Here is a 72,089-nt window from a genome sequence, read left to right as displayed (position 1 = left end):
CAATGAATAAACACCACATAAAGCCAAGAACCAAATGATACTAATCAAACTAGAATCTAGAGACTCACAGACAACATAACACCTAGACCAAGGACATCTAGGACCAGAGAAGCGTACAGATAAAGATATCAACTGCTAATAATCCAAATATTTCTACCACAATGCGGACAACATAACAGAAGTGTAACAACATCTAAGACCAAGACCATAAAAGATAGATCTTGAAAGTTGGTAGCAGTTTCTAAGACAATGCAGATAGCATAACAACATTGCTATGACTTATAAGGACAAGACCACAAAAGATAAGTCGTAACTGATAAAAGATCAACAAATGTCTGATGCAATGTGGACAACACTTCGGCAATGTGACAACTTCTAAGACCAATATCACCGAGACAGATAACTCTGACAACTGAAGAGTCAAGGAAACTCTAACACTAAACAGATAGAATTTCGGTAGCGTGATGATGCCGAAAAACCAATATCAAAGAGATAACTGATAGCTAAAGAGTCAAGGAAACTCTAACACTAAACGGACAGAATCTGGTAGCGTGACAACATCTAAAACCAAAATCAAAGAGATAACTGACGACTGAAAGATCAAGTAGTTTTTAAGGCAACGCGGAAATCATAACAACAATGTAATGACGTCTAAGACTGGGATCATAAAAGAGGGGTGTAAACTGCCGATAGATCAAGAAATGTATAAAGTAATGCGAACAACATAATGACAATAAAAATGACGTCTAAGATTGGGATCACAAAAGATAGACTCTAACTGATGGGGAAACATAAGATTGTAAATCAATGAAATAAAAATCTGACAGCCTAACGAGACTAGCTAACAAATCGTGACAAGATAAAAGCCAACTCGCTATAATAGGCCACAAGCCCGCTAAAACGAGACGCAAACCCGCTATAACAAGATGCAAATCTGCTAGAACAAGATGGGCAAGACTGAAAAATGCTTGGACAACATAACGACACCAAAAATGTAAACTCGTTGTTTCAGGGCGAACCCGTTGGAGCAACACAATAGACAATATAAAAAGTGAACCCGCTAGAACAAGACTTCAAAACAACAAGACGCGAACCCACTAGAACAAGATGCAAACCTACTAGAACAAAGAGCAAACCTATTGGTTTGAGATGCAAACCTGCTAGTTGAGAAAATGACAGTGACTGCGCTAAGTATGTCAATTCTGGCTCAAAGTTGACAGCATTCCCGCTAACACAAGACTGCAAACCCATTGGAATAGACCATAGACCCACTAGAACTGACTTCAAACCTGCTAGACTGATATTTTGACAAAAGACTTGACACCTAACACATAAAGCATGAAGATCTTACCATAAAACAAATTAAATTAGTTAAGTACAGCCCTATGGATAGTCAAATGACAGTATGTGTTAAATCTCCTTGCCCAGAATACCACATCCAACTGGATAAATAGAAGTTTGACAGCACTGGCTCCACCCTCGGCACACACTTCTCGGGCATGCCAAGCTTTGAATTCCTGGGTAATCACTTCCCAGTGAATTTTCTATCTCGAATTGGGGGTACATGACGATTTTCTTTGGTATGCGCGTATCACAACACCTGAGTCACACACAAAAGGATTTTTAGATACTAAAGAACAGTTGGCTCATAGTGGGGGAACTTTCAAGGTGAATCAGGTAGTCATACATGTGGTGGCTAGCGCATTTAAGAGATATCCCCGTAGAACACGGATTTGACGCATCTACCACACAAGCACCAAGGGATTTTGACTTTCATTAAGTCCACAAAGGTATTTGCATGATGATACTGAGGGAAACCATCAGTATTAGATAACATTACTAGTTGATTCATAACTTTCACTAAAATCACAAATATTTCTATAGCAGATCGAAAGAAAGTACCGCTTGGGTCGTTCTCCCCTCACCCGACCTTATAGGCTACTCAGGGGGACAAGCCCTCCTACTTGGAAAGTAAAATCGAGCATCGCTAACACTTTTCTCTTACGCGTACGACCAAGAGAGCCAGAGGGAGAGGATAGTGTGTATTAGTAGTAGGACCACTCTATAGATGCACAAGACACAAAAGACATGGGGTTCATTCCTTTACTTGAATTGAAATGTACCTAATTACTTAAAAGACACAACATGTCCATTCCCTTAATGGATTTGAAGTGTGCCTAATTGTGCAATAAGACACAAAATAGAGAAGGAAATGAAACAAATGAAATGAGCAAATTTGTTCCGACGAAACCCCACTTTCTTTAGCGGTCCTACATGCAAAATGTTAGTGTTTAAGCGCTTAGGGGTCTTCTTATAGTTCGAAATGCTGAAAAAATGTTAGTAAAACCATCCAACAACACACAAATTAGTTGATTACTACTAAAATAGCATTCTGAAAAATCATATAAATGATAATTAGTGATCTTGCTACTATGTGGCGCAAACCCATTGTTTGAGGCACAAACTCGTGGTTTCGAGGTGCAAACCCGCTGGTTGTCTAAAGCGTGTTCCTATTGTCTGTCTAAAACGCTAACACACAAGTTAGCTGATTGGTACCAAAAATAACATTCGGGAAAATCATGTAAATGATAATTAGCGATCTCGCTATTGTGTGGCGCAAACCCATTGGTGCAAGATAGCGATCTTGCTAGTTCAGGGCGCGAACCCGCTGTTTCACAGACAAAAGCCAATTATCATTTATAAAAACCCGAAACTTAAAGAAAATTTTACCTTTTTTGTACAAAAGTGATGATGGCGATCCCACGGTCATATGAAAATGATATTAGCGAAACTACGGTTTTAGGGCGCAAACCCGCAGTTCCAGGGGTCGAACCCGTTGTTTCGTGAGATTGCAGGATTGAGAAAATAGACTTCCACCTAGATGGAAATTAGCTTGTAGATCTACTTTTTTGCCTACAAGTGCTCAATATCTGCAATAAATGTACTCAAACAAAAAAAAATGTTAAATGACCTGTGAAGTGGGTCCCACCGGGCATGATAGAAATGTGTGAGGGAAAAATGTGCTTGCGAATACAAAGGAGTAAAAGATAATATAATTAACCAAAACAAGCCATTAAACTCAACACTTCAAGATCAAAATGATAAAACAAAAACAAAAACACAAATGACAAGCAATGCAAACCAATATCCTCGCTTTGATTCAATTATTCTAGGATTTGATGTGCACTCATAACGTCAACGGATGTTCGATTATTCTCCATGGATTTGATGAAGATGATAATGCAAATGATAATGGATGCGTGAGTGTGAGTAGTGATTTCAGCAGAGTAACGATGCGTTGAATGAAAGTGGATTTGAGAGGATTTGCAAAGGAAATGGAGGGTTTATATAGAAGATGAGAGGAAGGAGAGGGGGTGTAAAGAGGAGACACTTGTCCTCCAAAAAAGGACAAGTGGATCAACAAGATGGAAGAGGAATGACATGTGTCCATGAGGACACATGTCTATTTTGGGCAAAGCCACCCAAAAAATAGGATATTTTCCCCAAAAATGGGGAAAAGAGGTTAGGATGTGCACATATGGAGGTTAGGAGGGATAGGATAGGGTTGGTTGGGAGGTTTGGAGGATGACTAGGTTGGGGGAGGTTAAGATAGATAGGGTTGGTTGGAGCCCTAGGGTTAATACAAGGGTTAGATTAGGTGGGGGGTTAATTAATTAATTAGAAGAAAAGGAATTGGGGATTAATTAAATAGGAATTAATTAATTGGAAGACACACACACATATATTGTTGGAATCAAGGAACACTGAGGGGGGGGTGAATCAGTGTTCTACCGGTAAATGAATTTTCAAACTTATTCTCGGACCACCGAAAGCAAATGCAAGAAAGTAAAATGCAGAAACACAAGATAATCAACCATAAAATCATAACACCAGGATTTTTACGTGGAAACCCGGAAAGGGAAAAACCACGGTGGGATTGGAACCCACAATATTCATATACTGTGATTAGGAGTGGGTGAACTCACAAAGCTGGTTCCCACTTTTTAGTACATCATGATTTTTGCTGAAATCATATAGTTTTTAGAAAATATAATTATTTAAGCTTTAAGAGGTCCCATTTGAAGTAATTAATTGAAGAGAGTTAGATAAAAGGCTCTTAGATCAAAAATTCTTGGATAGAACCTCTCTACTTCTAAATCATACTTGCAATGGAGTCTCCTTTGCATCTATCAAATGCTGATAAAAAACCAAATTTACATTAGCTTTTGCGGGGTCAAACGAATTCATTTAGAAGTTTTGTTTTCTTAAGGATTTAGTCCTTATTATAAGCTTTCCAAATAGTATAATTTTTAATATATTTAATTTCATTAATATATTTTTTTATTTATTTTTATGAATGTAGGTTTTTCACCGAACATGAACTTCTTTGTTCAATGCATTGGGAAAAATAGTAAACTAATTAAAAAAAAATCTGAAAAATATCTATGCACAAGATATATATAGAACTGAATTTTGATATATATAGAACAAGATATGTGTTCAAACGTACACCTATATCTAAATTATAATTAGTCGAACTTCAAAACTTAATAAAATAAAAAATATTCAACATATCACTATCAAACCAACTGCATGACTTGGGTATTGATGTTACAAACCAAAATTTAAAAGAGATAAGTTTTTATCATTTATAGAAAAAAAGTTATACGTTTCGGGATGCACATCACTCTTAAAAAATGTTGTTTATTGTAAAAAACTACTTTTGAGGGAGATGGAAAAATCAATAAAAATTTATTCAAAAAAATTTGAAAAAAAATAAATTTAGAATCTACAAAAATAATGTTACAAATCACTAGTTTACATCATCTTCAAATTCTTAACGGTTTAAAAGTTATAGGTGTCGAAAAGTGAAGGTTTTTTGCAAAATATTCATCTAAGTGTCAAAGCTGGTCAAAAAGTGGGAACCGGTATTGTGAGTTCACCCGAGTACATAAATTTACAAAAGGGGAATGCATATGCATTCAGGCACACTGCCTAGAACCAAAGGTTTAATTACAATATGGAAGTCTCGCTGACTTACAAATCATTGCCATGATAACAACAATTTTTGAACTCCACAAATAGCATCAAACAATGCCTGGATGAGTTTCGGTTAAGTGCAAAAAGTCTGACTGTAACACCTCTGCAACTCTGCTTTATTTTGCTTCTCAGTCAGCTACCAGATCAAGAATGCGCACGTGAAACTGCCCCAAAAAGGTTTCTCGATCACTACTCACTCATACCATCATAAAAAAGATCTACATCGGTCATATATATCTGCAATTACAAAATAAAACATTCATCAAGTCGGCCATCCATAATATGCAATGTAAAGTGTAACTGGGTGTCGGCTTAGACCGGATCTCTAAAACATATGTGGATCAACCAAATAATGTCTAAATGATTTCTACATGTCGGACCTATCATCCCATGCACAATTCTTACTACCACAATCACCGCAAAGATTTCGGACCAAAAGTGCTCTGCTTATCCTGAAATACTGGTGATAGATTACAAGACCATTTCCTCTACCTGTTACCAAAATCCATAACTACCAGATAGAATTTCCAAGGAGAGTTGCCATCAATGACAACCCTAATCCATTATCTATGCAATGGTATCCACCGAATGAGTGTCAATTGCCAACAATCTCCCCCTTTGGCATTGATGGCAACACTCATGAAAAATGACTAAGTGTCAATCTGTATACCGGATCAAAATTTCTAAGTCTCCCCCGTAGACCAAAAACCCAAAAACTTGTATCAACCAAAAACTTGTATCATTCTTTGTACATTTTCCACTCTACTCTCCCCCTTTGACATCAATGCCAAAGTTGGGGTGTTGCCCAAAAACTTATATACAAGGGTATATACTGGATATTCTATACATACTTGAAGATATCTACAAAAATGGTCTTCAAAAATCCTAAGTAGGTATCCCACCCATTCTTCAAGTTGTCCAAAACAGTAATGAAAGCACTGAAAACATAAGCATATATCTCCACATCTTTCAACTCAGTCGGAACTGGTTGTGCCATTGTCTTCATGCAATCAACTTTGTTGCTCAGCATGGTGTCCATCCGGGGAGCAATAAGGTTCCGGAGCTCAGAAACCCGCCTTAGAATACTGTCTTTTTTAATTTAAGGCTCGATATTTGATCAATTAGAGCCATTACTTGATCTTCTATGTTGTTGGTAAGGGTTGCATTGGAATTAAACGACTGAGATATACTATCAAGCTTGCCCTGGCAAACACTGATCTGCTTGTCTATATTTGATGTGAATTTGGGCAATATAAGGCATGACTTGTATATCTTTCCTCCTTCACTCAATACCTCGGAGATTGTTTGCAGTCCTTTTTTCAATCTAACTCTATCATCTTCAATCATCTTCCAGAATGTCTACATACGCACCTCCTTGAATCTGTCTAATACTTTCTTGGTGGTTGCCTTTTCCAATGACTCAAAATTAGTACTGATATTGTTGATTAATTGTATCAGTCTGTCGGAGGGGTTAGAATTTGGATCTAATTGTAGTTTTGGTACCACCTTTTGTAAAACACCTACAGTCATCTCAATCAGCTTTTTTTCCTCAGTCTTCGATTTAACCAAGTCTTGACTAGCTTGAGCCTGGACTGCTGCAACAAGCCTCAGCCTTTCAATTGGAGACATTTGCCCAATGTCAAGAGGTCTATCAAAATTAATGGAGATTTGTGGAAGGATCCTTTTTCCTTTGTCCTTCGGTGTGTCAATTGCCATGATTACCGGGACATCATCAGTTTTCTGCTTTCCCTTATTGACCTCTTTACCCTTATCCCGTACCTTGTCCTTCTCCGATTCACCTTCACCTGTATCCTTTTCCAGTTCCCGCTCAATATGAACTTTTTCTTTATCCTCTTCTTTTTCTTCAACCTATGCACCGGTGTCACCACTTGGTGCAGTGTCAACTTTTGGTGTCTCCTGGGCCTCCTCAACTTTCCCTTCCACCATCTCCGAGTGGTCAACCGAAGGGTTTTGATTGTCCTTTGCATCAAGGGTTGTATTAGCCTGGTCTTCTAGATGAGAGGTGTCTTCCTTATGAGATTCATCATACTTGGGGTTGATTGGAACCTGATTGATCTTTAAGAACTTTTTCCATATCTCTTCTATTTCTTTTCTGACTTCCTCAACCCTGCCAACCATAAGCCTGTTTATCCTGTTTTTGCTTTTGAATTCCTTCTTGTTGGCTAGCTCCATGAGTCTATCAACTTCTTCTTGAGAGATTTAAGCACTGATATTGATCAATTCAAGCTCTTTCATTTCTTTATCTAATCGGCTTGTTGTTAGCCTTCTAGCATCAAGATTGTTATACAAATCTTCTGGAATACTGCGTTCTAACTCAATTAAAGATTTGTTGAAGTTATGCAAATACATCACAACAACATCCTCAATTTTCCTTTGATCATTCTCAACAAGATAATCATAGTATGCCCTAATATTCTTGAGATTACCATCATTAACAATTTCATCAGTTAGTTCGTTTGCAGTCGATTTGGGAATGATGGTATTTTTACCTTTTATCTTGTCGGATTCAAGATCTTTATCAAGCTCTGTCCTTATCCTTCTTCCTCTTTTAGGCCTACCGGTTAGAGAGGGTTTTGATTTTATTTTCTTGCTTGGCTGAGAACCACTAGACTATGGTTTCCTAATCACTTAGACAAATTCTCCTTTCTTCTTTGCTTTCTTGGCTTCCTCATCTAACTCAGTCTCAGTTGCAACAGGAGATACAACTACATAAGTTCTTTTTGGCTTATGATTTTGCTTCAACACTCCTTTTCTAAATGAGCTTTGAGCTATTGATGACTTCACCGAAGTAAGAGAAGACTTAGTCTCCTTAGGATTTGACTTAGAGGGAATCGATTCAGTCTTAGGCTTCTTGGATTCCATCTGAGCTTTCTTCTCCTTAGCTTTCTTGATAGCTTCTTTGGTAAAACCCATCTGTTCAGCCACTGCCTCTGCCATTTTTGTTACCTTTCTTTTCCTTTCGGGCTGAGTGAACTTCTTGTGCAATTCCATATCTTTTTCCTTGAATGTGTCGAATTTTGGTTCTTGAGGGTCAATCGGTTTGCTCAAAAGATGTTGAGCATAGCTTTCAAGAGTTTGAGCATCAACCTCATAACCCATTGGCATTATCCATATTGTTTTTGGTTCTATAACCTCCATATGACACTGGTCTTTGTCTACCATGAAACAAACAGTATCTGCATATTTGTCCACCTCTTCTTTAGGGATCCTTTCCCTATTTTCCATTCTGCCTTGGAAGGTTTTGAAGAAACTCCACAAGGCAGTTGTCTGATTCTCTTTGTTTCCTAATCTTTGCAAACCTTGTTTGATCTGAGTGGCTACTAGTAAGTCATATGCCCATTGGACCCTGCCTGTCCTGGGGATTTCATTCATGAAGTATAGTGCTAGACAGACAATCAATGAACCAAATTTGAAAACATTCTTCTTGTCTGTTTTGATTTTCTTCAGATTTCTCATGAGCTCTTCAAGAAGAATTATGCACAAGTCATATTGCATATCCTCTTTCACCATCTGATAGGCTGCATATATCGCAGTACCGGAGACCGAATTCAATCTGCTAGACTGATAAACTTTATACCGAATAATCATCGATGCAAAGTTAACATCATACTCTAAGATATCATCAATTGTCATTGATCTGTTGTCAAATTGAGCACCAGTTAGTTTTGTGACGGTTGGGTTCGTTACCTTCCTCAAATTAGGTTTTCCACCGGTTTGGTGCAGACATGTGATTGCATGAATGGCCTACTTGGTTATATTGTAGGGTTTGTCCAGCCATATGAATTCATCGTGGACACGACTCAAAACATATCTTACCCATTCATCCTCGTCAAACGTCGAAAAATGAATGAACTGTGTGAAATCCTTCTTCTATAACTGTTCATATTCTGGTTTGGGGTTTCCTACTTCATCCATTATGTGACTAGTATATAGGGTTAAGATATCATTACTTCTGATTTCCTCTATTGTGCAGTGAATGTATGCCCTAACATCATCAACGTGCAAAAATCCATATGAAACAGATGAAAAATCACCATTGGGATCGTCCTCAAAAGACTTAAATGGATGTCTTTTGAATTGGGGCCTTGCTCGCTCAGAAATTTCTACTACCAAAGGATTATCAATAGAAGAAGATGCCATTTCAAGAAATTTAGGGTTCAAAGGATGAACACGCTTTGATAAATACCTTTTTCTTCTATTGGATGTGACGCTCTCCTAAATGGCACAAGGTTAGTGAATGATCAACAACACAAAGAAACACGAAAACGTTAGATTGTCAGTGTTTGTCAATCAAAAACTAATCTAAAAAGGCATACCAAGAGAGATGCTAAAAACAAGCTAATATATCTAACTAAAGTAGCAAAGATAACTAGGCATCTCCAAATGCCTCTTAGCATGGTTTTAGTTCCTTCCTCCCTTGTTCCTCTCCTCTCCAAGTTCCAAAATAGTGTAGCTCTCAGAGCTTTTTGCACTATGGATGCTTATGGAGGATTGAGATTGTAGTATTGAGCTTTGAATGTGAAATAAAAAGCTAATGCTATGCTATTGATGCTAAACTGATATATTTTAACCAAAATAATAAGATATTAGATGATTATGCTAAAAATGCTCTCTAAAATGTCTATAGCTTAGATGTATACAAGTTTTCAGGATCTGGATTATGAAGGAATGAGCTCTATTTATAGGGAAAATGGAGCAATGGATGGTTGAGATTGAAAGATTCAATCAAGGGTTGAGTTTGAAAGTTGGGGATCCATGTGCACAATTGGCACCAATGAAATGGTGACAAGTGTCAATATAGGGTTGGGTTGAGAAAAGGAGATGGAGGCATTAAAGGCCTGAGAAGACCTCATGGTTATCTAAAGGCCAAGGGTCAAGTCTAAATTAAGCTTACCCACTGGATTAAGAGTTAATCCAAGGATAAACCTTTGTGCAAATGTTTAAGAGATAATCATGGTCAAAGCATTAATGGCCTGATGAGACCCTTGGGTTGGATAGAGGTTGAGTCAAAACAAATGTTTTACCCATGTGGGAAGGTTTGAATTAACCATTAATGGTTATTGGAGACTTTGGGGATTAAGTGGTTGAAGGTTGAAAGCCTTTAAAGGTTATCAAAGACTTTGAGCCATTTAGTGGTTGAAGACTTGAAGCCTTTAATGGTTATCAAAGACTTTGAGGTTTTGAGAAGTGACTTCCCTTTGCTTAGGGATGTGACAAAGTTTAGATGATGGATTAGGCTAATTAGGAAGGGTTTAGAAGAATCTAGAAGGGGATTAGATTTTGCAAGTGGATTTGGTGGGTGAGGGAAAATAGGATTTTATTAAAATAAAAATTCATTTATTCCAATAAATGTGTGCAAGTTGCATTTGTAGGAAAATGCAAGTGGGGTGGGGATAATGATTTAAATAAATGTTTTATTTAATTTATTTAAAAGAGGAAAAGGGGATTTTAATTAAATAAATAAATTTTATTTATTTAATTGATTGTGAATTTGATTTAATGAATTAATTAAAATAAATTGAATAATTTATTTAATTAATGGAAGAATGTTTGGGGATGAATTAAATATTAATTTAATTAATTTGATGGCTAGTGGATTTTTAATCAAATAAATAGCGAATATTTATTTAATTAAGCTAGACAGATTTATGTGACTACAGGATGCACAAGAACTTTTTGTTGGATCACCTCAAGCCTTCTGATCGCCTTGAAATATAGTTCGCCTCGCTCTGTAGCTTCAACTCTTCGCTCGCAATGTGAGAAATGATTCACTTTTTGCCCTTTTTTAACTTTGCAAACCCTAAGTTTAAGTTGAAATAAATGCAATTGTAAAGCTAAACTGGATGTCCTGTTCAACATAATCCATTCCACCGGATTCCAAGATCAGTATGATGAATTCTGGATAATCATCTCCAAGCATCTGCAATCAACCTTGATCGATCATAGATCTCTTTAGTGGATTCTGTAAGATTTTGCATGAATATGCCACCCCCTAAGGCCAAATGCCTTAGTTACCGGATGAAGATCCTGCACCAGATTCAAGTGCAGATCCACTAGTTGCCTTGGATTCATCTTTTCTAATCCACATCTTCTCATGTTTGTTCCTGATCTCTTCTACCTTTGCCTTGCCATTTTCATCAGCTTTGTTCTTGTCCACCAGAGCATTCTTGTTCATATTCTTGCTTCTGCAATACTTTGCAAGGTGATTGATTTTGTTGCATGCACGACAAACAACATTTCTCTGCATAGGTCTAAAATTCATCTAATTTGGTCTCATCCTGCATTGGTTAGAAATGTGTCCAAACATCCCACAAGCATAACATCTCTTGTTCTGAAAATTCTTCATTACTGCTTTGCACATGTTTGACTCGTGTCAGCCTACTTCTGCATTGATTTGCCATATGACCAGATTTATTGCAAGTAAAACATCTACCATTGAATTTATAGGCATTAGGTTGTCTTACCAAAGGATTCTTTCTCTTCTGATGATTAGGCTCAACTTTGCTCTGTCCAGAACTAGAGGGTTCTCCTTTTTCATATCCAAGTCCTCTCATGTCTTTTCCATGTCTCTAACTATCCAACATCTCATCCAGCCTTGCCAAGCTAGCATTAAATTTGTCTTTGTATTCATTTGCAGTAGCAAGTTCATCTCTTAGGACAACAATCTATCTTTCAAGTTCTTGACCATTATTCCTTGATTGTGTCAACTCAAGCTTCAACTGATCATTTTCATAAGTAAGCTTGAAGCATGCATTTGACTTGTCTTTCAATGATTGAGTCAAAATTTCTTCATTCTTCTTCCGATCTTGAATCTTGTTAGTCAGCTTTATCACAATGGATTGCATCTTATTCTTCAATATATCATTCTCTCTAGCAAGCTTATCACATTCGTCAGCTTTGTCCTAATTTTTCATGCTTTGTTCTTCTTTCTCCTTCAGCTTATCCATCAACACTTTCCTTTTGTTTCTTGAAGTGTTGACTTGATCCTTCAAATCATTAATGGAGTTTTTAACTGCATTCAATTTTCTCTTTAAGGAACTTATTTCATTTCTTGCTGCATCAAGATCCTCAAGTGCCAAACAAAGTTGTCTCTGCAAATCAGAGTCCATTGATTCAATCTCTCAGACCTTCCTCAAGCGGCTAGGCTTACTTAGAGGAACTAGGCTCTCTGATACCAATTGTTGGAATCAAGGAACACTGAGAGGGGGGGTGAATCAATGTTCTATCGCTAAATGTATTTTCAAACTTATTCTCAGACCACCGGAAGCAAATGCAAGAAAGTAAACTACAAAAACACAATATAATCAAACATAAAATCATAAAACTAGGATTTTTACGTGGAAACCTGGAAAGGGAAAAACCACGTTGGGATTGGAACCCACAATATTCATATACTGTAATTAGGAGTACATACATATTACAAAAGGGGAATGCACATGCATTCATGCACATTGCCTAGAACCAAATGTTCAATTACAATATGGAAGTCTCACTGACTTACAAATCATTTACAATGATAACAATAATTTTTGAACTCCGAAAATATCATCAAACAATGCCTGGATGAGTTCTGGTTAAGTGCAAAAAGTCTGATTGTAACACCTCTACAACTCTGCTCTAGTATGCTTCTCAATCAGCTACCAGATCAAAAATGCACACGTGAAATTGCGCCAAAAAGGTTTCTCGATCACTACTCACTCATACAATTATCAAAAAGATCTTCTACATCGGTCATATATATCTGCAATCACAAAATAAAACATTCATCAAGTCGGCCATCCATAATATGCAATGTAACATGTAATTGGGTGTCGGCTTAGACCGGATCTCTAAAACATATGAAGCTCAACCAAATAATGTCTAAATGATTTCTACATGTCGGCCCTATCATCCCATGCATGATTCTGACCACCGCAATCACCACAAAGATTCTAGACCAAAAGTGTTGTGCTTATCCTGAAATATCGGTGACAGATTACCAAACCATTTCCTCTACCAGTTACCAAAATTCATAACTACCGGATAGAATTTCCAAGGAGAGTTGCCATCAATGACAACCCTACTCCATTATCCATGCAATGGTATCCACTAGATGAGTGTCAATTGCCAACACACACACACACACACACACACATGTATATATGTATACACACACACATATATATGTATATATACATATGTGTACACACATATATACATATACACACACAAATATATATATATATATATATATATATAGAGAGAGAGAGAGAGAGAGAGAGAGAGAGAGAGAGAGAGAGAGAGAGAGAGATGTGTGTGTGTATACATATGTACACACACATGCACGCGCATATATATGTATGTAGATACATATGCACACACACACACACATACACCCCTTTTTCATATATATATATATTTATCTATGAATTTGACAGTATAAACATCCATAGGCATATAAATATAATTTCGTATTCAACTAGTTTTTTTTTTTGAATTTTAAATTTAATGAAAACCAGTGAAAAAATATATAACTAAATATACTGCCAGTGGACAAAAGTGAATAAAAATGACTAAATAAATGATAAATTAACAACAATTAATGAATAAATTAGTGGCTAAATATACTACCAAATTGATCAATCAAAACAACCAATAAATGACTAAAAATGGTTTAGTCATAAATTTGGTCACATTATAAATGACCAACAATAAACTACTAATGGTCACGTGACCAAGATTAGTCATTTAGTTTTTTTGGTCATTTATTTCTGTTTTTGTACTAGTCTAAAAAAGCCTGTTCTTGAATAGAGTCCATCAGATCTTCCCTACTATCCAACGAAACTTGAGAGCCTCCAAACTTAGCTTGAGAGAGGGGAGTATTAAAGTCTCCAATTACAATCCATTTCTCCTCCTTCTGAAGATCTTTGAAATTAGCTAACGGGTTCCAAAACTTTCTCCTAGCCACTTTATTATTAGGAGCATAGATTTTAGAAATGATCCAAGTAAAGCCATCCCTTAAATGGGTGAATTTCGTAGCTAAGTGATTAGAATTCTTCCAAATGGGCTCTCCTGAAATAATTTTCTTATTCTAAAATGTAGTAATACCCCTAAATTCCCCTTGTGCATTACAACAGTGCAAACCATTATCTTTAAAACCAAGATTGTTCAAATTCAAAAGCTTATCCTTCTACATTTTAGTCTCTTGTATGAGTAGAATATAAAGTTTGTGATCTCTAACAAGAATAGACAAAATTTCATGTTTGTGAGGGTTATTTAACCCTCTAATATTCTAGGATATGAACTTCATCTTTTATTGGGTGCGGTCTGCAAGCCTATATCTTGTAGAGTTTTTTGGACTCCATCAACAATATCTTGAAAATTGTCCTATTCTCTGGTCCATTTTAGAGGTTTCCTCCCTGATCCTCTCGATCCTTCACAATCAGCTTTATATTTGTTTATAGTGTTCACACTCCTAGAGGGACGTCTACCACCCCTATTTCTCATGTTAACTTCAATAAAAGGAGCTTCGTCATCAAACTTAGACTCTTTTAAGATATAATTATCTTTCAAATCAATTGACTCCTTTCTTTTAGGAGAATCATCATTTTAAATAATAACATTCTTACCAATAAATGTAAACAACTGGTTACAATCCGCCTAGGCCTCTACTGATGGAATAAGGCTAGGGCCTTGGGGCATTAGGAGCACTTGATCTTCATGTACATTGATAGAGATAACCAGATCATTTCGCCCTCTATTCTCATTGTTATCGAGCCTTCTAACTCATGTTCAAAATCCCCCTTCATCATAGAGTCATCATCGGTAACAAAATTTGATGATCCATCCTTTGCATCTTTCTTACTTTCCATAATATGAATAGTATCTATGGTAGAGGGAACAACACTTTCTTGGAAAGAAATCGAAGAATCCACCTTGTTGACAATCTCCGATACATCTCTTTCAGCCATTTGGTTACCTTCCTTATTGTTATCCTTCAATTTGTTGTGTCTAAAACCATTCTTTCCACCCGAGTAATTGAATTGTCCACCTTAAGCTCACCTTTGGAGGTTTCACCATCCTTAACACTAGGATCTTTATCCTATACCATCTTGAGAAGATTGACCCATTATCTACTTATCTTTATTACCATCCAGAGAGGTTTGTCTTGATTTTTCCTTCCACACTTTCCTCATCTTTTGGGGAGCCTTAGAGGAGCAATTTTTTGCCCAATGACCAGACTTTTTGCAAACAAAACATACAAAAAACATGGTTTGAAACTCTACAGGTTGTTGACAAACACCAAATTTAGAGTTGATTTCAATGTTTGAGGGTAGATTCGTTTCTTGAAGAATACTAACACAGATTTGAGTGAACACAAGTCATTTCCCGAAGGTTGTCATTTCATCTATAGAAAGGAGCCCCCTAAAAGAGTTTGCAATACCTTTGAAGACTTCTTCATTCCGAAACTCTAATGGAAGCCTCAATAGTTGCACCCAAACAAGAAAAACATTGAGAACAAACTCATTAAGATCCAGGCCAAGCTCTCATTTTTTAAGGGCTAAGGAAGCTTTCCAAATAACCTAGAGACCCCAACACAAAACAACTTTTAAATCCTCATCACAAGTAAAGGAGAAAGAAAAAAATCCTTTAGGGATAGCCAAAATATCCACCTACCCTTTGATTCTCCACTCTGTTCTTATAAATGATTGCACAACCTCAATATTCAAGCGCGACCCCATAAATTTGCCCATCAGAGAAAGAGGCATTAGAGAAACAAAATGATCAATAATAGAGTCTTGAACATAAATGACAAACTTATTCTTATCTGGCTTTGAGAGATCAACAATGGGGGATGGATTAGGGTTAGGTTTAACCCCAAACAAAGCGGCCCAACGTTTCTTGCTTTTCGACCTAGAGTCTAACAAACACCTAAAACCAAGACCGTTTGCCCCCACTCCCCCACAAAGAGATCAAAGTCCTTGCCACTAGTCCCAACATCCCGCCCATCCACTAGATCACCATCATCTTCTCCAGACATAGCGACTGACACACCTGTCGCTTCTCCTCCTCTTGAGGATCCAACGACCCTGTGATTGGAACCACCAACTCGAGCATAATTCAAATCTACTATTCCCACATTTGCTCCTCCACTCACGTGCTCCATTTAAAATGAATCTCGTTGACAATAAGTTTATGTTTATGCATCTCAATGTTGGCCTCGTGGTAAATGTTATTGAATTTGTAAATTCTGTCAATTTATCCAATAAAACCAAACATTTTATTAAAATATTTAATAATACCCAATTTGAGGTATTCTTCTTTCTAATTGCATTTAGAATAACTTGTGAATCACCTTCTATGTGTAGCCTTGTTCTTCCTAGTCTTGAGCACAAGTAGAGACCTAGAGGTAAGACACATGCCTCAACCACATTATTTGTTCCTTCTGAGAGTGTCTTGGCATCCAAGGTTACAACCTTCCCAATATGATTTCTAATTATGCAACTAGCACTTGACACTATTGGATTCCCTCTAGCCGCACCATCAAAGTTCAAACTTCATCCAATTTCTATCCGATAAAACCTACCATACAATCACTCTAAGATTATGTAAAGAATGAGCCGTAACTTTTCAATAAACTAAAGTTCTTTTTAATAATATTATTGCAAAATCTATTTCCAATGTAATACTATTTCTAACACAATTTTACTCCAAACAAAAATAAAAAATAAAAATTGTGTTTGGACAAAAAATTATATAATTAAAAGAAATAGTGTTATGTATATTTAATAATTTTGATTTTGATTTTTTATTTAATAAGGGACAAAAATCAACGAACAGAATCATCCGAACGAATTAGAAAGCTACATGTGTTGTAACTTTACCTCCCATCCTAGTTTAAACTCGGCTCAACTCTGATCAAGGGCGTTGAAATTGAGCAATTCACGACAATGGCTAGGAGATGAAGATGGGCAAGGGTCCCACGTTTACCTCCTACGCGGTTCAATTACTTTCATACCTGCCAAACTCGCTCCCGAACCTCGCGCTCCCGTGACGTTTTAGTCCCTAGGAAATTTCGATGTGGCACAACTAAACTATTGCTTTGAAGAATTCCGTCTTGTCACTTCTTTGGACATTTCAAAACCCCTTTGCGATCATCGGTGGCAATATAGGATGTAACCCAGTTCAATTTACTTGCTCTAAATTCAACGGGTGTTTTCAGATTCAGAATTGGGGCATTCTAGCAGCAGAAATGTTTTCTCCGATACATGGTTTTCACAGAATTTGAAACGGTCTAGATACGTTGGAGAGATTCGTGGGCTTCAAAGATTTTGGGCAGTAAATTTTTTTTGGGAAAGGAAAAACAGAATCAATTGATATTTGATCCAACAGAGAAATAAGGGAATTCAATAGATATTGATCCAACAGGTAGTGAAGAGATAGAATCCAGGGAAGTGCTGTTGTAGAGTGGGCGAAAAAAACAGTCGGAATGGGGGATCATCTGGTGTTGTATGTGGATCGTCTAATAACGCCTTCCTCATTCGAAATTCCGAATGAAAATGTTAAACTGTCATCCCCACCGGGCTCTGTGAAAGATGGGCTTATGAGCCCTCAAGATGAGAATGATGAAGGGGCTCCGTTGATTCCAGGTGGGTCTTCTTCACACACCGAATACGAGATATTTGGTGGTACATCTGAAGGCGGGGTTCTTGGGGTTAAGCTTAATGCTGAGTGCAGAATATGTCAAGAAGAAGACGAGGAGAAGAATATGGAGGCCCCTTGTGCCTGCAGTGGCAGTTTGAAGGTACGCTGTTTTGTCATTTTGTTTTGGGTTTTTTTTTCCTCATATTTTTCTTCAAATAGGTTATCAGAGATCTACGACCACTTTGTAATGATTTGTGCACGGTTACACTTGTATTTTGTGTCCGTCAGTCTGGATGACAATAAAAATGGTTCACATTTGAATTTAGCCCATACTATAAATCTGGCACTCGCTGTTAGATAGTCTCCGTTCGATTAACCTGATTGCTGTTAAAACACAACCCCTTGATTTACATCTATTTAGATTATATAAATACATACATATATGTATACATACATACATATGCATGTGCACACATGTATATGTATATCACTATTGCACTACAACACCTTCAAATTTTTTTATTTTATCACCTTCCATAGGTTTGAGACTAGGATTTGAATCTGTATCCTTTCATGATGTTATGCATGGTGTTTTTGGATCGGCAAGGATTGGTTTGCTTTTTGTGTTTGGTCACGAGGTTGAAACATGAGAGTACATAATTTGAATTAATTAAGATGAGTGGAATGAAATCCCCATGAGCTTCCGCAAGGGTTTCTCATATGCAAAATTGGCATCTGGTTTGTTTGTGATCTAAATGTGTGTGCTTGGATTTTTGAGGGCATTCCATATTTTGCTCTATGTGATATTTTTTTGTGGGGTATTTATAGTATGTCTATTTTGCATTTGTTTTTGTTGGGTCTTTGTATCTGGGTACATTAGATTCCTTAATTCAAAGAAACTAGGCATGAATAGTTGTAGTATATTTGGAGTCCCATAGTTACGCAGAGACGCAGGGATACTAGTGTACAGGGATGTCAATCAAACTATTGTATATGAGCAAATGAATAAGGAGACAGCTGTATTATATATAAATGTAGTCACCAAAAATTGTGGGTATGGGGACAGGTATGTAGCCTATGTTCCTATGGAGTTTCCTAGCAATTATGAATTGGTATAATTATTTCCTATTATACTGTCTGGTACATGGTTGCGACAGAGTTGTAAGTTGGTCATTGCTGTAGCAAGTTTCACAGGGCTGGTTGTTTGAACTGGTTCATATTCTAACAATTTCATTCTATCACCTTCCATGGGGTTGATAATAGGAGTTGAACCTCTGGCTATTTCCTCTTTTATTAGAACTCTTGGTAGGAAAAGCTTATACGGATAGTGATCCTAGTACAGGTAAATTACTAAATTGTTATTGTTCAATTTACCATAGAGATTTTCTCACGAGTTTGAAACTGAATGATTCACAATTCAAATCATATAAGGAGTGTGGAAAAAAAATCCTATGAGCTTCTACATGCGGATCTCATATAGAAATTTGCCTTCTGGTTTGGCTGTACTTATAAAGCCACATTTAACTTTACTCTGTATGACTGTATATGCAAGTCCCATTGAATCTTGGATTTTCATATTTAGGTCTGTTTACATTTTTTGGTTGGGTCTCCATATCTTGTTTTATCCGCATTTGTTTTGTTTGGTCTTTGTATTTGGGTATGTTAGACTCCCTTATTCAATGAAATTAATTTTGTGCAGTTGTAGTATATTTCCAATGTTAGTGTTTGGTACGTGGTTGGGATAGAGTTGTAAGTTGGTCAATGCTGGGTTAGGTGTTGCAGGGAGGAAGGTTGTGCGAACTGGTTCTTATTACAACGAGTTTTAGGCTCATAAGTTGTGTAGAATTGTTTTGAGTTGAAGAGTTACGCTTTGTAATGCAGGAATGTTTATGTTTTAAAGGGTCTTCATATTGAGGATTATATACTTATTTTCGTTTTATTTTCTTTGTGGCTTCACAGGAAAGCTGGTAGAATCTGTAAGGAATGTAAGTTAAATGAAGCAGAGGATGAAATAGATTTTCACTTCAATTGTTTGTCATATGGTGATATTAGGAACATTTACACACATTTGCAACCATAACCCAGTACCAAAAATCTTAAATCAAGACAATCAAACAGAACTTAGAAAACTCATTTTAACAATGGATCCTCATAGTAACAATTATTGTTCAAGTAGATTGAAACAACCCTAGCTGTTATCACAGAGAGATCTGAAGTAATCTAATCTGGGTACTTAGAAGATGCCTAGGCAGGGTCCTAAAAAACAGATACAGAAATATCATGCAGTAACCCCTTTTTTTGTTTTTTTATTTGACTTTTGAATGCACACATACAAAAGAGGTAACGACAAATCTACTTTCTGAAATCTGCCAATGTGCTAGCAGATCACCAGTAACTCATCATGTCATGCTCTCACTACTGCTGCGATTTGACAATGATAGTTGGTGAAGGTTTATGTCCCCAGAACTTCCTGTAGAATGTACCTGTGGGTTTTCATCTAGGCACCAATTGTTGAAGACTTGAAGCTGCATCACTCTCAGAGTAAAGTTCTTTGTTTTTTGGTTTCAAAAAATAATTTCTCTTTCTTTCCAGCCCTGCCTATATTCTCTAACTCCCATGATCCTGAGGTTATGGCAATCGATTCCTCAAGTTCAAATCCTAGCGGTGGAGAATTTGTGCTCTTGAAAGAGAAAATATAGGTCACAGGTTCAAATCCTGCAGGGGGTAAGGTATGTACACCTCATTTGCAGTACAGTTAGGTGCCTCCTGCAAGAAGTACGGGGTAGTCCCATATTACTATAAGCCATCTGTAGACCCAAAAACAGATCGCTTGGTATTGTGGACTATAAAAGGATCCATTTCCATTTCCCATTCCATAATTTGTGGTTACTAACTAACAAACAGCCCCTTTAAATTACTGACAACAAACTGACCCATCACTACATGGACATCTAGTAATGAGATCTCTAACGAAAGCAGTGGCCTTATTTTATTGAGCAACTACCTAACTGGTAGACCAGGCCAGTGGAATAGGAAGACTCAGCCTCTTCATAGTAATTGAAATATCCAATCCCTTCTAACTGTTGATCAGGACTTAGTCAAGACTCAGTTCTGTCTAATTGTTGACCAACTCAGAGCTGCCGATCTAGTCTAAAAGGGGACATTACATCGACATACCTTGATATGTCCTATGGACTAGTTTGGCCCAAACAATTTTAAAAGTCATCTTATCTGCTTGAAAAATAACTGGTGATATAGATGGACTCTTGATATTCTAAATATACCCATCACAAAACTAAATTAAATGGACTCAGAATGGCACATGTGCCGTACCCTTGCTTATGTTGTACACCAAATTACACCTGCTCTTCTGGAATAGCCTAGTCAAGCGATGGAGAATCTGATGGATTACTCTCTTTATGTGAAAAAAGAATTTCAAGGATGACAGTGGTATGATCGTATGAAGTGGGGGTCATGCTGATTGGTTCATTCACCCCACGAGGAAGGAGTATCAGGTGGCAGACTATAGCGTTGATTGGAGTTAGGATGGGGACTGTTGAAGATGTTGCATTGCAAACCTTTGAAGTGTTATTGTTGTTGTGATTCTTATTTGATTTGGAGAATTGTTGCTCTAATCCTATTGAGTTTGTTTGCTGCGTATAACTCTTCTCTTATGCATCTTTGTTCATTATCTTGTAGAAGTTGTCTAAGGATCTCTGTTCTTCTTGGACTTGCTCTTGGTCAACTATTTCATGTATATGTTGATTTTTGTGAATTTCAGTTATGACCGCCCCAATTCAGTTCTCCTTGATTCCAAGACACATTGTGTGAGATGCTCGAGTGATGGAAAAACAAGGGTTATGACTAATGAGGGAAAATTCTTAGTGCATTGTATTGCCTTTGTTTGTTTGAGCTTTCTTGAGTCAACTTGTTTTGTTTTGAGCATTGGATTTTACTTTTTGTTGATTTTGGTGAAATGTTGTTGTTGAGTGCCTTGTGTTGGGATTGAGGGCTTTTGCTTTGCTTTTTTTTTTTTGGTGTTAAAATGATTTACATGAATGAATTAATCTAATGCATGGGAAAGAAAATTTACTATAATTTCTTTCTGTGGTTTCCCAAAATGAAATGTGAAGTAATTAAATACTTGCAAATAATCAATTATTATACCTAAAATGCAATTTACACTATGTTTTTTGGTTTGTTTTGACTTTGGTTTGTTTTGATATTTTGGGTTGTAGAGAGGTTTCAAACTAAATAAAATAAAGAAGCTTCTAATCAATTGTAATCTATGAAAAGCAATTTAAATCTAAATTTACCTAAGTAAACAAATTACAAATCTAATCTGAGAAACAATAAGTCCTTAGGCAACTTTTGGTAATTTAATCACTAATTATTGCAACTTATAAATGAAACTTATAATGAAAAGAATCTAAAGTATTAAAACCTATTTGAAGCTTCGAGATCTTCTTTGAAGTTGTTGTGAATGGAGCCCTTAGAATATTTAGTTGATTTGTTGTGGAGCCCTTAGAATATTTAGTTGATTTGTTGTTTCTTTAACTCTTATAGCTTTGGGGTGCTCCTCTTGATGAAAGGGAAATATCTAAGCTTGAAGATTCCTTGGAAGGAAAGAAAGCTTCAGAAGCTTCTTGTTGTTGCATGAGAAGGATAAAGCTGAGTAATGGGAGATTTGGGAATTGGCTAAAGAGGCATTGTTGACGTGTATTTTGTACATTATCAAACACAGAATAAAATACCCAAGGGTACCTTATCCTCTCTTGAGTAAAGCCTCTGAATGCTGAAGATATCGCGGAAAAGGATCAATCAGGGTGACTTCAAGGTTCTTCGTTGTAGGATCTCTACATGTGGATAAGCACCAGTGGTCGTTGTAAATGCTGTTTCTTCAAGGGGCCTTACGTTTTCGATCTGCAGGAACAGGATTTTCCTAAAGCTAACAGGTTCTCAAAAAAGATCAAAAGATAGGGTTTGCGAGAGATGGATTCTAATCTAATCCTAAGAGTGACTCGATGTAGGCTAGACTTGGTAAGATTCTACCAATTTCAGTATTGCCAAGGAATTACAACTCTACTGGAATTGATGCGATCTTCTAAGGTGATTAGTGATTTTCAAATCATCAAGAATTACAGATACTACCATAAAGATACATATCAATAGTTCAATAATGATTGAAGGTTCAAGCAATCTAAATATCTCCAGTTGACCACACAAGGCGTTCTTACAATTAGTAAGAAGCTAGTGGTTTGGAACGTGAATCTCACCAAAGATCAAGCCCAACACTTAGTCCTTAATCTTAAATACTACTTCGAGCGAGAATGATTCAAGAAAGTAAACAACCATGAAGATAGCCACAAGAATTGCAATAAAACACCATAACTTCAATATTTTATTGATCTCAAAGCCAAAATAGACAACAATTGTTTGAAATTCTTTCTTCACTACTCAATCTTGTTACAAAATAACTTTCTTCTCTCCAAAGCTCTAACTATCTATCTCCTTAATATCTAATCTCTAATCATCTAATGACAAAATGAAAATGAGTGAGGGTATATATAGCATCCTCAATTACAATGAACGACCCAGATCAAAAGAAGATCAATGGCTGAGATTCTGACACCTAAACGCTAATTAGGGTTTGTTACCAAAAGTTCCCCTTTTAGATGAACATTATCAAATGCATAGCCAAATATTTAATTGGCACAAAAGTTGAGGAAACATAGACCAATGATAATTAAGATGCCACATCATTCTATAACAACCTTTCTTCTAGAATCTTATTCCCTTTCCAATGTTCTTTCTTAGCATATGCAACGAATCTGGACACAATTCCTTCAACTTCAACAATGGGAATCTCAAGAAGATTCTTCATGCGTTCCTCCAAGTGGATAACCTGATCAAAGGCAGTGAGGAGAGCAGCTTCCCATCCAGGTTCGAGTTCTTTGATCTTCTCAATCAGGAGCATAGTAGTGAACATCAGATCCTGTTGCTCATCTGTGATGACATTGTCATCTTTGCAAAAGATGACCTTGAACCTCTCTTCCAACTCTTGGAGGTCTACATCTGTCTCAACTTCGATCCGTCTGCCAAGAATGGTACACAACACTTCAAACACCTTGTCCTGAATTGGATGGATGACACCTTCAACTTGATTGCATTTGGTGCTGATATCTTCGAAAAGAACTTCTTTCATCTGGAGTAGAGTTGACCACTGAAGTAGGTTATGAGCTCCTCCATCCATTATCTTTTCCTGTGCTAGGATCTTCCTTGGTGTTTGCCTGATTACTTGCAGAACAGGAATGATAACATCTCTAGTGTGAGCGAAAGCGGCTATAGTTATCATTAGGTTGTGGACGATCTCAAGGACCTGGATAGCTCGGTGGATTGTCTTCATCATTCTTGTTGTAAATTCAACAGCTACCATGTGGGATTTGTCAATCCAAGAGCTCATAAGCTGAACCAAGCTCTTGACTCTTTCTGCCTCGCCAACTGATTCAAGGGGAAGTGCTTGCACAGGAGATACTGCTGGATCCTGACGTCCGAAGGGCTGATTGAGATGGCTAAAGTAACCTCTCCAAGCACCTCTCTCTCTCTCAAGCTTCCTATTCTTTTCCATTTCTTCTTTAAGTTTGCCCTTAAGTGCTTCAAATGAATTAGTTGCCTCATCCATTGCCTGTTCAGTAGTGAGCGGACCAAGCTCAAATGTTTCTACATCATACTCTTCTGCAAGAATTTCACCTTCATACTTGTCCACTACTGGTGTAGCTATCTGCAATTTCCTGGATCCTGTCTCATCTCTGATCACCTTGGACATCTTGGTGGCCTTCCTGTTTTCTATTACTTCTTGAGAATTTCCTATAAGGCTCTCTAAGTCAATTACATCATCTTCATCTTCAATCACAATCACCCTCGTCAATCTCTCCTTCAACCAATCTAGAATGGCGGATCTCGTCTCTCTAACTTGTATTTCTTTAGGCAATGGTTCGTCTTCTCGGAGAGGAGATGTCGCTTCATCATCATTCTTCTCTTCATGTAGCTCATCAACTTGGGGAGATTGACTTGATGAATGTTGAGGTGTCTGCCCCTTTTCAGGTTTATCATTCTGTACCATGGACTCCATAGATTCATCAACCTCAGGCACCGTCTTCTCTTGTCCTTCAGCTTGACTTGCCCTCTTTCCATGTCGAGAAGATGTGCCTGATGAGCGATCTCGATTGGCCTCTTGCTTCTTCTTGGAAGGTTCTCTTTTCTCAGGTCTTTCTTTCCTCTTTGCGCCTCTAGGATGAGAATTATCTTCACTTACGCTCGCTCCTCCTTCTTCTGGTCTTTCCTCCAAAGTAAAAGTCATTGGTATGTTCTGCTCTCTTAGCTTCTGATGTTGTACATCCACCCATCTGCGAGTACATGACAAAACTGGAGCCATCAAAGCTCTCAAGTCCAAAACCTCAGGTTCATTCCAATCTATCTTCACTGCTTTGTCCTCTCTGTCATAAGATGACTGGAGATGTCTACCGCTATCCTGTGCTTGATCTGCTACCCTATAAACTTTGCATTTCCTGATTAGATCTAAGGGTAGCCTGGAATGCATCTTTCTTTTAACCTCTAAATCACTTGAGAGATTCATCCAAAAGTCCTCGACCTGAAATTCGTGTTTGTACTTTCTACCAACTGTCTCCTCTATATAACCATGAGGATCAAAATTCTCCCTCTGAGGCAAAGAATGTGAATGAATATAAAGCCAATTCCTTCTCTGCATCATCCAAGGCTTGAGTATTAGGACATACCTCAACTGAATTCCCCAATATGATGGGCATGGGAATTCCATTTCCATGCTTGTGTCTGAATGCCTTTGCATAAGTTGCCAACTATCTAGTCACCTCAAGTAGCACTATCCTATTTGTCGGATACCTCGGCAACATGTAAGGAGGTAAAGGACACCCATGAATTTTGATATATGTAAACTTTTGAAACTGGATGAACCATGCACCATGCTTCTTCACAAGTTCTTGTGCATCCAGAGATAGTCGATTATGAATCCCACCTTGCAATATCCTAGTGATGTTCATCATGAAGGTGTCGTTGACTAACTTGTAGTCACCTCTAGGAAGATGATGCAAATGAACATAAGAGTCACAAACTCTCACTTCTCCGGGTCCTCTTCCGATCACTCCTCTATGAGGTAGCCCAGCATATTCGAAACTCCTGATCAAGGCATATATGACATATGAGCTCATGTGGAACGATCTGGTAGGCTTTAGTCTTCTCAACTGCACATCCAGACAATGGCTAATAATTCTAGCCCAATGAATCGTTCTTTTTCCTTGGACTATCACTTGGATGAAGTAGAACATCCACTTTTCGAAGTAGAAGGCTTGTGGAGCCCCTGTAACTCGATTGAGCAAGGTTACCAAATCTCTGTACTCCTCCTGGAAGTCGATCCTATGTGGTGTGTTGGGAATCTTGCCTAGGCGGGGACGACTTTTGAGCAACCAATTCTTATTGATGAGATTCAGGCAAGTGTCGGGATCATCCTCATATATTGACCTGGCTCCTTCTAGGCTTTTGTAAATCATATCTTTATGCTCTGGAAGATGAAAAGCCTCACTTATAGCCTCGTCTGACAGGTAAGCCAAAGTGTTTCCTTCCTTGGATACAATCGATCTCAATTGTGAGTCATAATGGCGGGCACACTCGATCATCAGCTCATGACACTGGACTGCTGGAGGGAAACCGACCGCCTTGATGATGCCACTTTCAATTATCTTCTTTGCGATAGGTGATGGCTTGCCAATGTAGGGGACCTCCCAAAACTTCTTCACACTGAAGTTTCCCAAGTTGTTATCTCTGATATTGCTCCATTTGGACACGATCCTGGTCTCCAATTCTTCATTCCTCTGATCTTCCTTCATGAGAGCTGGACGACTAGTAGATGCTCCTGCCTTTGGAGTCGCCATCTTGACACCTACACAACATTTCACAATTAGTAATATATCTTGAAGAGTAGCAAGGAAGATTTAAAAGGAAGATAAAAGATATTAATTAGGAAACTTCATGATAAGTCTTGAGTTATCATTTCCTAATTAACTACACCAAACGTGGAATCTTCAAAACAAAAGTTCAAAATTCAAATCTTCAACAATGGTGTCAAGGTGATTTTGCCATACCTCCTCTTGAGTACTAACTCTAAGAAATGATTCAAAAATAGGTGAATTTCGCTAGGCAAAATGTAGATCAAAGCTCTCCCTTGAACAAAATGCGCCTCCTTTAGCCTTCACAAGATTCAACTCCACCTCCTTCTAGCCTCCAACACTTGAGATAAATTTGCTCCAAATAGACCAGATTTCGCACCTTCTTCTTGCTCTCCAAATTCGCACTTGAAGCAATGAGTGAATGATTCGAAAAACACCTCCAATATATAGAGCGCCCACCACCTTGCTCCCCCTAGGCCGACTTGGCAAAATGGGCTTAAAAAAATAAATAAAATTGCAAAAAGGAGGGGCCGACTTGATAAAATAAATAAAAATAAGACCTTAGGCGCTCCATATTTAATTTTAATTTCACAAAAATTAATTTAAATGCCTTAACAGTAAAAGTTCGATTTTTTTTTTAAGGCTCAAAATTAATTTATTAAATGCCAATATGTCCTTTATTAAATGCCAATTTAATTTAATTTCTTCAAATGCTTCGAAGTTAGCAATTTTGGCATTTAATACAATTTGGAGGATATTAATGCTTCAAATATGGTAAAAATGAAGAATGCCATTAACTTCGCCCTGGACCCTTGGCAAGGGTCAGGAGCGAACTTTCAATTTTGCTCTTGCATTCCGCATTTTTCTTGCCCAAAACTTCATCTAGTCATTTAAATGGCATTTCTTATTGGAGTTTTGAATTTGATTTCATTTGATCTTTAGGAGGAAAATGTATTAGGACCTTTTCGCCCTGGACCCTTAGAGAGGGTCAAGAGCGATTTTCCACTTTTGCTCTTAATCCTTCATCCTTTAATGGCCAACTCTCCTTGTGGGATAAGCGATGATCTCCTTCACTCGTTCCATGCATGCTTGATTTGCTTTTGCAATGCAAAATAAGGACTTCAAAGATTTTCGCCCTGGGCCTCCAGTGAGGGTCAGGAGCGACTTTTGTATTTTAGCCTAGGATTATCAAGTTTTGAGGTCAAATCCTTGTTCACCACGCTTTAGAAGACCTTTTCCACCTTTGCACAACCTTGCCTTAGCGTAATCTTGGAGGGAAGTTGTTGGTTTTGTAAAAATCGCCCTGGACCTTCAGTGAGGGTCAGGAGCGCTTTTCTTGCTTCTTGGTATATTTCCTTATTCTTTAGACTCCCAATCACTTCTAAGGCATAAAACATCATTTCTTCCTCCTATCCAAGTTAGGTTTTGCCTCAAAATTTCAAACAAAGAGGAGAATCTTGAAAAATCGCCATGGGCCTTCAGTAAGGGTCAGTAGCGCCTTTTGTTTTTTTGGGTTGATTTCCTCCTTTGTTGACCACTCAAATTATATTCAACGGACAGAACATGCTTTCCTTGATCTCTTCCAATCATAAAATCACTTTGATCCTGCAAGAACAGTGCAAATTTTTAAAATCAAGCTCCGGACCTTCAGTGAGGGTCAGGAGTGAATTTTGCCTTCTAGGCCAAAATGCTTCACTTTTCACCATGAAATGTCCTTGCTAGGGAAGATTTCATCTTGTTTCACGTTATGAATAAAAGTTCATGTCCAAGAAAGGTCTAAAAATGTGCATATAAAGAATTTCGCTCTGGACCCTAAGAGAGGGTCAGGAGCGAAATTACCCTTCTTGGGCAAAACTCCATCCTTTCATTATCTTCAATCAAGTCTGGATGCTTCACCCTGCTCATTTTGTCCTCCACCACGCCTTTGATATCTCAATTTGACCAAACAAGGTCAGGAATGACTCTAATAAGTTTTTTCGCCCTGGTCCTCCAGAGAAGGTTAGGAGTGATTTCGATGATTCCAACAAAATCCTTCATCATCTCGAGTTAAAATTGCTTCAGGCGGGTGGAGAAAGGTATTCACTTTTCATTCATATCCAACACTTGGTTCCTTTTCACTGCAAGATGAGGGAAATCAAAATTTTGCCCTGGGCCCTCAGCAAGGGATAGGAGCGATTTTTCCCGTAACCTTCAAAATTCACCATTTTTTATGCCTTCAAATCTTCAAAAGCATCAAGTTACGTCCAATCATCTCTCCTGGAGACCCTGCACAAAACAAATTAGAAAAGTCAGTGACAAATATGCCTTAGATAACATTTTCGCTCTGGACCTTGAGAGAGGGTTTGGAGTGATTTTGCCCTTTCTGGCTAAACTATTCAAAATTTAAGTCTCTAATCACTTCACAAGGCAGAGTTAGGTCATTCTCAAGGCCAGGAACTAGTTAGCAAGCCTCCTGAAAACAAGAATTTGCACTCAGGATGAATTTCGCCCTGGACCCTTAGCAAGGGTCAGGAGCGATTTTTGTGTTTCAGGCATCATCTTACTTCAAAAAATTGATCAAAACTCACCTATGCAAAAACACACCATTTCACCTTCAAAATGCTAACACTTAGCCAAAATTGGATTTTACCCCAAAAACCTTGATTAGACCTAACCTAAGACTTACTTGACTCCCCTGAAAAGTTCACCTTACTTCAACAATCTCAATCCTCAGGAGGACGCTTAATAATTTTCAAAATTTGACTGGACTCAACTTGAACAACATCAGAAGAAACCCCTAAGGTTTAGCCCTAGCCCAGACAGACAACTCACTCACTCAAAACCCTAAAAGCAGAGAGAAGAACAAGCAAAACGAGAGCGAAGAAGAGGGGGTCCCCATTCTAATGGGGTGATGTGTGAAATGGTCACAACAGGCATGTAGATATCTAAAGGTGATCTTGTTCTTAGGGGAAGGGATCTAGAGCTTCTAGCAAAATCTTGTAGAGGCAACTTGATTCCTTCTACTCTATAGCTTTAGTTAGTTGCTTCAATGTGCTTCAAATTGGCTCTTCAATAATGGTTGTCAAATGAATGATGGAAGGGTGGTAATCGTATAGGAAAAATAACTCACAATTAGAGGGAGGATGGCAAATAGTTAAGCAAAGAAGGTTAACAATTAAGATTGAATGGTGCCTTCAAGACTCAAGAATATTATCAATTTGAGGTAGAATTGGAAGAAAAACTATCGTGATTGGAAGATTCATGCATCAACAAAAGACAACAGCATGAATGTTTGATTGCTTGGTTTTTGACCTAGTTTAAGGGGAAATTACGAATTATTTTCTTTCTTAGGAAGATGTCACTAGTTGGAGAAAAAAATACTTTGCTATTGATGAAGAGTAAGAATTAGAAGGTTGAGTCATCATTGAGTTTGGATAAAGAATATGCTTATGCCATTGTTGGGTTTAAAGCTATGTTGCCGATTCGGGTACAAATACAAATATGGGAACGGATTTGTGGGTATGACAATTTTTTTTCCTTGGGTACAAGTACGGGTATGTTCATATATATATATATATTATATATCAATGAATTTATTAAAAAACCTTTAAAATCCATAAATTGCAAATTAATATAGTTTATCAATATAATTAATAAACTATAAATTAAAGAACTTTAAAATTTAAAAAACTTGAATAGCGATAGATGATATGAAGTTGAGATTTATTTCATTGACTATTAAGTATCCATCGTGCGTCTTAGGATTCAACTTAGTAAAGAAGAAACAACTTCTTTTGTGTCAGTCGACGAAAATAAGGTAATGGGAGATGTCACAAATGACAAAAGAAATCGGAAATGTAGATCCAAAAAATATTCAGCAAATGTAGATCGACTGTTTATTAAATATGTAGCAAACTCCATCGAATCTGGGACGAATCCAGGGCCGGACTGGTATCGGTCTTGGACCCAAACCCGGATCGAACTTGGCCTTGGTTCCAGCCTCAAACTGCCAATCCCATTATGTGAGGTCTAAAGTATTTGTTTGGTGTGTTCATCCATGCAAAAAATGGATGATGCATGGAGCCACTTCTCATGCATGGTCCTAGAGAGATGATTTTGTTGGAAGGTTCTAAATGTACAAGTTTCATGGAAACTAATAAATTGAAGAAAGACAATAAATTCATTTGTTCTTGTATAATTGCAATACAATCTACATAAGCCTTTATAGCATAATGTTTCTAAAATTGTCTTGTTTTAAATATGGAAATACCCTTCTTTTTTTAAGCATACTTTTAATAACATACTTTACCTAGAATATTCCATACAAAATTCATATCCTATGGGGTTGAGCCTCTAGCATCTCAAGGAAATGTATACCTTGGATTGAAGAAATAGTAAAATGTAAAATTGTTTGGGAACTTGTTGGTGGAAACAAATAGAGCATCCATTAAATCAAATGATCAACTATGGGATGGAAACATATATGTACAATGATGCTTCTCATTTAACTCTTCTTCATTTGCTAGGATGCATTCACATGCAAGGTTGATTGTTAGAGCATAATGTTTATTTGGGGATTGCATTTAATGTAAGTGCTTCTAAATAACATTTATAAGAGTTTAACTTATAAGGTTTAGCCTTTCAAAATAGTAATATGACATTTGTCATTGTAAGTTGGGGGTAAATTTATAAAGTTTACTTTTCTTAATAATTAACTAAGTTAACAACCAAGAGGTTATTGTTACAAGTGTGGTTGCCATTACACCAAAAGATCGACCTATTAATGCCCTATACAACCACTAGACTTATAGAATCCACAGGATGCGGTTAAGCCATGTCACAAACCTGAGCGCTGCGCTGCACAACACAAGGAGACCAAGGGCACACACCTTGCAACAATCCCCCCCCCAGTGCAAGCGAGGGGTTTGAACTTGTGACCAAGCTCTGATACCACTTGTTACAAGTGTGGTTGCCATTGCACCAAAAGATGGACCTGTTAATGCCTGATACAACCACTAGACTTATAGAATCCACAGGAGGCAGTTAAGCCATGTCACAAACCCGAGCGCTGCGCTACACAGCACAAGGAGACCAAGGGCGCACGCCTTGCAACAGTTATAAGGTGAAAGGTTGTGACATAAGCATCAACCACTTTGATTACTTTAATTATAGGGAATTACATTGAAAATACGACATATTTTTGATATGTGTGCGAGATCAGACTGTATTAGAGGTATATTTGTACATTGTATATGCATATGAGACCATTAAGGAAAGATGGGAAGGAAGAAGGCACTATAATTTACAGGTTCTTGTTATGTTTGTATTTGTACAAACTTATTGTAAGTTCCTCAATAAAAAATGATGATTTATGAGATTTTTAACCAAAAGGTTTTCCCCCATGTAAACAGTCTGTTTTTGTCTATTCTATCTACTTTTGCAATTCTCATTTACATTAATTTTTTATTTTTAACACTTTGTTTTCAAAGATTCTATTACTAAACTGTATGTGAGCTTGATTATGTTTGTGATAATAATTTTTATATGTGATCTTGCCTTAACAGTTTAGTTTGAGAAACTACAATTTATTTATTTCAGATTTTGACATGTTCTTATCATTTATATCTTATGATACATCTATCATTGACATATTTGTAAAACATTATGCTCTGGATACGGGTTCCTTCTACAAGGATTTTCTGCTATGCTATATTGAAATACAACACATGTATAAAGGAAGTTCAATTCATCCTCAAGTATTTTTCCAGAGGATGAAGGCAAAGGATGCAGAGTTTGGCTTTACACCTGCCAATTGCATTTCCTTGAAAGTTTCTAAAGCCAGTTTTACAACAAATCCATTTTGGGCTATCTTGCAATCATTATAGTTCACAAGGATGCATAGCTTGAGTCTTGAGGTTCTTTGTGAAACAATTCATGTACCTTGTCATTTGCATACATGTCTACCAGGGTAGTAGCAACTTAAACATCTGACGAGTGTCATTTGCTTCTAAGTTGTAGGTTGAGTATTGCCTAGTTACCACTCTGTTTTTGGTCTTTTGAGGCTCTTGGGTATATCAATGTAAACATATCTTGACAACAGAATTGCAAAGATCATACCCAAGTGAAGCAATTATAAATTTTTGATTTTCTTTAATATATTTTTCTGTTTTATCCCCAAAAAACTCCAAATGACCCGCCATTTAAACATTGGGATAGTTACAGGAGTTATCCCAATGAGGATATATGATGTCCATTTCAAGACCTCTGTTGTATGTTCTCTTCATGTTCAATATAAATTTATGTTGCTTTATACCTTGTTCAAAGAAACTCATTATGTTGGTTTATACTTTGTTCAAAGAAACTCAATTTATCAAGCTTGTGTTGCTTTTTGTCAATCTTATCCATCTTTCATTGTTTTGTAGAGTTGTTGTACAAATTGAGCTAGACGTGCCTATGTTATTCTTACATGGCTGAGCTACTTCATATATTGTTTATGTGACCTTTCTCTTCATTGTTTGGGCTCATGTTTCCTTTGGATGCGATGCATTCCACATGTTGCCTCTGGGATTTCATTTGGTGGGCTTCTACTCGGAGTTTCCATGCCATGCTACAAAATTTCCACTCAAGCTCATTGGCTTCCTTGCTCAATAGGCTGCGAGGCCTATGTAGATCTCTATGTAGGCTTTAAAATACTTTTGTTGGCCATAATTGAATCAACAAGGAATCTTATTTGCATCCACAAACTAGTTGTTGTACATGATAGGATACAAAGGTAACTTGAATACAAATAGTTTCAAGTAACTTTGAAGAGTGGCTAAGTGCAAAACAAACAAAACTAAAATGATATTAAAATATTGTTCTAAAAGTCTCATTTTTCAAAAATGAATTTGGTATAGTGTTGTCCTTTTGATCAAGAATGGATCTTTTGGGCAAGCAAGAGAACTTTAACTTATTTGAGAACATGATAGCAAGTGTGCTAAGTCAATATAAAAAATAATACTCATAATAGACACTTAAAATGATACTATCTTATGGTATTTCAAACGGTCAACTAAAGAATTATCTTAATTAAGAGCGAGTTCAAAACATCTAAATAAGGTATCATCTTTGCATTAGAAAAACAGTTCTACCTTGCTAAGGTCATCTCAATTATGTAATTAAAATGACAACAAGATCACAAACTCGAACTATAATCAAAAGGATGTCCATAAGGGACACCTAGAATTCTAATAGGCATTATAATGATATAGCATGACATAGTGTGTTTGAATGAATATTATAATATAATTTATGGTGTGATATTTTGAATTTATATCACTATATTTTGAGAAAGGCATTGTAAACATATTGTACATGACTTTAATGTTTATTGAAGCCTTGAATAATAGTTGTATGAAACACATTAATTATCGTGTTAGTTTAAATGATCCTTGAGTGAATAGATCATTATGATGTTACATTAGCAAAATTCTTCAGACTTCTTGGTTATAATACAAGTATTTATGATGGATGGTTGTGGCTCTAAGGAATTATTTGGGGAGCATGCTTGGAAAGGATAGCCTAGCTTAACTACGATAATTTTCTTTAGAGCTCTTTGATAGTTTATGTTTAGTGGGATGATTGTTTGCTTATTGAAGAAGCATGGAAATATATATTTAATTTTTTTTTTTGGGCAATATCTATATTTCAGGAGATTATCATTCTTTAATCGGTATCTCAACCTATACACACATAATTGCTTAGAAACTTAGTATACCTATTCAAATATGATTTAAATTATGTTGTAAACTCTCATAATAAAAAAACCAATTCTATTTTGTTTGATAAACCTAACAAGATCTAGATCAAACAAGGGATGCAATGCGTCAAGTTCTTGCCAATAGTGTTGATAAAAGAGGCGAGAGAGAGAGAGAGAGATAAGTATATAGATAGGGAAAGACGTTCAGAAAGGGAGAGTAAGAGGGATGTGGAAAAATACATAAAAGTTGCTATCATTTGTTTAAATTAGTTCTAAAGTAAAATAAATTAAATTTGTGTCATTAGTTCTAGAGGCATTCTACGATGACAACAAGTGGTGAAGTGTAAAAGTGTAAGTATGTTAGTAAAAACTCAGACCCTAATCATCGTGGGTGAACCTCTATTAAAAAAAATGGCTCAAAAATGAGAAAACCCGTCTCTCACGAAACCTTGGCTGTGATTTTAGTTTGCCCTGGCTGCATTGCAATTTTATGTAGAAATATGGCATGGTATTATACCAGAAAAGTACTTGTCATGATTTCTTGGAAAATTCTCCATGTGATTATTCCCTCAAAAGTCTTGCAATTTCTTTGTGCCGTAGACTGTGTGATTCTCCTACTCTTCTGGTTTTCAAACCTTGAGCTCTAATGCCATAAAGAAAATTTTGAACAAGATGACTAATGGCATTAATCACACACAATAATCGAAACTTAAAAATTATACTCATAACATTGCATTAAATATACAACAATAAAAACTTCAAAATGTGGAAGCATACACAGATAATTACACCTTGAAATCTATTTTTCATTTCTTCAAAAACTTGCAAGGCAACCTCCACAACTGATGTTATTTACAGCTGCATGAAAATTCATTGTACTCTGTATTTATTTAATCTTTCTATATTGCTCCTATCTTTGAACTAATTTTGCCAAAAATCTAATCTTCCAAAAATCAATTTCAATTACAGAAACATCCTTATCACTTATAAGGACAAGATGGAAGATGGAAAATATATTTTAGACTTTGTTTAAAATTTATTTAGCTAAATAAAATACTGTTATTTTAATCACTAAAGTGAGATACAAGATAGACTAACTCGAACTGCTTGAACTTTCCAACACGTTCTTGTGTGGAAGTTCCTTTCCAATCTAAAAACTCAACATTACCCTCAGTTTGCAGGAAATATTGACCAGCTGGCACATTTTGAAAACCGTGATTTTCAGGCATTCGTTCCCAGGAAATGACTAATTACTTGATGTCCAACTTTTCTATCTCTATGTAATGTCCCCTACTTGTTATAGGTTTGTTAGCAATGATTTTCTCATTTTAATACATTTATAACTTAATTAAATTGATTAATGAGGAGACAAATACTATCAACATCTTTAATTAAAGTTCTTTTAAACGAATTTATGAAACAACTTATGATCTTAACTCTATCATACAAATTATAACTGTTCTTTCTGAACACTATCAGTAGAGTATAAATTAAAAGTAAATAACGTGACTTACCTTGTATTGAAAGAATGTAACTGTTATCACAAAAGCTTGCACCCTTGCCGAGCTATCAACTCAACAACTTTGTGAAACATGGAAACAACCCCGAAGTGTGGGACCTTGCGCAAGGGGGTTCCGGAGAAGGCCACTTCCTTCTCAATCCAGGTGTAGGTGTTGAACCAACTCAACACTTCAAAACTTACTCCTAAGCCTATCCTAACAACTTGCAGAGGAAAAGGGAAGAGGGAAATGCTTAAAATAAAAGGAGGTGATGCACCAAGAAGAGATTGTTCCTCTCCCTACCCGAAATGACACAATAAATCAATTGAAGTACCCAGGAGATGCACAAACTTCAGTTGTATGAGTGACCCCAATGCATGTATGGAGGTTAGAATTCATTGAATGTCAAGAGGGGAGAAGGTTTCCCACAAGTCACACTCAAAAATAAGTTAACACAACATATATGAGAGAAGAGCCACAAAACATACACCTATGGTGAAGGTAAGGAAACATACACAACATACATAAGTTTGAAGGAAGGCAAGAATGGTGATTTCAATTCATTATAAGGCCAATGGCCAAACTTACAGTTGCATAAATGTAAGATAAATACAAGAGAAGTGAAAGAGCATAGAATAGCTCAAGCCAACAAGGAGAGAACCCTTTACAATGAGGCTTAACAACCTTTATATAGAAAATAGGTTACAAGAGTGATGATGACCCCTGTGTGTGCAGGGAAATGTCAGTCTGGGAGTGCAGGGAAGTGCATGCACTTGACTTTCTGTACATGCACTTGACTTTCTGTACATGCAAGCAACCTAGCCATACCCTGAAAAAGGCAACCCTGAGAAGGGTGGATTGATTGACCTTCCAAAGTCAGATCTTGCAGACATGACATAAGTTACCACAACAAGCATGGCTCTGTACCTCTCTTGATGGAAATCCTGCCAAAATCATTAAATGCGCCCTTGTGGCTCCACAAAAGAAGGCACACAAGACACAGTCGTCGGAGCATTTAAAGCTTTGAGTGTTGATCATGCCATCTGGAAGTGTTGCAAGCCGGAAAGAAGTCCGAGGACTTCGGAAACTCAGGTTCCCGAAGTGGGGAAGACAAGGAAAGAACTTCGGAACCTCGGGGTTTCGGAGTTCCGGGGAAGGGGAAGGAGAACTTCGGAACCTTGAGGTTTCGGAGTTCTGGGAAAGGGAAGAAAAGACTAAGTAAAAGGAAAAGGGGAGACCTAGCAAAGGAACTTCAGAACCTTGGGGTTTCGGAGTTCCGGGGCACTGAAGAAGGCTAAGGAAGGAACTTCGGAACCTCGAGGTTTCAGAAAAGAGGGAAAGACAGCAAGGAAGGGACTTCGAGGTTCTGGAGTTCCGAGAAAAGAAAGGGGTTAAGGAAAAGGAACTTTGGAACTTCGGGGTTCCAGAGTTCCGAAGAAGGCAAGGAAAGGGAACTTCAGAACCTCGGGGTTTCGGAGTTCCGCGAAGGAGAAAGGAGAGGCAGCAAAGGGAAGAAACTTCAGAGCCTCGGGGTTCCGGGGAAGGGAAGAAGATGAGGAGGGAATTTCTGAACCTCGGGATTCTGGAGAAGAAAAGAAGAGAAGACAAAGAGAAGGAACTTTGGAGTTCCGGGGAACATGAAAGAAAAGGGAAGCAAAGGAAGGAACTTCAGAACCTTGGGGTTCCGGAGTTCCGGGAAAGAGAGAAGGAGACAAGGGAAGGAAAAAAGGCAAGGAGGGAACTTTCTCCAGACAATACAACACTTCACACTTCATAAATCCACTACTTTTCTCCTTGATCAATTGGGGCAGCTTTGGTCCATGGAACATATCTCTGATTGGTTCTCACTGATGGACCAAGGGTGTCATAAAATGACAACAGTAATCTTGGGGGAACAACTTGCACCCAAGGAATTAAACACCTACATATTCCATTATTGTTATAATTAGATCTAATCTATTCAAGCAGTTAGAGTTCGGAAGTTGGAACATGAGAGGGTTTGCACGGATCCGTTGTCTACCAAGCCCAAGGAATGGTTGCTTCTAGCCTCCTTGCTAAACTTGGCGGCCCATTTGGCTTGCCCCTCAAGTCCATTCCCCATACAAGACCTACCTTGTGGGTTTGGCATGGAGGGTGCAATTTGGCTTCTCGACTCCAAGGGTCTTTATGACTGCTTGGGAGCCCCTCATTGCCATTGGATTATGCTGCTATCCATCCCTCAAAAGAGGCACCAACAAACTTATTCAATACATATGGAACGATTGTACATTAATAAACCAATTTCTATATTATCAGCAGTTATAGTCTGCTATGATTTATATCACAGACTTATTCCTTTAGGCTAATTCATATTTCAGAAGATTAACAGAGCTACTACTCAATAAAATTTAATATAAATAATTATGACTTCATTCAGATATGCACAGTAAAATACCAGCATACTGCTCAGTAGGCGTTTATTTCAAATAACTGAACATACATAATGATGGCAGAGTGGGTAAATGATATATTGTTTGCTGAATATCCTCTTCTAATTGTTCTGTTCTCTGAAGTAATAATCCTCCTCAGATTGTTACGTGCTGGGCCAGCGTCTCTTTATTTTCTGCAGATCCCTTCCTTTAATTTCCAGCAACTCCTTCTTGTTTTCCTTCCTTCCCCGATTCCTTCTCCTTTTATATCCTTCAATACGAGGGAATCGTGACTCTTCAATATTTTAGCCCCTTTGGAAGAGTCGCAACTCTTCCTATTTAAAAATTTTAATTTCTAGAAAATCGCTGCCCTTTGATATTAAGCATAATCACTTTCTTTAGATTAATCGCTGCCTCTCATTTGATAATCGCTGGCTTTTTTAACATGCCTTCATTATAACATGCCTTCATTATTATGCCGTCTTCTATGCATTCACTTTTCATCATGATATTACGTCTGCTCAGTAGCTATGTAGATATATTAAGTTAAAGCAACTCCTAAGCCTTCCTAAATCTGACGTAGCATCATAAGGGGACCAAGTCTGACACTATTCTGACATGCTCTGTGGGTTGTCTGCTTAAGGCATCAGCAGGGACGGACTTAAGGAGAATTGAAATTAGTTTTCATGTTCTCATAAAATATTTTATTGGTGAACGATTATTGACAATCTGAAGCATTTGTTTCAAGCTGGTGGGTCCCAGATGCTGTCTTAGGAAAAATACATAGTTTTATTATTGATTTTTTATAAAAATAAAAAACTTTTAATCAAACAAGTCACAAGGCCTTTATCCTCCATTTGATGGGGCATGACACTCTACTTACCCTAGATCTAACTGAAAGTGTTGATGAAAGGGGTCTTCTGATACACATATTTCACACAATCAGTAACAGAGGTCAATCAACAGAAAATGACAATGTTTGGGTTGCAGGAAGGTGGAAAATGATCCAATAAATATCAAGGGCACTTGAGTGTTCTCATTGGTGTGATGTAAACTAGTGGAACAGAGTAGGTGGGTTTTGCGTATTATTTTTCTTTGACATCGTGAATCAACTTTACAGTAAAAGAACAAAACAAATTACAAAGGGGTGCCATTCTGAGGGGTCCTACCAACATAAATTCTAGGAGGGACAGCACATCTTCCCTTTTTAAGCAGATATATCCCAACGACCCATTTCCAGTTAGGAAAAAAGATCTTGTTACCCACATAAAATAGCAGATTTAAAATTACCTTTCATTATGTGCTGGATCGAGGTCTATGGTGAATGCGACAATAAATTCATGGTTAATGTGTTAATTTTAGGATTAGACTGATAAATTAGGATCACACAGATGACAGCATTGACATAAAATCAAAATAATGAACAGTAGGAACACCAAACTACCCTGGGAAAACCTCCCTCTTGGAGGTGAAAAACCCAGCTATAAATCTCAGATCTTCTTATGCAATAATTAGTCAGTATCTTTACAATGAGCTTCAACACTTGAAGCAATCAGCAAGCTATGCACAGTAGTATAATGTCTTCAACCTAGGGCAAATATACAAAGATGAACTTATCTGCAATAGATATGATATTCACTGTCACAAGAAGGGCTGCAGACTCTGAGATGAAGTTCGCACTACCTTCAATGATATATCGTGGCCTTAGGATGATGTTCACTGCCTGTAAAAATAGTTCGCAGTCACAAAAGTATGATTCACTGCCTTCAAGATCAGTTCGCTGCCTGTAAGAACAGTTCGCAGTCACAAAAGTATGATTCACTGCCTTCAAGATCAGTTCGTTGACTTGGGATGATTCGCTGTCTTCCAAAAGATAGTTCGCTGATCACTTCTGCTGATTATAGAATATATTCGCTGTGTATGTTGTTCACTGAATTGTATGTTGATACAATGATTCACACTTTGTATATATATGAGACTTAGCCTCCCAATTTATCATTGGTCGGCTTACAACAAGGAGCAATATAATGCTTTAGATTAGGCACCCAATATAGGGTCAGCCCTACACGCTACAAGTTACCTCAATACAAGTTACATTCAATATAGGACTTGACCTATCCACAAGTTACATTATAGGTTACGCCCAATTTTCATATTTGCAAGTTACATACACCGCCCAAATAGGGCTAGACCTAAACAAGAATTTATGTAACAAAATGTGACAGCAAACATGGCTAAGGCCGACAGGGCCATACACATGCTAAGTGTGCTAGGTCGGCCCTAGAAGGGATCCGACCTAGCTACAAATCTCAACATCCTTAATTGTTACAAGTTACATAATGCATTTGGGACCAACCCAATACAAGTAATACTTATATTTGATCCGAACTAGCTATTATTTCAACACTCCCTCTTAGTTAGGGAGGATTCTAGCCAAATAACAAATCATCATGGACCTTTCCATGATATCCATCTTGCATTGCCCACAAAGGATGGATCCAAAAACTTTATTATGCACACCTGCAGATAAATATATAAATACACATCATGAACTTCTTTCATGATATCCATCTTGCATTGCCTGCAGAGGATGGATCCACATTGCATTGCCCGTAGAGGGTGAGAAGAGGTCTTACACCTCAAAACTTCTCTATTGAGAAGAATAACCTGCCACCTTGCTTTCCGTAGAGGGTGGTTCCACCTTGCATTGCCCGCAGAGGGCGAAGGAGGTCTTTCACCTCAACCTTCTCCCAGAGAAGGATCTAATGTCACCTTGCATTGCTCGCAGAGGGTGGAAGATGCAACTTAATGCATCACTAGGATTGAAACTCCCTCTCAACCAAGGTTGTGTTCACAATTTGCAAGTCTCTTTCCGAAGCACACAAACTTCACTCGAACACAAGGCTTGGTGAGAACAGTTGCAATCTGCTCATCGGTGTTGACATATTCAGCTGAATGGCACCTTTCTGTACCATATCATGAACATAGTGATAATGAGTTTTCACATGTTTTGGCCTGTCATGAAACATAGGATTGACAAACATCTCAATACAATTCTGATTGTTACAATTAATGACTGAGGGTTCCCAAGGTTGCCCAAACAACCTAGCAAGAAGCTTTGTGAAGCCACATTGCTTCACAATGTACTCAGCTTCAGCAGTGCTCAATGCAACTCAGGACTGATTCCTGCTGACCCAAGATATTAGAGCAGAACTCAAGTTGAAGCAAATTCCTGAAGTGTTTTAACACTTCCCGCCTAGTCAGAATTTGAGTAGCCTTCTAGGGTGATGATAGTGTTGATTGGATACTTCAACCCGTAGCCAACTGTTTCTCGCAAATATCTCAGGATATCCTTGGTTGCAACAAGATGAACATGTTTAGGTTTGTTCATGAACTGCCTGAAGGGCACTCACTGCATAAAAAATATTATGTCTAGTGTTAACTAGATGCATTGAGGATCCAATCAACTACCTGTACTCTGATGGATCTGCAAAATCAGAGTTAGCTGCAGATAAACTCAATTTCTATAGGAGTAGACATAGGTTTACAATCCATCATATCAATGGCATATTTTTCTTGACTAAGGATAAGATCTTTTCTATACTTCTAGTCCTTGACATTAATGCATTAGGCCTAGATCTTTCATTCCAAATTCAGTGGCTAATTCTTTCTTATATCTAATGATGAGACTATTTCCAACAGTTAGAAATAAATCATCCACATATATATAAGAAACAGAATTAGCAGTTCACTATTGAATACTTTTAAAGTAAAGGTTAGAATCAACATCATTCTTGCAAGATCCTAAATTAATCAAATACTTGTCAATCTTCTCATACCAAGCTCAAAAAGCTTGCTTGAGGCCGTAAAGAGCTTTTCTTTAATTTGCACACATGAGATTCTCTATTTTGATTCTCATAACCTTCTAGTTATTCAATATAGACAACATTAAGAAAACATCTTTATATCCAACTTCCAGCTGCATCATTACCTATAATGGTTCTAATATTAGTATATCTAGCAGCAAGAGTGTTGACGTGTATTTTGTACACAATCATACACAGAATAAAATACCCAAAGGCATCTTATCCTCTCTTGAGAAAATAGTCTCTAACTGCTGAAGATCTGCAAAAAGGATCAGTTAGATGGACTCCAAGGTTCTTTTAGTGGGGTCTCCACGTGTGGACAAGCTTTTTAGTGGTATGATGTGATTTGCTGTTTCCTCCAAGGCGTCTTACGGATTCCAAAGGTCGAAGATTTTACTAATCTAAAAGGAACTTTCAAAAAATAGCAAAAGGATAGGGTTTTAAGAGGTCTAATCTAGCCTAACCCTATGAACGACTTAGCATGAATGAGATTTGGCAAGACTCAACCAACTTCAATTTTGCCATAAGATAACAACTCAATTGAAATTAGTGCGATCTTCTAAGGTAATAATGATGTTCAATGCATCAAAGACCAAGGACACTACTAGGAAGGTACATATCCTAGATACGAAAATGCTTGAAGGTTAAGGACTCAAAATGTTCTCCAGTCGACCACGCAAGGCGTTCCTACAATCAGCAAGAAGCTAGTGGTTTGGATTGCGAATCCCACCAAATATCAAATCTCACACTTAGTCTTTCAAATTAACAAACTACTTTGATTGAGCGTGATTCAAGTACATCCAACAACCATGAAGATAACTTAAGAAATTTGCAACAAAACACCATAACTTCAATATTTTATTGATTTCCAAGTCATCATATACAACAATTGCTTGAATTTCTCTCTTCAAGACTCAATCTTGCTACAAAATAAAATTTGCTTCTAACTCTAATCTCTCTATTTCACTCTTATCTGACTATTCGACTATTAACTATTACACTATTATCAAATGAAATGAAAAATGGGGGTATAAATAGCATCCCCAGTTACAATGAAAGGTCCAGATTGAAAACAAATCAATGGACAAGATCATGACACCTAAACCCTAATTAGGGTTTGTTACAAATGACCTCCTTTTTACTGAACAATATTAAATACATAGCCAAATATTAAATTTGGCACAAAAATCTAGGAGGTATCAACCAATGAGAAATAAGATGTCATGTCATCTGTAACAACCTTTCATCTAGAATCTTATTCCCTTTCCAATTCTCTTTCTTAGCATATGCAATGAATTTTGTCACGATTCCTTCGATTTTTGTGATTGGAATCTCGGGAAGATTCTTGATACTCTCTTCTAAGTGGATGACCTGATCGAATGCATCTAGAAGAGCTGCGTCCCAAGTAGGTTCAAGTTCCTTTGTTCTATCAATCAGGGGCATGGTGGCATACATCTGATCATACTGCTCATCTGTAACATCTGCGTCCTTGCGAAAGATGATCTTGATTCTATCCTCAAATTCTTGGATATCCACATCTGTCTCGACCTCGATCCTCCTGCCAAGAATGGTACGAAGTACCTCAAATACTCTGTCCTGGATCGGATTGATCACCTCCTCAACTTGACCACATCTAACACTGATGTCCTCGAAGAGAACACTCTTTATATGGAGTAAGGTTGACCACTGAAACAAACTGTGAGAATCACCTTCTAAGATCTTCTCTTGCGCTAAAATTCTTCTAGATGTATGTCTTATTACTTTCAAGACAGGGATGGTAACGTCCTTGGTATGGGCAAATGCAGCTACTATTCCCATCAATCTGTGGATTATCTCAAGAACTTGGATAGCCTGATGGGTGATCTTCGACATCCTTGAAACAAATTCTATGGCCACTGTGTGAGATCTATCCATCCAACTACATGTACGCTAGACCAGGTTCCTGAATCTTTCTGCTTCATTGATCGATTGAAGGGGCAATGCCTGCACTGGTGATCTAACTGGATCCTGACGTCCCAAAGGTTCATTGATGTGACTGAAATATGCCCTCCATGCACCGACCTCTCTCTCCAGCTTTCTATTCTTTTCCACTTCTTCTCTAAACTTGTCCTTCAATGCCTCAAATGTGTCGGTGGCATCATCTAAAGTCTGCTCTGCTGTGGATGGTCCTAACTCAATAGTTTGTACATCATAATCCTCTGCTAGGATCTCACCCTCATATTTATCTGCTGCCGGTGTAGCTATCTGCAGTTTTCTAGATCCAGTCTCATCTCGAATCATCTTGGACATCTTTGTAGCCTTCTTCTTTTCTGTTATCACATGTGAACGTCCAACAAGGCTCTCTAAATCAATTGCATTGTCCTCGTCCTCAATTATGATCACCTTGGTTAATCTTTCCTTCAACCAATCTGGGATATTCGATCTTGTCTCTTGAACTTGAATTTCTTTATGTACTATTTCTTCTTGTCTGGGAGGAGATGTTACTTCATTATCCTCTTCTAACTCATACTCTTGGAGAGATCCATCTGACGAAACATGCTGTGCTTGTCCTTCCTCCTGTCTGTCATTCTGTACCATCGACTCCATGGACTCTTCCACTCGAACTGTTCTATTTTCCGGTCTGGAAGAAGTACTTGGTGTTTGATCTTTGTTGGCACCTTGCTTTTTCTTGGAAGACTCTTTCTTTTCTGATCTTTCCTTTCTCTTCGAACCTCTCGAATGGAGATTGCCCTCACTGGCACATCGAAGGTTACCTTCACCTGAATTCCTAGGATTAGGATTGCCTTCACTAACACTTGCTCCACCTTCGGCTGGTTTCTCTTCCAAAGTAAAAGACATAGCTACGCCTTGTTCTCTCAACTTCTGATGCTGAATGTCTACCCATCTGCGAGTACAAGACAAGACTGGTGCCATCAAATCATCTAAATCCACGACCTCGGGCTCATTCCAATTCAAACTAATTGTTTTGCTTTCTCTATCATATGAAGATTGGATGTGCCTGCCGTTGTCCTGAGCTTGGTCGGCCACTCTGTAAATCCTGCATTTCCTGATGAAATCCAAAGGCAATCTAGAATGTATCTTTCGTTTCACTTCGAGATCATCTAGGAGATTCATCATAAAATCTTCAATTTGGTGCTCATGTTTAAATCTTCTACCGACCGTCTCCTCTAAATGTCCATGTGGATCAAAACTATTCCTCCAAGCAAAAGATGAAAAAGAATACAAGGCTAACTCCTTCTCTGCGTCATCCATGGCTAAGACATTAGGACATACCTCAACTGAATTACCCAAAATAATAGGTACCTGAACTCCATTCTGATGTCTGTGTCTGAATGCCTTCACATATGCTGCCAACTGCCTTGTTACCTCAAGTAACACAATTCTGTCTGTCGGGTACCTCGGCAACATGTATGGAGGTAAAGGACATCCATGCACTCTAATGTAAGTGAACTTGGGAAACTGAATGAACCAAGCACCGTACCTCTTGATGAATTCCTGGGCATCCTGAGATAATCTGTTGTGAATCCCTCCTTGCAACGTCCTTGTGATGTTCATCGTGAAAGTATCATTGACTAACTTGTAGTTTTTCCCTGGCGGATGATGCAAGTAGGTATAGGATTCACAAGCTCTGACCTCGCCGGGTCCTCTTCCAATCATTCCTCTGTGAGGTAGTCCTGCATACTCAACACTTCTGATCAACGCATAGATGACGTATGAACTCATGTGGAAGGACTTAGTAGCCCTGAGTCTTCTCAACTGTACGTCTAAGCAATGGCTAATTATCCTAGCCCAATGTATCGTACCCTTTCCTTGAACAATCACCTGGATGAAGTAAAACATCCATTTCTCAAAATAGAAGGCATGAGGTGCTCCTGTAACTCTGTTGAGCATGGTAATCAAATCTCTGTACTCCTCCTGGAAATCAATCCTGTGCGGTGTGTTCGGTACTTTGCTCAGACGGGGACGACTCTTGAGTAGCCAGTTCTTGTTGATTATGCTTAAGCAAGCATCTAGATCATCATCGTACACTGACCTGGCTCCTTCAATGCTCTTATATATCATGTCCCTGTGCTCTGGAAGATGGAAAGCCTCACTTATGGCTTCCTCTGAAAGGTACTCCAAAGTGTTTCCCTCGTTGGACACAATTGTCCTGGACTGTGGATTGTAGTGACGGGCACACTCGATCATCAACTCGTGGCACTGAATAGCTGGAGGAAAACCGGCCGCCTTGATGATGCCACTCTCTATTATTCTCCGGGCGACAGGTGATGGCTTGCCAATGTAAGGGACCTCTCGAAACTTCTTCGTGCTAAAGTTCCCCAGGTTTGTATCTCCAATGTTGCTCCACTTAGACACGATCTTGGTCTCCACTTCTTCGGTCTTCTGATCTTCTTTCATGAGAGCCGAGCGACTGGTGGATGCTCCCGCCTTTGGGGTCGCCATACCTACACAACATTTCATTATAAGAACTAGATTTTGCAATAAATAGCGTAAATAAGAGAGAAAAGCTTTTAGGAAACCTCATGATAAGTCTTTAGAGTTATCATTTCCTAAAAAACAACGATTGAGCTAAGAGATTCAAAATTCAAAATTTCAAAAAATTGAAATATGACGATGAATGAATAAAGCAATAATAATTAAATCGCCATACCTCGATAGAGAGCTAACTCTAAAATGCAAAAAGGAAAAGATCGCCTAGGCAAAATTGGAGGAATAAACTAGTCTTCAATATGATCTCCTCAAAATTGACTTTGCCACCTTTGGAGTGAACGTGATCTTCAAGTATCGCCTTAGACGTGGTCTTAAATGATCTTCAAATTTGCCCTTGACAAATCGCTCAAACAAATCCTCCAAGTCTTTAGCAAATTCGCCTTAATGTACCCTCAAGTTCGCATTTGGTGTGGTCTTCAAATTCGCACCACCCTTTGATAACTAAGCGCCACCCTTGGTTTGAATTCGCACCACCTTTGAACACACTTCGCACTATATTCGCCTCTCCTCAATTCGCATGAAGAAAGGTAAAAATGATTATGTGAAAATGAAAATTTCCACTCCCCTTATATAGCGCTTCACACCTTTTACCCACTTTGGCCGACTTGAATAAATAAAACCATTTTTTAAATGATTTTCAATAAAATAACAAGGCCGACTTGCTTAATTGAGCGCTCCAAATCGATTTTTATTAATTAATTAATTAATTATAAATGCCTTGCGTTTTTTAAATGTGAATTTCGATTTTTAAATAAAGGCAAAAAATAATTAATAAAAGATAACGCCATATTAAATGCTAAATAAAATGGATATTCAATTTTTAAATCGATTTAGCATTTGAGGAAAATTCGAATTGTTTATTTTGACGCCAAAACTGGAAAACAAAGGGACGTACCTCATCGCTCTGGTCCCTTGGAGAGGGACAGGAGCGATCCATGACTTTGGTCTCGATTTTTGCATTTCTTACGTCCAACTCCTTCATCTCCACGTTGAAAATCGATCATCTCGATGGTCTTTCGAATTTGATTGCCTTGTGTGCGCATATGGGTGTCTTTTAAGTGCATATCGCCCTGGTCCTTGTCCAAAGGACAGGAGCGATCTATGTTTTTCACGTTCATCTTGCATCTTTTAATTTCGATCTTTCATTGTTGGCGAATAACATACTTTACTTGTTCCTTTTGCGCTTGATTCATTTGTCTTCATTATGTGTTTGGTCATTTTAAGGGGTCATCGCCCTTGTCCCTTGGAGAGGGACAGGAGCGATCCATGTCCTTTTCCTTGACCTTGGCAACTTTATACTTTGATCTCCTTTGCAATGTCTTCTAGACGCCGTCCTTCGCTCTTCCTAACCTCGCTTTGCTTTGATCTTGAAGGAACGTAAGTGTTTTGATAAGATCGCCCTGGTCCTTGTCCAAAGGACAGGAGCGATGTGAGGCTTTTACATTGTTTGGCGATGTTTGGACGTTGAAAACCCTTGCGAATTATCTTCATACGATGCCTTGGACCCTCTAAAACATTGCGAAGTCTTGTCCTTACGTAAATTTTGCATGAAATGGCCAATGCATTCAACATCGCCCTGGTCCCTTCCGGAGGGACAGGAGCGATCTAGGCTATAGGGTGCGAATTTCATCATTGCGACGACCTTTGAATGTTTGTGCTTGCTAAAAAAAGTCTTGAAGTGTCCCTCGCCACCTTGACTTAACTTGGATCGTCTTTGAACTTGCATAGGAAGCAACATCATCCTTGTATCGCCCTTGTCCCTTGGAGAGGGACAGGAGCGATCCTCCTTTTGTAGCCTTTATCTCACCTTGCCAGGTTCCGAGTTTATATTCAACGAACTCGTCCTTCTTCACTCTATTCGTTCATGCCTTGACATTGTTTGTAACTTTGCAAGAAAATCAATTATATCAAAAATCGCTCTGGTCCCTTCCTGAGGGACAGGAGCGAACTAGGCATTTAGCACTGTTATGGACGTCCCAAAAATCTTCAATTTATATTCAACGCATTTATCTCATGTTTTTCCTTGTTTTTGAACGTAAACTTGCCTTGACCTTTGTCTGGATTTTGCATAATGAAGGAAATCGCTCTGGTCCCTGGGAGAGGGACGAGAGCTACAAGGTACCTCGCCCTGGTCCCTTGGAGAGGGACAGGAGCGATTTGGGCATTCTAGGTCATTCTCCTTCATTTTTGCATCTCAAATTATATTCATTTGGCAAAGCATCTTCCTTTGGACCCTTTCAAATTGCTAAGTCATCAAAATCTTGCAAGGACAAGGCGAAATTGAATTTGTAGCTCCGGTCCTTCACTGAGGGACAGGAGCGATTTTCCTCCTGGAGGCATTTCTGTGCTCATGAAAATCTTCAATTTATATTCAATGGAAAGATATCGCCGTTCTCCATCACTTCCAACTCGAAATTTGTCTGGACTCTGCAAGGACGATGAGATATTTGAAAATGAGCTCCCGTCCTTCACTGAGGGACAGGAGCGATTTTGCTCCTACAGGCCAAAATAACATGATTTTTCACATTTTAACACTTCACGAGGCGAAAACAAATCAATTCCAATGCCCAGGATCAAAATCAAAAAAAGTCAAAATTTGGTCAAAATATTCAATCGGACAAAAATTCACATTGACTGTCAACACTTAGACAAATTTAAGCTCTGCATTAACATTCCTATTGAAAATTAGACCATTTTGGCGAATTCATTGCATTCAAAATTTGCATCCTAGAAAAGAAGCTCGAAAACTCTCAAAAAAACGACTGGACTCTGGCTTGAAAAGGCAAAATTTAAAACCCTAAGGCTTGACCCTAAATCCAGACGACTAACTAACTAGCAAAATCCTAAAAACGAAAGCAAAAATGAGCGAAAAACAAGCAAAAAGAGGGGGGTCCCCATTTGCGATGGGGCGATGTGTGAAATGGTCACAACAAAGAGCAAATGTTTCCTTTTAACTATGAGCTACACATCTAGCTCCATATTTTCTCAAAACCTTCCATATGGAACTCCCTCTTGATTCTTAATATAAAATTGTGGTAACCAAGTTTCATGATGATTGCATAATATAAGAATCAATCAAGGAAGGCAGCCAACATAAGTTACCATAAATCAAAGATGAGTAATGCCAATCTTTTCCTTACTTCACTTTTATGAAATGGACCCATAGCACAATCATTACGATCATGGCATACCTTCAAGTGAAGAAACCAAGCTCCCTCTTAAGCTTGAAGGCATGGTAATTCAAGAATATCTTGAAGAGAAGCATCAACATGTTTAAATATCTCTTTATTGACTAGACTTCCACCATTGACAACATATGCCAAGATTGCTCAAAAGGATATTGCTAGTCTATGATCAACTTCAATTATAGTGTAAAGCTACACAACATTCTTTAAATGTAAAATTGTTTTCCATAGTTGAATAACAGAGAGTTAGCTGTGCATGATCACATCAGAAAACTAAGGCATGTGTATGACTTCAGAAAACTTTGACAATCTAACATTTTACAAAATCCATAAGCAAGGTATATAAGCCAAATTTTCTTTCCAGCCAATGCGTAAAATCAGATATGAGTATCAACCACTCAAAAGGATACACATTGTAGTTGAGCACAAGCGTATGATCAAAAGACAACTTCAATAAGTTAGATACCTCATTCATCTTAGGTTTCATCATCAAGAGAATACTTACTTCAAAAAATGTAATAGGTAGTATGCTCAAATTGAAGAGATAATATCACAATGAATATTATGTGAGGGTAGTGAAAGCCATGACGAAAAATGCATTAGAGCTAAAGGCAATCCTTTACACAAGAAGAGCAGAGCAAGGTTATAATAAATTTATAACATGAGAGCCTTTTATGAAGAGCTGAAGAGAACCAAGTGTTACACAGTCCTAGCCCTACATGCCAACCTTATTATAGAACAGAGAATACAGTCCGTATGATGTTAGGAGACACACCGGCAAGACTCTTAAGCATTTCAAGATTTAGATAGAATATGATGCAGCAAGTATCATTAGAAGAAGATAGTAAGGTCATCATTGGGCATAGATACTAAATAGTGTTGGTGTTGGAAATAAGCCACACTCGGACCAACGATGGATTGGTCCAAGAGGGGCCAGTAGCTCAGTGGTAGAGCACTCCAGCAACGTATGGAAGGTCCTAGGTTTGAGTCCTAGCTGGTCCATGCCTCAACATGGTATCAGAGCCAGGTCCAGGCTAGGAGCCCCAAGCACACGAGAGGTGTGGCTTAAGGGGGGGGGGTGTTGGTGTTGGAAATAAGCCACACCCAGACCAACGATGGACTGGTCCAAGAGGGGCCAGTAGCTCAGTGGTAGAGCACTCCAGCAACGTATGGAAGGTCCTAGGTTCAAGTCCTAGCTGGTCCATGTCTCAACAAATAGGATGACTAAGACATCTTACTTTTACATGCCTACCACACCAATGATTAGAGGACACTATATGTTTTCAACTAAGGTTCCATGTTTCTGAATCTCCTATAATTTTATTCAGCTTTCAATCTTCCTATTTGAGCTTGCTGTTATATCCATCATAATACTCCTAGATTTACATCTGAATATACATGCTGAAATCATAAGTGCCAAGGATGTATTTAGATCAATGCATCAATTCGGATCATTACATATTCATAGCAAACCACATCAAATAGGTTGAGAGATAAACATATTCAAAATAGAGAGTAGGGCATAACCAAATACTAACTTCAATAATTCAAACTGGATTAGAACAAATTCTTAACACAAGAACAAAGCTCGAACTAGGGTGATTGTTACAAACCCTAGGAAGATAGTTATGCAACCCTTAAAGGAATAAAAGGAATACTAAGATCTGAAAACAAGTGCACAAGCCGACATATGAAAGCACCCTCAGATGAAGTAGTTAACAAGCAAGAGAACCTTGTGTACTAGATAAGACACCAATAACAATAAGGCAATCAGATGCAAATCTCCAAACCAAGTGGACCCTACAATTGAGAATAGAGGAATGAGAACACCTGAAATCTTATTCTTGTTATCGTCCCATCGATGCCTTCAATTTGTCAAGCAGACATTGCTGTTGAACTTTTTGATTCACCGTAGACTTTTTCAGCCCTAATCTGCACAAGAAGAAGTACAGGTTCTTCCTTCAAGCTGTTAGGCCTTATAGAAGGAACCTGCTCTGATACCATGTTAATTTTAGGATCAGACTGATAAATTAGGATCACACAGATGACATCAATGACATAAAATCAAAATAATGAACACTAGGAACACCAAACTACCTTGGGAAAACCTCCCTCTTGGAGGTGAAAAACCCAGCTATAAATCTCAGATCTTCTTATGCAATAATTAGTCAGTATCTTTACAATGAGCTTCAACACTTGAAGCAATCAGCAAGCTATGCACAGTAGTATAATGTCTTCAAACTAGGGCAAATATACAAAGATGAACTTATCTGCAATAGATATGATATTCACTGTCACAAGAAGGGCTGCAGACTCTGAGATGAAGTTCGCTCTACCTTCAATGATATATCGTGGCCTTAGGATGATGTTCACTGCCTGTAAGAATAGTTTGCAGTCACAAAAGTATGATTTGCTGCCTTCAAGATCAGTTCGCTGCCTTAGAATGATGTTCGCTGCTTGTAAGAACAGTTTGCAGTCACAAAAGTATGATTCGCTGCCTTCAAGATCAGTTCGCTGACTTAGGATGATTTGCTGTCTTCCAAAAGATAGTTCGCTGATCACTGCTGCTGTTTATAGAATATATTCGCTGTGTGTATATTGTTCGCTGAATTGTATGTTGATACAATGATTCACACTTTGTATATATATGAGACTTAGCCTCTCAATTCATCATAGGTTGGCTTACAACAAGGAGCAATATAATGCTTTAGATTAGGCGCCCAATATAGGGTCAGCCCTACACGCTACAAGCTACCTCAATACAAGTTACATTCAATAGAGGACTTGACCTATCCACAAGTTACATTATAGGTCACGCCCAATTTTCATATTTGCAAGTTACATACACCGCCCAAATAGGGCCAGACCTAGACAAGAATTTATGTAACAAAATGTGATAGCAAACATGGCTAAGGTTGACAGGGCGTGCTAGGTCGGCCCTAGAAGGGATTCGACCTAGCTACAAATATCAACATCCTTAATGGTTACAAGTTACATAATGCGTTTGGGACCAACCCAATACAAGTAATACTTATATTTGATCTGAACTAGCTATTATTTCAACATAATGTGCATATAAAGCAGAATCTATGTCAAACTATTGGTTATCTCTTTATTATTGGTTTACTTATGGGTGCAGGGTTTGAGTATGGGGTTTCATCATTTTTTTGGGACCTTTGGTTCTTTACCAGTATAAACTTGGGTACGTCCATACCCATTATAACAAAGTGTAGAAATCGTATATAAATTAGACAAAATTCTCCACAATATCATATTATCTATGTTATAAACATAGAATAAAGTATAAACAAAAACTTATTTAATAAATTATCATATTGCTCTTCATGGAATAGCATTTAATTCAGCAATTGGCTCTTTAGAACCAAATGTTATAGAACTACCAGTGGTTTAGTTGTATTTGTTTCCCATTTATCTTTTAATAATGTTTATAATTCATTTTCATACAGCAGCAAAACTCTTTTGGGGAAAGAATCGGCAAACTAAAAGTATAAGGTTTTTTTTTTGGAAAAAATCAGGATTCAAATGGAAAAAATCAGATTTATAAAAAATGTAAAAATAAGGACAAAAATTTGTTTTTTTCTATCTTAAGGCATTTCCGTAGCATAGAGATATAGGGAGCAAATAAAATTGAGAGTTTAACCATAAATTGTAGAATAAGATTTTTGTTGCTTATATTCATATCACTAATTGCATTGCATTGCACAAAACATGCTTCATAGTGCATAAATAATCACTAGATGTTGACAGTTTACAAATTTTCAATTAAATCTAGTTTGTACAAAGTCAACCTACCAACTAAGTATAATGTTCCAAGAATCAGGCATAGCCAATTACTCTTGTAACTACACAGAGGCAGCACTCTTCATGGCGTTGAGAGGCAACACCCCTCGTGGGGGCTGCGAGTAGAGACTCCAATGGGGTTGAGGGGCAGAACCCTAGCATGTTCCTTGCTGCAAAACAAGGCAGGGGGTTGAGCGGCAGAGCCCCTGCCTCCAAGTCCAAATTAAGGCCTTTGAAACCACACAAACCTTCATTGCACACACCATTTTTGCAATTTTATCACTTAATGGGTAAATTAGGTATTTGGCACATTTTTGTTTATATATATATATATATATTATATCAACCAACAAATTCATGATACTAAGATATCATAAAATCTTTTTGTTAATATTTAAATTATTTTGTATGCATCTTTATCTTTAAAAATAAATAAAAAATTTAATATTCAATCGATCTCATGCATTTCCTCACACATGCAATCAACAAACATTATCATTACTGACATGCCCATTACACCCCATAATACAATTGCTAATTATATAAAGTAGTTGAATAAAACTCCTTTACAAAAGGCTCGGCTGGCAGAATTGGAATTGAAATTCAAATAATACTTGTACCAAAAATACATTTCATTCAATATCTGCCTAGCTAAGAAAAACCCAGGTTCGAAATACATGTTGTTCGCCTTTCCAACAACAACGCACAAAACAGATGTTTTCTTTACTGTTTTTTTCGAATAGAAAATAAGAGGCATATACAGAGTGCATGATTGCTTTACTGATTTTGAAAAAGCATATACAGAACCCCGAATAACTGTTTTAAATAATAAGGAAGTAAAACTGGAGATTGATAAGTAAATAAATAGGAGGTAATTAGTGACCAATTCATCATGTTCTTGAATTCGTTGAAGCTCACCACTCCATCTCAACATATGTTGGAGTCCCACAGGAGTAATGTCTGTCGATGTTCCTGGAACATCCTGAGTGCTGCCTTTCAATTCTTTCTCCACTTCCTCCTCTCCTCTCTCCTCAGAGTTTAGCTGGATAAATCCATCCACATCAATACAACTGATTTTTCTTGATTTTAATGCGTTTACATGCCAAAAACTTTTTGAAAGTCACTTGTCAACAATTTTTGCAAAAGAATTGCAAAACCTGGTGATTTCCTTTTTTTGTGATTATTTATCTTTTTTCGTAATATCTGCTCTTATGGTTATGTTATTTCTGTTGTAATTGGACCGACTTTGTTTTATTATGGTTTTACCATGACAATTAAGTACCCCCTACAACATGGCAATTATCTGAGAGCTACTACTTGTTTCAATTCCTTTCGCAAAACTGTACCAATTTTATTTGAGAGGGCTGTATCCATAAATATACACTATAATCAATCCAAAGGTCAAATAGATTTGTTTGGAGACCCAGGATTACACGAATATGCAAGCCGTGTCCAATCAGCTACAGTACTAATTGATTAAGGGTAGGACTAATTACAGAAATAAATACTCACTAGATGATTTGGGTATTGTTGTGACCATTTCACACATCGCCCCATTGGAATGGGGACCCCCTCTTTTTTGCTTTTGTTTTGCCTGTTCTTCTCTCTGCTTTTAGGGTTTTGAGTGAGTGGTCTGTCTGGGCTAGGGCTAAACCTTAGGGGTTTCTTTTGGACATTATTCAAGCTGAGTCCAGACAAATTTTGAAAGTTATTAAGCATCCTCTCGAGGATTGAGATTGAGACGATGGGGTGTGCCTGTCAGGAAAGTCAGATAGGTCCCAGGTTAGGTCTAGTCAGGGTTTTTGAGGTTAAATCCAAATTTTGTCTAAGTGTTAGCATTTTGAAGGTGAAACTATGTATTCTTGCCTAGGTAAATTTTGATCATTTTTTGAGGTAAGATGATGCCTGAAACAGAGAAATCGCCCCTATCCTTCACTGGAGGCCTAGGGCGAATTTCATTCTAAGTGCAATCTCTTGTTTTGAGAAGGCTTGCTAACTGGTTCCTGGCCTTGAAGATGACCTAACTTTGCCTTGTGAAATGATTGGAGACTTAAATTTTGAATATTTTAGCCAGAAAGGGTGAAATTGCTCCTGTCCCTTGCTCAGGGTCCAGGGCGAAAATGATATTTTATGCATATTTGTCACTGACTTTTCTATTTTGTTTTGTGCAGGCACTCCAGAAGAGATGATTGGACGTGCTTTGATGCTTTTGAAGGTTTGAAGGCATGGAAATGAAGAATTTTGAAGGATAAAGGCGCCCCTGTCCCTCTCTGAAAGACCAGGGCGAAAAGGCTTATTTGAGTCATTCCTGACCTTGTTTGGTCAAATTGAAACATCAAAGGCATGGTGGAGAGATGATTGAACGTGATAGAACATCCAGACTTGATTAAAGACAATGAAATGATGGAGTTTTGCCTAGAAGGGTAAATTCGCTCCTGTCCCTCTCTGAAGGACCAGGGCGAAATTCTTTATATCCACATTTTTAGACCTTTCTTGGACTTGAACTCATATTCATAGCGTGTAACAAGATGAAATCTTCCCTAGCAAAGACATTTCATGGTGAAAGACGAGGCATTTTGGCCTAGAAGACAAAGTTCGCTCCTGTCCCTCACTGAAGGTCCGGAGCTTGATTTTCGAATTTGCACTATTCTTGCAGGATCAAAGTGATTTTATGATTTGAAGAGATCAAGGAAAGCATGATCTATCCGTTGAATATAATTTGAGTAGTCGGCAAAGGAGGAAATCAACCCAAATGACTAAAGGCGCTCCTGTCCCTCTCCAAGGGTCCAGAGCGATTTTTACAAAATCAACAATTTCCCTCCAAGATTACGCTAAGGCAAGGTTGTGCAAGATGGGAAATGTCTTCTCAGGCATGGTGAACAAAGATTTGACTTCAAAATTTAATAATCCTAGGCTAAAATGCAAAAGTTGCTCCTATCCTTCACTGGAGGACCAGGGCGAAAATCTTTGGAGAACCTATTTTGCCTTGCAAAAACAAGTTGAGCATGCATTGAATGGACGAAGGGGATCATTGCTTACCCCACAACGAGAGTTGGCAATTAAAGGTGAAGGATTAAGACCAAAAGTGGAAAATCGCTCCTGTCCTTCTCCAAGGGTCCAGGGCAAAAAAGTCCTAAAGGCTATTTCCTCCTAGAGATCAAATGAATTAAACTCAAAACTCCAATTAAAAAGCCAATTTAAAAGCCTAGATGAAGTTTTTAACGTGGAAAATAAGGAATGCAAGGCCTAGATTAAAAGTTCGCTCCTGTCCCTCTCCAAGGGACCAGGGCGAAGTTAGTGGCATTCATTATTTTTTACCATATTTGGGCGTTAATATCCTCCAAATCGCATTAGATGCCAAAATTGCCAACTTCGAAATATTTGAAAAAATTAATTAAATTGGCATTTAATAAAAGACACGTTGACATTTAATAAATTAATTTTGAGTCTCAAAAAATCGAATTTTTTATTATAAAGGCATTTAAAATTAATTTTTGTGAAATTAAAATTAAAAATGGAGCGCTTGGAGGCTTATTTTCATTTATTTTATCAAGTCAGCCTCTCCTTTTTTGCAATTTTATTTATTTTTTTTGGCCTATTTTGCCAAGTCGGCCTATGGGGAGTAAAGTGGTGAGTGCCCTATATAATATGGGTGTTTTGATCAAGTTTAATCAATCATTCACTCATTACCTCAAGTGCGAATTTGGAGAGCAAGAGGAAGTGCGAAAGCTGGCCTATTTGGAGCGAATTTGTCCTAAGTATTGAAGACTAGAGGTGGTGGAGTTGATGCTTGTAAAGACTAAAGGAGGCGCATTTTGCTAAAGGGAGAGCTTTGATCTACATTTTGCCTAGCGAATTCTCCTATATTTTTGCATCATTTCTTAGAATTAGTACTCAAGTGGAGGTATGGCAAGATCATCCTAGTCCCAATGTTGAAGATTTGAATTTTGTGCTTCGTTTTGAAAATTCTAAGTTTAATGTAGCTAATTAGGAAATGATAACTCAAGATTTATCATGGAGTTTCCTAATTAATATCTTTTATCTTCCTTGCTACTCTTCAAGATATATTACTCATTATGAAATGTTGTGTAGGTGTCAGGATGGCGACTCCAAAGGCAGGAGCATCTACTAGTCGTCCAACTCTCATGAAGGAAGATCAGAGGAATGAAGAATTGGAGACCAAGATCGTGTCCAAGTGGAGCAATATTGGAGATACCAACTTGGGAAACTTCGGTGTCAAGAAGTTTCGAGAGGTCCCTTACATTGGCAAGCCATCACCTGTCGCAAAGAGAATAATTGAAAGTGGCATCATCAAGGCGGCCGGTTAAGAAGACTAAAGCCTACCAAGTCATTCCACATGAGCTCATACGTCATATATGCCTTGATCAGGAGTTTCAAATATGCAGGACTACCTCATAGAGGAGTGATCTGAAGAGGACCCGGAGAGGTGAGAGTTTGTGACTCTTATGTTCATTTGCATCATCCACCAGGAAGTGACTACAAGTTAGTCAATGATACCTTCACGATGAACGTCACTAGGATATTGCAAGGCGGGATTCACGATCGACTATCTCTGGATGCACAAGAGCTTGTAAAGAGGTATGGTGCTTGGTTCATCCAATTTCAAAAGTTTACATATATCAGAGTTCATGGGTGTCCTTCGCCTCCCTACATGTTGCCGAGATATCCGACAGACGGGATAGTGCTACTTGAGGTGACTAGGCAGTTGGCAGCTTATGCAAAGGCATTCAGACACAAGCATGGAAATGGAATTCCCATGCCCATCATATTGGGGAATTCAGTTGAGGTATGTCCTAATACTCAAGCCTTGGATGATGCAGAGAAGGAATTGGCTTTATATTCATTCACATTCTTTGCCTCAGAGGGAGAATTTTGATCCTTATGGGTATATGGAAGAGACAGTTGGTAGGAAGTACAAGCACAAATTTCAGGTAGAGGACTTTTGGATGAATCTCTCAAGTGATTTAGAAGTGAAAAGAAAGATGCATTCCAGATTACCTTTAGATTTCATCAGGAAATGCAAAGTTTACAGAGTGGCCGATCAAGCTCAGGACAGTGGCAGACATCTCCAGTCATCCTAGACAGAGAAGACAAAGCAGTGAAGATAGATTGGAATGAGCCTGAGGTTTTGGACTTGAGAGCTTTGATGGCTCCAGTTTTGTCATGTACTCGCAGATGGGTGGATGTACAACATCAAAAGTTAAGAGAATAGAACGTACCAATGACTTTTACTTTGGAGGAAAGACCAGAAGAAGGAGCAAGCGCAAGTGAAGACAATTCTCATCCTAGAGGCGCGAAGAGGAAAGAAAGACCTGAGAAAAGGGAACCCTCCAAGAAGAAGCAAGAGGCCAATCGAGATCGCTCATCAGGCACATCTTCTTGACATGAAAAAAGGACAAGTCAAGTTGAAGGATAGGAGAAGGCGGTACCTGAGGTTGATGAGTCTATGGAGTCGATGGTACAAAATGATAAACCTGAAAAGGGGCAGGTAACTCAACATTCATCAAGTCAATCTCCCCAAGTCGATGAGCTACATGAAGAGAAGAATGATGATGAAGTGACATCTCCTCTTCGAGAAGACGAACCATTGCCTAAAGAAACACAAGTTAGAGAGACGAGATCCGCCATTCCAGATTGGTTGAAAGAGAGACTGACAAGGGTGATTGTGATTGAGGATGAAGATAATGTAATTGACTTAGAGAGCCTTCTAGGAAATTCTCAAGAGGCAACGGAGAAGAGGAAGGCCACCAAGATGTCCAAGGTGATTAGAGATGAGGCAGGATCTAGGAAATTGCAGATTGCTACACCAGTAGTGGACAAGTATGAAGGTGAAATTCTTGCAGAAGAGTATGATGTAGAAACGTTTGAGCTTGGTCCACTCACTGCTGAGCAGGCACTGGATGAGGCAATCGATTCATTTGAAGCACTTAAAGACAAGCTTAAGGAAGAAATGGAAAAGAATAGAAAGCTTGAGAGAGAGGTCGATGCTTGGAGAGGCTACTTTAGCCATCTCAATCAGCCCTTGGGACGTCAGGATCCAGCAGTGTCTCCTGTGCAAGCACTTCCCCTTGAATCAGTTGGCGAGGCAGAAAGAGTCAAGAGCTTGGTTCAGCTTATGAGCTCTTGGATTGACAAATCCCACACAGAAGCCGTTGAATTTACAGCAAGAATGATGCAGACAATCCACCGAGCTATCCAAGTCCTTGAGATCGTCCACAACCTGATGATAACGGTAGCCGCTTTCGCTCACACTAGAGATGTTATCATTCCTGTTCTGCAGGTGATCAGGCAAACACCAAGGAAGATCCTAGCACAAGAAAAGATAATGGATGGAGGAGCTCATAATTTACTCCAGTGGTCAACTCTACTCCAGATGAAGGAAGTTCTTTTCGAGGACATCAGCACCAAATGCAATCGAGTTGAGGGCGTCATCCATCCAATTTAGGATAAGGTGTTTGAAGTGTTGTGTACCATTCTTAGCAGGAGGATCAAAGTCGAGACAGATGTGGACCTTCAAGAGTTGGAAGAGAGAGTCAAGGTCATCTTTTGCAAAGATGAGAATGTCATCACAGATGGGCAACGGGATCTAATGTTCACTACTATGCTCCTGATTGAGAAGATCAAAGAACTCGAATCTGGATGGGAAACTGCTCTTCTCAAGGCCTTTGATCAGGTTATCCATTTAGAGGAACGAATGAGGAATCTTCCCGAGATTCCTATTGTTGAGATTGAAGGAATTGTGTCCAAATTCGTTGCATATGCTAAGAAAGAACATTGGAAGGGGAATAAGGTTCTAGAAGAGAGGTTGTTATAAAATGATGTGGCATCTTAATTATCATTGGTCTATGTTCCCTCGATTTTTTTGCCAATTAAATATTTGGCTATGCATTTAATAATGTTCAACTAAAAGGGGAACTTTTTGTAGCAAACCCTAATTAGGGTTTAGGTGTCGAAATCTCAGCCGTTGATCTTCTTTTGATCTGGGCCGTTCATTGTAATTGAGGATGCTATATATGCCCTCACTCATTTTCATTTTGCAATTAGAAATAAGCAATTAGAAATTAGAAGATTAGAGCTTTTGGAGAGAAGAAAGTTATTTTGTAGGAAGATTGAGCATTGAAGAAAGGATTTCAAACAATTGTTGTTTATTTTGGCTTTGAGATCAATAAAATATTGAAGTTATGTTGTTTTATTGCAATTCTTGTGGCTATCTTCATGGTTGTTTGCTTTCTTGAATCATTCTCAATCGAAGTAGTATTTAAGTTTGAAGGACTAAGTGTTGGGCCTGATCTTTGGTGAGATTCACGTTCCAAACCACTAGCTTCTTACTGATTGTAAGGACGCCTTGTATGGTCAACTGGAGATATCTAGATTGCTTGAACCTTCGATCGTTATTGAACTATTGATATGTACCTTCATGGCAGTGTCTATAATTCTTGATGATTCGAAAAATCACTAATCACCTTAGAAGATCGCATCAATTCCAGTAGAGTTGTAATTCCTTGGCAATACTGAAATTGGTAGAATCTTACCAAGTCTAGCCTACATTGAGTCATTCTTAGGATTAGATTAGAATTCATCTCTTGTGAACCCTATCTTTTGATCTTTTTTGAGAACTTGTTAGTTTTAGGAAAATTCTGTTCCTGCAGCTCGAAAACGTAAGGCCCCTTGAAGAAACAGCATTTACAATGACCGCTGGTGCTTATCCACATGTAGAGATCCTACAACGAAGAACCTTGAAGTCACCCTGATTGATCCTTTCTCGCGATATCTTCAGCATTCAGAGGCTTTATTCAAGAGAGGATAAGGTACCCTTGGGTATTTTATTCTGTGTTTGATAGTGTACAAAATACACGTCAATAGGTATGGGGATGGGAACACAGCCCTTTTTCCTATACTAAAGTTTCACCATAGTCAGCTGGACATGCGGGTGTACTGTTATAGGTAAGCCATTTCAAAATAGGCAATGAGAGCAAATGAACAAGGTATGACCAAATTACAAATAAATATACTGACTAGATGATTATAGTACATGAATGTGGCCTTTGTCCCCAAACTGAAATGTTCTGGTGGCAATGGGTTTTAGAGAACGTAGATTCCTCATCCCTAAATTAAATTCATCAGAGTAAATGAACAAGGTATGATTAGCTTACATATAAATATACTAAGTACATGATGTTAGTACACAGATGCAGCCCTTGTCCCTAAACTGAAGTGTTCTGGTGGCTATGGCTTCTAGGGAATGTAGATTCCTCATCCCTAAATTGATGTTTCATGAGGTGCAAGGATACAGTTACAGTTAAGCCATTTCGAATCAAGCTACAGTAGTAAGACAAGGGTCTATCTGTATTACATACAATTATTCTCACCAGATGATGATGTTATGGTGACAGGAATTCTGTCTCTGCCCTCGTACTGAAGTGTCTTGGTGACTCAGTTTTTGATAATGTAGATTGATACACAATTGCCAACAATAATATTACACCATACACCATACCAATTGGGATGGATGATTGTAGATATGAAACAATAAGCGACAGCGCTATGTTGTCTCATCTACCATTACAACAGATCAACAAGATTCAGTGTGAAGTTGTACAAGTATAAGTCAGCAGAACAGTAATTGACAGCTGTATTTCATCCAGCTGGAAGTTTGGGAGAAGAAATTATAAAAATGTTGCAATCTAACACCTTGTTGGGACTTCACTCCTTCATGGTTGATTGAAACTCAAAACCATTTAATGTTTTGAAAAGCTTGGTTAATGCTTCGTACTGGCAAACAATCACACATTCTGCCTGTTAATGTTTGACCATCCCCTCAAAATGCTCCAAAAAGCTCTAAAATTGGTAAATACATAAATGTCAAAATTATGAATTTTTGAATAGCCTTTTTTTTGTTTTCATGAGTTTCATATAATGACAAATCCTATGAATTCCTCGAGAGAATCCTTGTTACATGGCTTTTCAGATTCAAGGTATGTTCCTTCATTTTCTATATTTAGGCTGTTTATTTCATGCCTGAAGTAGCTATAAAAGAATTGTCTTCCAAACGTGAAAATTAGAATGTTGTAGCTTCACATCTTTTCTATAATGACAAATCCTATGAATTCGTTGATGGAATATCTTGTCACACTGCTTTTCAGATTCTAAGATATATCTCTTCATTTTCTATCTTTAGGCTGTTTATTTCCCGCAAGTAGTTATAAAGGAATTGTCTTCCAAATGTAAAATTTAGAGTGCTTTAGCTTCATATATTTTCTCACAGATTGGTACCTTCTTGCAAATTGCTCTTTGGCTTAATTAAAGCCTCGGCTACATTGTATTATTGTGTTAGTAAATTCTATCTTGATTTGGTTTATTGCTTTTGAAAACATCAAGTCTGCAAATTTGTATCATCCACCGTATTAAACTTGGATCAATATGTATGGGCTTGCAATGCCTAGCTGAAGTGTCACACATGAACATAGATGTTCTGGATTTCAAACAGACGTTCTTCCCAAATGCTCTATAATTTTATTAAAGGAAACAAATGGTAAATTATTCAAAGGAATTGATTACACCGTGAAGAACCTCCCAACTTTCATATTGAACAGTTAGGTGATCTAAGTATAATTCAAGTAACAGCAATAAGCAAAACATTTCCAACTGACCAACTTTCATATTGAACAGTTAGGTGAGCTAAGTGTAAACCAAGTAACAGTGATAAGCAAAACATTTCCAACTGACAAATAGAATAGGATGTAGTTGGAACCAACCCCTGACATAATTTGGAAGCTTGATCTGTGGAAGGATTCTTGAAAGGTTCTGTGCACAATTAGCATGTCTCCAGTTATTCAACATCTGAAAATATTGAACAGCATTATGATGAATTATTCAAAAGAATTGATTAGACTATGGAGAGCCTCCTAAGAGCCTCCTAAGAACAAGCCAAGTAACAGCCAGAAGGAAAATCCTCTCAACAAGATAAAGAAAATAGGATGAAGTGGGAACCAACTATCAACATAACCTGGAAGTTTGATCTGTGGAAGGATTCTTGAAAGGTGCCGTGCATGACTATCATGTCACCAAGCCAAAGAAGCCTGCAAATTGTGATGCAAATGTGTGCACTTAAAAGCATCTGGTGATAACTAAAATGGTTGTGTACAAGGTTGGTGACAAAGAAGCTTTTACTTATAACTGATGGCTACAATAGATTCAAGCAACATGGTGATCTTGCAAGGACTGCATCAGGTGCCAAGGTCTATGATCAAGGACCTACTGTTCTGACAGCTAACAGCAGTACAGGACTCTAGGTCTTCTCACAGCTATTGCAACTGCTATTATATCATGAATATAAGCCATCCCTGCAATTAAGGTAGGGATAGAGAATTATTGAATTGGTAAACCAAGGTTGCAAGATTGTTAGGCATCTCTATATGTGATTGCATGCAGTCATGCGGAGTTAGAATCAGTATGGTAAACATAAAGATAGCATTTAATTGATGTTCTCAAAACCTAGAGCTAACTTCAACTTCAAGCCCAAATTCAAGAAGCTTAAACTTCCTGTTGGAAAGAGAGAACTATGACTCGTTCAATAGATATATAATTCAATTCAGTGAATTGCAGTTATGGAAGCTATTAATAAAAATATAATTGTTTTTCTGTACCAATTTTTTTATACGCCTAAATGGCTTAATTTATTTTGCATTGTGAATGTTCCTGTTAATTGCACTGCTTCCACATGTCAGCGAGTAACTTCTGTAGTATTGTGTCCACCTTCTGAATAATATCTCGGTACTACCCCTGCCTTCTGAAATTACTGGGGCCTACCAGATAACCTTTTTAGGCACAGCTTGAGCCCAGAACATGTCATTTGTAGGTTCCAACATCTTAATCTGTGGTACAGATCAAAAAAATCTGCTCTTAACGATAAAGATCAGCCTTGGGCTGTGGACAGCTTTTAAAGCTGATCTAGCAGCTCAAATTTATTCTATAACAACCTATTCCAGGACAGTGTACTCTCTTTAATTGGTGCTAAGTTTGATGTGTTGGTTTAACCTGCCAATGTTTGGAAAGGGAGCTATACAGACTCTGTAGTGCTCTTAAATATAATATAATATGAATGCTTTTTCTAAAAGAAAAAGGCATGGGGTATTATAATACTAATTTCAGAATTCTTCCACAATACTCAAGTGAAGTGCATATCATCTTGTACCTGCCCAGGAGTTATAGCTTGTTAAATGGAAAGCATCTTAGTTTGTTTTTCTGACTGCTGGGATAGTATTATACTCTTAAGGTGCAAACAAGAGTACCAACCAAGCACAATACTTCTTGTCCTAGTTATTGAGTTTTTCAGGTTTTCCCTTTCCAACACAATATTTGTTGAGCTTTTGATCAGAGTCTGCCAAATAAAGAATGGTGGTCATAAACGAAAGAAAATATTTTCATCTTTCCTACATATCAAATTCTTACTCTTCACTGCTCAGGTTTCAAAATGGCTTAATGATCTCCATATGCTTTAATTTAAATGTTAGATATTGCATTTGTCATTCAATGGTTATAAATGTTTGTAGACACTTCACTTTGAGATATAAAAGAAAGGCCCCAGATGCAGCTGGTGGATGCATATAGAATTATATAAATCTCTGGGTCATCTGCGTTGGGAAAGCTTAAAATTTTGTGATTCTGTTTTTAATGTTTGCTGAGTTGTTTTCAACTAGATTTTGTATTTCTGTTTCATATATTTATTTTGAGTAGTTTTTTAACATGCACACGATGCTTTAGAATAGAAGGTTTCATGTTCGGTTGAATTTGTGTATTGATTAATTTTCTGGTTAGTACTGATAACCTGCTTTTTTTACCATACAGTTTGCACATCGGAAATGTGTACAAAGGTGGTGCAATGAGAAATGCAGCACAATTTGTGAGATATGCCATGAGGTGATATTGTTTATCTTATTTGAGATAATTTATAATATGTTTGCACTCTAAATGTTTACATTCTACTCGCTGATGTGCGTACCTTCTCAGAATTTGCACATGTAGAAGAAAATTGAAATATCTATTTCTGAAATCTAAAACTCTATTTGTGATTGCTGGATAGTTAGAGCTACTTTATCGGCAGTATTAACTAAGATTTTCTAGAGTATTGGAAAATATATATCCTAATAATGAATAAGAAAGAACATTGGTTTTAAGGAGGACTAGATATGGCAACCCACCTTATATTGGTAAGATTTTTTACGAGCATAAAATCGTGTAATTTAAATGTTTTCTGTAGGGACCTTACAATTCTGCAATGGGGTTGCAAACATTTTTTTGGTGTTTTTTGACAGTTTTTTACAGAAGCTTAATTAATTGAAATTGGCTTGGATACATATTTGTGATGTCATTTCAGCCATACACTCCTGGTTACACCGCACCGCCTCAACCACTTCATTCAGATGACAGTCCTATTGATGATATCAGGTAGTTATTTCGGGAGGAAATGGACATAGTACCAATACAAATAGTAGTCGTCAGCAGCTTTTAAATAATTCACTGTGATGTTAGGATTCACCATAATTAGAATTATATACAATAGGCTATTGGATGTATTAATATTAATGTTATTTGTCAACGAAACTTGATACTGATGTCTTTCTTATTATGTTATACTTTTCAATGCTTTTTGCCTCTATTGGCTAATAGATTTAGGTGCATATAGAAAAGAGTCTTAGCTTGTTTTGCAAGGTAAATTGTAGCCTGTAAATGTTTTGTAATTTTAGTAAATAGAATTTTTTTACTTTCATAATTAAATTTGATAAAATTAAGGATGATACATGTGTTTCGTTTTAAGAGTGGCTGCACTTTCAATGCAGTGGAAACTGGGGTGTGCCAGGAGTACAGCTAGATCCTCGTTTGTTGGCAATGGCTGCAGCAGAGCGTCATTTTTTGGAAGCAGAGTATGATGAATATGCAACAGCCAATGCAAGTGGTGCAGCTTTCTGCCGTTCAGCTGCATTGATTGTAAGTTTACTCAAATTGAGCTGTTGTTGCAATATGCTTATGAATACTTTCTTAATATGTACTATTTTTAGGCACTTGAGCATTTTGGCAAATTATCTAATTGCTCTGTGAGGTTTGCCAAGTGAATAGTATTGTTTTCAACTTCAACCTAAAACAGAGTGCTTCATGGAGTGTTACTCTGATTGCATATTTGTTGCCGAATTGGCTATCAATGTAATTCTTGCTTTCATGATACTTGCAGCTCATGGCACTTCTGCTTCTCCGACATGCACTCAATATGACCAATGCTGAAGGAGAGGAGGACTCTTCCACATTTTTTTCTGTGAGTTTGTTTTGTTGATTGCACTATTTGCTTGTGTATCTATGAAAAGTTATGCCACGCTATTTATCATTGAAGAGAAGTTTGTGAAGGCATAAGCAATTGCTAATTGATAAAAAAACCTCAAGGTATATCATTTATGGTTACCCTAAATTCCTTTACCTTGTTTGCATTAGCTGCATATTAACTTTAGAATGTTAAACAGATTTTCCTTCTGCGAGCTGCTGGATTTCTTTTGCCATGTTACATCATGGCATGGGCTATAAGTATTTTACAGCGCCGGAGACAGAGACAGGTATATTTCCTAATACGCTAAACTAGGGTTATGTGCATATTAAATGTTTTTTGTTAGCCCAGCTGATGGGGAAAATTAACATAAATTCCTATTCTGAATTTTATTGTTTCTGATTAAAGGTTAAATAGGTTTTAATGGGCTCCTAAAACCCAGTTAAATCAAAATGTCAGCATAAAAACTGCTGATCAACAGCAAAACAGCTAACAACTAGAACAGGTTTTGAACCCATCCAACCTACACAATTCCTTTTCCCATCCTAGCAATCTACACGCCCTTAACCCTGGGATAGGATTCCAAAACAGTTTAAAAAAGACCTCGCTTGCTTATTTGAACAATCACATCCAAGACACCCCATGTTCAAACTCCTATTATCAAAGAGAGGTGAGGAAGTATAGGAATATAGAAGCACTTCATTTTCAAGTATCGTCATATTTATAAAAATCAAATGGCATCAGCATTTTACATTCATATTTGATAAATTATGAACATTTTGCTTTATTAAATTTTAACTCTTTGGCAGGTCACTAATAATAGCCTCTCTTTTATTGCAGGAGGCTGCTATGGCAGCTGCAGAAGTTGCACTTCTTTTGGAAGCAGGACAGGCACGGGGATTGCAGTATGCTCCACCTGGTTCGTCATCAGGTTCTCAATTGGCGTAACTGTTACAGGCATACCGGTCAACTTCAGGTGGTGTGTTTGTTGAATTACTTCAAGAATGAATGCTGACATATCAAATACTAAGAAATTGGCTCTTGTCAATGTTACAACAGGCATAACAGATCTGAACCTGAGGAGGTTCTTTTGAAAGAGAAATGTTTGAGTTCCACCATGAAAAAAATTTCATTTATTTGCAATCCCGTTCTAATTTACCATAGGCTATCTAATGTTTACAGTGCTCAAGTTTGAGCCTTTCTAGGGTAGTGGAGAGTAAATTTGTGCTTGATATGGTATTGTAATTACCCAAAAATAAGGCACCATCAAAAAGCACAATAGACATCTGAAAATGTCCTCTGCAAACTTTCTTTTCTAGAAATTGGCTGTTTATATTTTCTTGTATATCCAGTTTGATTATATTTTAATATTAAATTATAAGAATTTTCAGAAGAAAAACAATTTATTTCAATAAGTAGCTCAATTTCAAAATCGGAATTTTCTTTTCCACTGTGCGTGGATGGAAACCTGGGGACCTTTACAAGTATCAATTCTAAAATTTGGCAAAACGTTTTTAACCTCAGTTATCATTTGTTATTTCTTATAAAGCAAAATGTGTTGCTGACCATTGAAAATCTTTTGATGTTCATTATGTAATTTTTTATAGCTAGTTTCTGGCCCAACATCAAGCTCATTCAGTGCGATGGGGACAATTTCTTATATTGTGATTTTAATAATTTGCTAGTACTACAGGGTTATAAACGTACTTTGGTTATTTACAAAGAGCCATTTCCATGTGAAAGTGCTATAAATCTTACATGTGAAGGCTTGTAATTTGTGTTGCTCGAACGAATTCTGTAATTTTTTACAAGCATTTATTGTTATCATTTCTAATATTATACAAAAGTAGAAAAAACAAGCTGAAATTAGATGATTTGCAAAGGTTTATGAACACGCATGAGTTGATGAGAATCATTGAGATATAGGATGCGTTGATGAACCTCCTCTCCTGAAAACGCCATTAGGGCTCCATATTTCTATACTGAGAATGATTCAGTTTCAAATGAATAATATCTTTGCTCAGCTGGGGGATATTTTCTAACTTAAATTTTCAGTTATTAAAGATTCAGTCACTCTAAATGTGCTTCAGTGGGTAATAAATGCCTTCTAACAAAACTTTCTTGAGTCAATGAGAATCATTGAAATATAGGATACGTTGACGAACCTCCTCTCCAGAACATGCCATTGGGGCTTCGTATTTCTATATTGAATATTCAGTTTCCAATTAACATGCATATCTTTGCTCAGCTGGGGGATATTTTCTAACTTAAATTGTCAGTTATTAAAGATTCAGTCGCTTTAAATGTGCTTCAGTGGGTAATAAATGCCTTATAACAAAACTTATATGATCTCTTCAAAAAATGACAACCCAAAAGGCTGCTGATAAGCCCGACTTTTCAACTTCTGATTATCCCAAGCGAGCGAAGAAGACAAGCTCCTCCCAACCTTGGAGGAACCTTATACTTGGTTTTTCATAATAGTGAATATTTTGTAACCATGTTGCCCAATTTGATTAGATTGTTCTATGTATTGACTACTGTATATGGTGTATTTTTTTGGTGTGTTAATCAACAATCTCTATTTCTTCAGCATGTTGGTTTAGATATCAGATAAACTAACTTTGATCAGTTACACATGCTATGGATTTGTAGTACAAACTTTTGAATTTTTAATTTAAATTACACCGAGGTATTTTATAGGACGATACAAGCTTAATGCATTTTCACCCATTAAGACATTTAAATTTATCATCAAATATTTACGTGAGAGCATTTGGAGCACATTTTAAATGCATTATTGACATGCATCATCATTGCAGGCAAATTTTAAATAGAGGATTGTTTAGTCAGAATAGCCCAATGTTGAACAATCTCCTCAAGAGCAGATGGAAGTGGAATTAATAATAGACTAATCAACTAGAGCAGGATGTAGGTGGGACTCGTTATTAGGAGCTGAAGGAGCAGTGATTCCCTCTTTTAGTGGGCCCATCCATAGACAACAAAAATAGAGGTATTCTGATTAGTGAGAATGGCTAAATGTTGAACAATCCCCTCAAGAGCAGATTGAAGTGGAATTAAAATCATTGGCATGATAGACTCTAATCAACTAGAGTAGAAGGTAGGTAGGACTCAATAATTTGAGCTGAAGGAGCACGAGGAGTGATATGAAGGAGCACAAGGAGTGATAGGAAGAGAAGACTCAACATCTTGAGAGGACTCGTCATCTCGAGAGGAACCATAAACAAGAGAGTCATAAGCATTAATAGTCAATTGACTTTTGTAGAGTACGTGATACAAAGGTCATTGAAAAATTGAAAACCCATTATTGTATTAGAGGACATGTTGAAGTAATACTTACTCATAGCCAATAGTTAGTTATTGGATTTTTTGTATAATTATATATATAAAAGTGCTTTTAATCTTTCCCGTAGAGGATATTTATTTAGAGAACACAAACTTTTGGATGTATCTCAGTCTTAAATGTTATGCACCGATTCCTAATTTATCAATTAGGTTGAATTTATTTATTTACTTATTAATATTATAAAGTACTCTATGGGATAAGTTCACATTATAAAGTTGAGATATTGATTTGGTTGAAGATAATAGTTTAAAATTAAACTAATTCTATTGAAATAGCTTTAGCTAAAACTATTTTAGACAAAACAATTTTGATCAAGCATATCAACATATCAACATACCATGTGTCCACTACTGAATGAGCGATGGGAGAGCTAGGAGGAGTAGTAAGCGGCAATGGGAGAATTCAAAATTCAAATTCTTTGCAAGGCGGGAACTTTGGTTCCAATGGTGGGAGCGGCCAAAACAATGTAGCTGGCCCCATAGGAGAGAAGGATAAGCCTCTGGACATTTCAAAGGTTGTTGACATCCTGCAGACTGGTGGTACTTTGCGAGAGAAGAAAGAGGGTTCCTCTGGGCTTTTGGAGGAGGGGTCCAGCGGGGGGCCCATCCCATCGTGATGAGTCCTTGGAGAGCGGAAAAGAAACAAAAAAATGGTCTTCCTTTTTTGGAACTAAACCATCTGGTAAATCCTCTTTACCTCTTGTCAAGAATATTTCTGATCCTTCTGGTGGAAAGTTCGCTATCTTTATTCTTGATCTGGTTCTGGATCATAATATAAATAGTATGTCGAATTCCTTGGTAGGCAAATTTATGGGTTCGCGTTCTAATATCGAAGTTGTTAGGGCTTATGTCAAACAAAAATGGCTCCTGAAGGGTAATGTTGAAATTTTGACTTTACCTAAAGGCCTCTTGTCTTTTACTTTTTCATGTGAAGAAGATAAATTAAGGATTCTATGTGGGAGTCCTTGGATGGTAGGAAAGACAGCTTTGGTTCTTCGAAAATGGCATCCAAATTTGAACATGAATGACTCTATTTTGGCACAAGTCCTAGTATGGATTAAGCTACCATGTTTGCCTCTCGAATATTGGGCAGAAAGCATCTTCTCAGGAATTGCAAATTCCTTTGGTGAACTCCTCTCTATAGACCCAGTCTTAGCTTCAAAAAGGAGACTCACTCATGCTAGGTTTTGTGTAGGGATAGCCCATGATGCAGATATGCCGGAACATATAGACCTAGTGTCAAAGTTGGGAACATGGAAACAACAAATTGAATATGAATCTATCCCCTTTGCCTGCTTCCATTGTAAAAAAGTAGGTCATTGGGCAAAATCCTATCCAACCAAGCCGAAGGTAGAATCCAAGCAGTCTAAACCTCAAATTGAAAATCAAAAGGTTCCAGAATAAATGGTATGGCAAGTTAAAAACTCAAAGAACAAGGAAGCAGATTATAATCGTTTTGATCCATTGGGGGAGAATAAGGAAGTGTCCTCAACTTCTGTCTCTAGCCCTTCAACCCAGGAAGTATTGAGAAACGAGTCAACCAAAGTCAACACCTCGGTTACAACTCGAACAAAGGAACTGAAAGATCAGACTGAATTTTCAAATGACATAGCTGAAGTGGTAGCTGGCACTTATGCGGGAAAGGAACTGCAAGAGAAAGATGACCAACCTGAGGAAGGGGAGATCCCTAGCTCCCAAGAAGAAAAGTCTGACTCTTCACTGCTCATGACAAGTTCTGAAATACAAGAAGCCCAAAAATG

The 72,089-nt window shown here is 37.6% G+C and overlaps 1 protein-coding gene across 1 annotated transcript; it reads left to right on the top strand.

Annotated features, from left to right (window-relative positions):
* Window positions 1–16,975: 16,975 nt before the first annotated feature.
* LOC131029975 (uncharacterized) lies at window positions 16,976–68,489 on the top strand. The gene is made up of 8 exons (XM_057960660.1): window positions 16,976–17,845; window positions 65,502–65,573; window positions 66,031–66,101; window positions 66,494–66,641; window positions 66,883–66,963; window positions 67,166–67,255; window positions 67,807–67,942; window positions 68,026–68,489. The coding sequence occupies exons 1-7, from the start codon at window positions 17,531–17,533 to the stop codon at window positions 67,912–67,914; spliced, it is 885 nt and encodes a 294-aa protein (XP_057816643.1). The 5' UTR covers window positions 16,976–17,530; the 3' UTR covers window positions 67,915–67,942; window positions 68,026–68,489.
* Window positions 68,490–72,089: the final 3,600 nt, after the last annotated feature.

The sequence above is a fragment of the Cryptomeria japonica genome, chromosome 10 (assembly GCF_030272615.1).
Source record: "Cryptomeria japonica chromosome 10, Sugi_1.0, whole genome shotgun sequence".
NCBI classification, from domain to species: domain Eukaryota; kingdom Viridiplantae; phylum Streptophyta; class Pinopsida; order Cupressales; family Cupressaceae; genus Cryptomeria; species Cryptomeria japonica.
This window is presented reverse-complemented; position numbering and strand designations above follow the sequence as displayed.

Bases quoted from the DNA above. Each gene is read 5' to 3' on its own strand.
- LOC131029975 (XM_057960660.1), top strand. From the start codon at position 17,531: ATGGGGGATCATCTGGTGTTGTATGTGGATCGTCTAATAACGCCTTCC. The intron at 66,102-66,493 runs GTAGTTATTTCG...CTTTCAATGCAG, and splicing joins AGTCCTATTGATGATATCAG to TGGAAACTGGGGTGTGCCAG. The intron at 67,256-67,806 runs GTATATTTCCTA...CTTTTATTGCAG, and splicing joins AGCGCCGGAGACAGAGACAG to GAGGCTGCTATGGCAGCTGC.